Genomic DNA, 72,089 nt, shown 5'->3' with positions numbered 1-72,089 from the left:
AACTTGCCTATGAGCAATTGATAGTGTGTTCCACAGTCAGCCCCTGGCCTTGTTCTGGCTGATGATATTGAGCTTCTCCGTCGTCTCTTTCCACACATGTAGTCGATTTGATTCCTGTTAATTTCACCTGGCGAGGCCCACATATCTAGTCACTGTTTATGTCATTGAAAAAAGATATTTCTAAATAGGACATTGGTCTTGCAAAATTCTATCATGCAATCCCCAGCGTTGTTTCTATCACCAAGGCCATATTTTCTGACTATTAATCCTTCTTCATTTGTTCACGACTTTTGCATTCCAATCACCAGTAATTATAAATACATCTTGATTGTATATTTGATCAATTTTAGACTGCAGAAGTTGGTAAATATCTCAAATTTCACTATCTTGGGCACTAGTGGTTGGTGGATAAATTTGAATAATAGTCTTATTAACTTGTCTTCCTTGTAGACATATGGATATTATCCTATTACTGGAAATGTACTTCAGGATAGATCTTTAAATATTCTTTTTGATGATGAATGTGATGCCATTCCACTTCAATTTGTCATTCCCAGAATAGGAGACAGTATGATTATCCAATTCAAAATAGCCAATACCAGTCTGTTTCAGCTCACTAATGTCTAGGATATCCATCTTTATGAGTTTCATTTTATTTTTGATGACTCAATTTTCCTAGATTCATACTTTGTACATTCCACATTCCAATTTTTAATGGATGTTTGCATCTATTTATTCTAATTTTGAGTTGTGCCACATCAGCAAATGGAGGTCCCAAAAACTTGACTCCATCCAAGTCATTAAGGTCAACTCTACTTTGAGGAGGTACTCTTGCTCAGTCATATTTTGAGTGTCTTCCAACCTGAGGGGCTCATCTTCCAGCACTATATCGGACAATGTTCTGCTGCTATTCATAAGGCTCTCACTGGCCAGTTTTTTCAGGAGTAGACTGCCAGGTTCTTCTTCTTAGTCTAGAAGCTCTGCTCTAATCTGCCCACTATGGGTGACCCTCCAGGTATTTGAAATGCAGGTGGCATAGCTTCTAGCATCACAGCAACACACAAGCTAGCACAGTACGACAAACTGACAGACAAGTGTTTCTGTAATAAGACTGTGGTTAGGATTAAACTCAGTAATACGTATAAAGCACCAAACAGGTGGGCATTCCTACCTGTTGGTAAGGCCCCAGTCCCTAAATACCCAAGATACCCTATATAGTAGAATATTCCAACATTATTCTCCTAAATCACTTTTGTTTTTCACACTTATAAGCAAAATGTTATTTGAGAGGACAAGTAAATCTGCAAAGTGTGTCAGATCTCTAGCTTCAGAAGGCATATTAAGTACCTGGGAAGTTTAATAAACCTGCAGATTCCAGGGCCCTACAAGCTGATGTCTGATTGCCTAGATCTAGAGGAACTGATATATTAAGAAAGCCCACAGGCTGATTCAGATATTGCGTTGACTTTACTCTGAAGATCTGTGTTTTAACCCTTTCAAGATGGGGACACAGTAAAAGTATTTTCAACCCTCCAAGTGCTTGGGTGAGCTACAAGTGACAAATGAGCCTATGCTTCCTTAAAAACAAACAAACAAAAATTCCTTAAAGGACACATTTATCTCATTAAGAGTTGTGAGTTTTTTCATGCTGCTTTATGAAATGAACTTCATACTGAATTTAGAAGCTGTAAGAGCAATTCCTCTCCCAAAGGCAATGTTTACAATGTCAGACTATAAATAAACCTTCTAAGATGCATGTGAAACTTAACACCTATGCCTGTACTTAACCAAAAACAAAAACAAAAACCCAAAAACCATTGCCTTTGAGTTGACTCTGACTCAGAGTGACCCTATAGGACAGAGTAGGACTGCTCCATAGAGTTTCTAAGGAGCAGCTGGTAGATTTGAACTGCTGGCCTTTAGGTTAGCAGCTGTACTTACTCTCTTATATTTGGTAAAGAAATCTATGATATCAGAAGTGATATCATAGATTTACGTATGCATCAGAAATAATGTATTTTAAAAAATCACTATTACTCATAAGCTAGGCATGTAAGTTTACATTTTGTAAAGACATCCTTTACAAGCATCATTGTATCGCAGTAGTCATGGGATTTAAAAAATTAGAAATAAAACAATGGAAGAGTAATGTAAATAGAGACCTTAATTAACTTTTCAAAAAAATTCAAGAAAGCCACAAACATCTCTTTATAAATCAGTACCAAATGCACCACTTTATTTTTCTTTGAGAATGATTGATGTTAAAAATTTTTAATCTCAGTGGCTCCATATGTAAAAGCTGTTTAGTTGGCTTTTTAAAATCAAAAGTGAGAAAGAAAATTGAATGCCAAGTTACTAAGACACTCAGGGCATAATGGCCTATAAAGACTATAGGAACTATCCCCCAGGTGCCAGATGCATGCAACAAACATCCCAGAGTTGTTTCATCTTTTTTCTAAGTTTAGGATTGATTTTTGCTTACTCCATAAAGTATTTCTAAAAAGATGATTAAAATGCATAAATGTATAATCCTTACATTGATAAATATAAATTTAGTTTCTAAAACAGGAAACCATCTTGCTATATTGGTATGTCTTCCTCCAGATGGATGAAAATAATATTCCGAGGTTTGCATTTTATAACTAAGATGACTCAAAGAAAATTGTCTTTGGTTCTTAAAATATCAGAATAATATTTAAACATTGAGAAGCTGTCTTAGATTGCTGCTTCTTACTGCTAAAACTAGAATATAAATTGGAGGAATGGAAAAGTAGAGCCAAAAAGAATTTCGGTCACTAAAGAACCGTCTCCTTTCCACAATATCTGCATTTAGAAATCTACCTGTCCTTCAGGATATGACATAAAGCATCCTTTTCTACAGAATTTTTTCTGCAGTGTCCCCTTCTACAGGATCCCCTTCTACAGGATCAACTAAGCCAAAGCAATCTTTGGACACCTTTGAGATTTTTTGGAGTACTAACAAATGCCAAAGCATTATTCTAAATACGTTAAGTCACTCTGTCCCCTTCACATACCTTACCAAGTTAGTCATCAAACTCCAATCCTCGAAAAGATTTCGACAATCCATTCCACACCATTCTCACCGATGTGACCTTTGAACCAACTCTCTTCACTGGACAGATATTTCTTAGTTTTGGTTGCAATATCTCAAGAGGTCAGTTCTATCTAAATGAATTCATAAATTTAGTAAAAGTTTAAAAACCTTGAAAACTTTTTATGGAGCTAGATGAGTTGTTACTGAAGTTCATATAAAAAATAAAGATGTGAACACAAAGAATAACTAAAAAGGAAGAGTTATAAAGGAAAACCCAATCAATCAGATGTTAAAGTATACAACAAAATCTCTGTAATTAAAACCATGTGCTATTGGTGTCTGGATAGGCAAACCAGTGTAATAGTGTAAAATGTACAAAAACAAACACAAATATGTGGGAACCAAGTATAACATAATGGTAATATTGATAATCGCTAGGGAAGAAAAGATGGATGTTTAAAATATGAGTACTCCAATCTAGGAAATCCAGAAAAAAACAGAAAAGAAAAAAGAGACAGGACATATTTTCCAAAGAAATATGTCAAGGAAAGTACATCATTTTAAAGACTCAGAGGACTTCTGGAGGGTCTCAGAAAATGAATGAAAAAGACTCCACTAGGTCACATCACCAAGTCATTTTCAAATGCCAGCATAAATAAAAGTCTCTAACAGCTTCCAAAGAGAAAAATATCTCAAGTAGAGAAAAGTATGGCATTTAGAATATCACAATAGTTCTAATCAACACCCAGGATATTAGATGTAATGCTCTCAAACCTCTGAGAAAAAACAATAGTGTATGTATATGAATATGTATACAAATAACAACCACAGAAAAAGATTCCCTAAGCATCTTTTCTTCGAAAGCCACTGGAGGATGTGCTTCAGCAATTTGAAGGGTTAAACCTAAGAGTAAGGCATAGGATCCAGAAAAGAAAGATCCAAGGGAGGGAATCACCAAAAGGAAGTTCCTGGAAATCATCTTGTCAATAAGTCTAGAGAGAAAGCACTGCAAATTAGAGCAGAAAGACAGAAAGCTGCCAGAGGGAGGGAAGGAGAGCTCCAGGAGGCAAATGCAAATGACATTATTTGGTGTACTTAAACATTTAGAAAAAATTTTTGATAGTTACTTTGAAAATGTATAGGAGCATGAAACAACTCTGATGATTACATAGAGAACTAAGCAAATGAAGTAAGTACTGACTACCAGAGAAATAAAAAGAAAAATGAACAAGAAGAGGGGCACACTAAGTGAATAATTTTTACGTTGTCTTCATAGTGGAAATGCTGACTATTCCTAGCCCTCCAAAAAAAGTGATATAACTATTTGGAGAAGACAGGGAAGGTGAAGTTGGAGAAATATAGTAGAAAGCTGAATTCACAACTACCCTGAGAGGAAGACATTAGATAATGGGAAAACATGATTAATTAAGAAGAAATGGTCTAAATATTTTATTTAGACGAATGGATATAAATATCAGAGAAAACAGGTAAAACACATGAGATTGGTTGCCTCTAGGTAATAGGACTGGGGGGTAGGGAGGAGCAGATCAGGGAGTTTTATAATATCATTTTTTATTGCCATTATGATTATAAACATATTAATCCTTGATTTTTAAACTGAATGTATGTAATATTTTTCTATTAAAATTAATTTTTTAAAAAAGTAAGAAAATAACAAGCAGCCATCTAAGATGCATCAATTGGTCTCAACCCACCAGGATCAAAGGAGAATGAAGAACACCAAGGTCACACAATAACTAAGAGCCCAAGAGACAGAAAGGGCCACATGAACTAGAGACTTACATCATCCTGAGACCAGAAGAACTAGTTGGTGCCCGGCTACAACCGATGACTGCCCTGGCAGGGAGCACATCAGAGAACCCCTGAAGGAGCAGGAGATCAGTGGGATGCAGACCCCAAATTCTCACAAAAAGACCATACTTAATGGTCTGACCGAGACTAGAGGAATCCCGGTGGTCATGGTCCCCAAACCTTCTGTTGGCACAGGACAGAAACCATTCCCGAAGACAACTCATCAGACATGGAAGGGACTGGACAGTGGGTAGGAGAGAGATGCTGATGAAGAGTGAGCTAATGATATCAGGTGGACACTTGAGACTGTGTTGGCATCTCCTGTCTGGAGGGGGGATGGGAGGATAGAGAGAGTTGGAAGCTGGCAAAATTGTCACGAAAGGAGAGACTGGAAGGGCTGACTCATTAGGGGGAAAGCAACTGGCAGAACGGAGTAAGGTGTATATAAACTTATATGTGACAGTCTGACTTGATTTGTAAACGTTCACTTGAAGCTCAATAAAAGTTAATGGAAAAAAAAAAAAAGTAAGAAAAACCTACATCTCATGCACAAATATCCAAGCAAATTACTTTCAATTATTATTTATAAAGGAAGGAAATGATGTCAATAGGGCTTGTCCTTTAGAAGGGTTTCTCGTTTTTGGAATTGTAAATGTGTGCAAAATTGTGACTCAATCAAAGACAAAGATTTCAGTATTTGAAGCTAACCCTAGATAAAAACCACTTCTTTTTATTTTACATAGAAGTTACCACCTAACAGAATTCAAGACAAGCTACCTTGGCATTTAGGAATTGAATGCTCCCTCACTCTTCAAATATGTTTTGGACAAAGATTTGAGCATAAGGACAAAGTATTTGAAAGATATCATATGTATAACAATAAAGAACTGTGTGTGTACATATATGTAGTGCAGGCTGCTATTTTCCTCCAATACCCCTCCTCCGCTTTTTCCTTAATAATGTGAATCCCTATTTGATCTGCTGCTTGGAGTGGGGTGGGTGGGGCCAAACAAACCAAACCTGTTGCTGTCCAGTCAATTCCAACTCATAATGACCCTATATCACAGAGTAGAACTCCCCCACAGGGTTTCCAAGAAGCACTTGCTGGATTCAAACTGTCAACATTTTGGTTAGCAGCTATAGCTCTTAACCACTACCCACCAGAGTTTCCTTGAAACTTTATGTAGCCAAGCAATTAAATGTTGGCTAGTGAGATGTAAGAAGTGTTTCTGTAACATCTGTGACTCATTAAATAGAAGAAGTAGGCTTCTCTGTCCCATTTTTTTGTCTTAGGAAAACCTGGGGGCGTAGTGGTTAAGAGCCACGGCTGTAACCAAAAGGCCAGCAGTTTCAATCCACCAGGTGCTCCTTGGAAACTCTGTGGGGCAGTTCTGCTCTGCCCTACAGGGCCATTTTGAGTCGGAATCGGCTCCACAGCAACGGGTTTGGTTTTTGGGTTTTGCTTGGAATGGGAAGGAAAATGTGATGGATGGAGTTTAAACAGCCATCTTGGACCAAGTAGATGAGGGCCACATCAGGAATGAAGAGTAGAAATCTGGAAGTATACATCATGGGGCCACTAAACCAGTTCTGGACTTCTTTTATGTGAGAGAACAATTCTTTTTTGCTTAAGCCATGCCATGAAATAAATTGTTTTTCTTTCTCTTAAGATTTAGAGTTCTTAAGTTATAACATAGAATTAAAAGAGATAGAAACAGTGTGGTATAATAGTAACAGAGTGTGTAAGGCTTGTGTCATGCATTTCCTGCTAAATAAACCACAGCTACTTTTTTTTTTTTAAGAAGCACCAGAATGCTCCTTAGAAGCCAGGATGGCAAGACTATTTCTCACGTACTTTGGACATGTTATTTGGAGGAAGCAATCCTTGGAGAAGGACATCATGCTTGGTAAAATAGAGGATCAGTGAAAAAGAGGAAGACCCTCAACAAGACGGATTGACACAGTGGCTGCAACAATGGGCTCAAACATAGCAATAATTGTGAGGATGGGACAGGATCAGGCAGTGTTTTGTTCTGTTGTACATAGGTTCGCTATGAGTTTGAATTGACTCAATGGCACCTAATAACAACAAGCTTGAGATAAAATACACTATAGAAAAGTTAATTTTGGACATAAGTTATTTGAATAACTTTGGAGGCGATGGACTTATTGTGAGATGTCAATAAATAGAATGATAAAGAAGTGGATAGATGGGAATATGAATTATATTTCTGAAAAGAATTACTGCCTAAGGTTATAATTACCTCCAGAAGTAGGAAAATGAAACTGGCTATATGCAGAGACATAGTTAACTGAAATCCAGCAGAATTGGTTATAAGCTTATTGAGCATATTACTCCTGTCAACTTCCATTGGCATCTCAGGCCAAATAACAAATTCAAGATTATTGTACTAATAGGAAGTGCAGATGGAACTTGTAGTTTATTAAAATCTCAACTTTAAAAAAGTAGCTATTTTATTTTATTTAAAGTTCTCTTTTTCTGTTTCTTTTTTATTATACTTCCTACAAAGGTGTGTAGTAGTTTTATGAAGAGCCATGACTGAAGGAATGTTATCTCTTTTTATATATATTTTTTAATTAACAGCTTTATTGAGATACAATTCACATATCATAAAATTCACTCCTTTAAAGTGTACAATTCAGTGGTTTTCGGTATTTCACAAAACTGTGTAGATACTACAACTGTCAGTTTTCGATCATTTTTGTCACCTCAGAAAGAAACCACAGGTATATCAGCAATCACTCCCAACCTTCCAAGCTGCTGCCCCACTCCACAGTCCTGGCAACAACTAATATCGTTCCTGACTCTATGAATTGGCCTATTTTGGATATTTCATATTATTAGAATTATCCAATATGTGGCCTTTTTTGTCTGACTGTTTTATATAGCATAACAGCTGCAAGATTCATCCATGTATCAGTATTCTATTGCTTTTTTATGCCTGGATAATATTACAGTATATGGGTATGCCATGTTTTGTATATGCCTTCTTCAGCTAAAAGACATTTGGATTGTTTCAACTTTTTGGTTTATGGATAATGCTGCTATGCACATTGGTGTACAAGTTTTTATGTGGATATATGTTTTCAGTTTACTTTGGGATATGGTTAGCAGTGAAATTACGGAATTATATGGTAATTCTATGTTTAACATTTTAAGCCAAACTGTTTTCCAAAATTGTCCCCAGTTTTACGTTTCTACCGCCACTTGTCCGTCCGTTTGTCCTACTTTGGTGGCTTGCATGATGCTGTGATGCTGAAAGCTATGCCATCTGTATTTCAAATACCAGAAGGGTCACTGACGCTGGGAGATAGGTTTCAGTGAAGCTTTTAGACTAAGATAGACTAGGAAGAAGGATCTGGCAATTTACTTCTGAAAAAACTGGCCAGTGAAATGTACTGAACAGCAGTGGAACATTGCCTGATGTAGTGCCAGAATATGAGCCCCTCAGGTTGGAAGGGGCTCAAAATGAGACTGAGAAAGAGCTGCCTCCTCAAAGAAGTGTTGACCTTCATGATGAGAATGGAGTAAAGCTTTCAGGACCTTCATTTGCTAATGTGGCATGACCCAAACTGAGAAGAAACAGCTGCAAACATTCATAAATAATACAGATGTGGAAGGTATAAGTATGAATCTAGGAAAATTGGAAGTCATCAAAAATGAAATGGAATGCATAAAGATGAATATCCTAAGCATTAGTGAACTGAAATGGTCTGGTATTGGCCATTTTGAATTGGACAATAATATGGTCCACTACACCAGTAATGAAAAATTGAAGAGGAATAGGATTGCATTCATCATCAAAAAGAACATTTCGAGATCTTTTCTGAAGTTCAACACTGTCAGTAATAGAATAATATGCAAGTGTCTATATCAGTCAGAATCAACTCAACGGCAGCAGGTTAGTCAGTTAGTTCTGAGGAAGACCAGTTAATATGACTGTTATTCAAATTAACGTACAAACCACTAATGCCAACGGTGAGGAAATTGAAGACATTTACCAATTTCTGCAGTCTAAAATTGATCAAACATGCAATCAAGATATATTGATAATTACTGGTGATTGGAATGTGAAAGTTAAGAACAAAGAAGAATCAGAAGTTGGAAAATATGGCCTTGATTATAGAAATGACACTGGGGAACACATGATAGAATTTTGCAAGAACAGTAACTTATTCATTGCAAATAGCTTTTTTCAACAACATAAACAGTGACTGTACAAGTGGACCTCACCAGATGGAATACACAAGGATCAAATTGACTACATCTGTGGAAAGAAATGGTGGAAAAGCTCAATATCGTTAGTCAGAACAAGGCCAGGGGGTCAACTATGGAGCAGACCATCAATTACCCCTATGCAAGTTCAAGCTGACGCTGAAGATTAAAACAAGTCCATGAGAGCCAAAGTAACAACCTTGAGTATATCCCACCTGAATTTAGAGACCATCTCAAGAAGAGATTTGACACACTGAACACTAATGACGGAAGATCAGAAGAGTTGTGTAATGACATCAAGGATGTCATACACGAAGAAAGCAAAAGCGGGCAGTTTTTTGTTCCATTGTACATAGGTTGCTATGAGTTGAAATGGGCTGGGAGGCACCTAGTAACAACAACAACACGAGCAATGTATGATGGTTCCAATTTTCCACATCCTCCAAAACGGGTTATCATCTGTCTCTTTTATTATAGTCACCCTAGTTGGCATGAAGGAGTCCCTGGATGGTTCAAACGGTTAAAGTACTTGGCTGCTAATTCAAGGGTTAGAGGTCCAAGTCCACCCAGAAGCATCTTAGAAGAAAGTCCTGATGATCTGTTTCCAAACAAAATGAGTCATTGAAAACTGAATGAGGCATAGTTCTACTCTGACACAGCATGTCATTGTACCATGAGAATCAACTCGATGACTTTTTTTTTTTAATGTGGATGTGAAGTGGTTTTCATTCACATGTCCACAAAGGCTAGAAATATTAAGTGTATCATCATCTGCTTGTTGGCCATATATTTTCTTAGGGAAATATCTATTCATATCCTTTGTTCATTTTTAATTGCGTCATTTGACTTTTTATTATTTAGTCTTAAGAATTCCTTGTATATTCCGAATACAAGGGCTTTATCTGATGTTTTGTAAGTATGTTGTCCCATTCTGTGGGTTGTCTTTTTACTTTCTTCATGGTAGCCTTTGAAGTACAAAAGTTTTTTTTTTATTATTATGTGAAGTCCAATTTATCAAGTTTTTTTTTTTTTTTTTTGAATAATAGGTGTTGTATTAACTGGTCTTCCTTGCAGGCATATGGATATTATCCTATCACTGACAGTGTTGTACTTCAGGATAAATCACCTTTTTGCTGAAGACTGTGGCACCATCCCTCTTCAGTTTATCGTTCCCGGCATGGTAGGCCATATGATAGTCCAATTCAAAATGGTCAGTATCAATCCATAGCAGACCATTAATGCCTAAGATATTGATCTGTATGTGTTCCATTTCATTTTTGATGACTTCCAATTTTCCTAGATTCACATTTTGTACATTCCATATTTCTATTATTAATGGATGTTTGCAGCTGTTTCTTCTCATTTTGAGTCGTGCCACATCAGCAAATGAAGGTCCTCAAAGTACCATGTCATTGATTTTTCACACATGCCTCTTATTAGGTTGATAAAGTTTCCTTCTATTCTTAAATCCTATAGACTTTTTTGTTTGTTTAATCAAGCTAAGGTGTTGGATTTTATCAACTGCTTTTTCTGCACCTATTAAGATGAAAGTGTGGTTTTGTCTATTGTCGTGGTATACCTCACTGATAGATTTTTGTACAATAAAACAAACTTGCTTCCTGGGATAAATCCCACTTGGTCGTGGTGTTTGATCATTTTTATACGTAATCATTTACTACTATTTTGTTGAACATATTTGAATCTATATTACTAAGGAATATTGATCTGCAGTTTTCTTTTCCTGTCATGAGGGTATGACTGACTTCATGGAATGAATTGGAAACGGTTCCCTTCTCTTCTATTTTGGAAGAATTTTTAAAAGATTTGTTATATTCTTCTTTAAATAGTTGGTAAAATTCACCAGTGAAGCCATCTGGGGTTTATTTGTGTTTTTTTGTTGGGAGCTTTTTGATTATTAGTTCAATCCTTCTATTTTTTCTTGAGTCAGTTTTGGTAGTTTGTGTCTTTTTAGGAATCTGTCCATATCATATAGTTTACCTATTTTTTTTGGTTTGTGTTATTTCATATAAAATTCTTGTTGTGTCTCTATGATGGGTAGTAACATTCTTTCTTTAAGTCTTGATTTTAATAATTTGAATATCCTCTCTTTTTTTCTATGACAGTCTTGCTAATGGTTTGTCAATTTTAATTCTTTCAAAGAAGTAACATGATTTCTTTGATTTTCTCTACTGTTTTTTCTATTGTCTTTTTCCCCTATCAAAATCCTTATTATTTCCTTCTTTTGGCTTGCTTTTGGTTTAGTCTGCCCTTCTTTTTCTAATATCTTAAGGAAGAAGGTTAGGTTATTGATTTCAGATTTTTTTTCTTTTTTCTAATATAGGCATTTACAGCTATAAATTTCATTCTAAGTAGTGCTTTCATTGCATCACATTAGAATTGGTATGTTGTGATTTCGTTTTATTCATCTCAAAGTATTATCTAATATCCTTTATGTTTTCTTTTTTGACACAAATTTTATTTAAAAGCATATTATTTAATTTCTGCATTTAGTGAATTATCTTTCTGTTTGTGCAATTATTGATATACTAGAGTTTCCATCTGTCATTTTACTTTTTGTTTAATGTTGTTTATCATTGTTTTTCATTTCCCTGTTTTCTTTTTTGTACCTTCCTGTGGGTTATTTGACTATTGTTTAAAATTCCATTCTGATTTGCCTGTAGTATTTTGACAATTTCTTATTATAAAGCAGTTTAGTGGTTTTCCAAGAAATTATATACACATAACTTATCATGTTGCTATTTCGTTGGCTCAAGTGAATTACAGAAACCTTACCTCACTTTATTTCCCTTTACCCTCCTCTGTTTATAATGTAGCTGTCTTAAATACTTTACACATATTTAGAACTACAATAGACAGTGCTATAACTTTTGCACAATTGCCAAACATAAATTTAGAAAACTCAAGAAGAGAAGAAAAGTCTATTTTATTTTCCCATATTTTTCCTGTCTGTTATTTCTTCCTTAGTGATCTTCCAAAGTATCTTATTGTTTTCCTTCTGTTTAGAGAAAGCCCCTTAGCCGTTCATTTCAGATAGATCTGTTGGTGACAAATTCTATTAGTTTTCTTCATCTGAGAATGTTTAATTTCCTCTTTATTCTACTATTTTTCATTATACTAGCATAGGATTCTGGACTGATAGTTCTTTATATTGACTTGAAAAAATTATGCCACTTCTTTCTTGCCTTCATGGCTTCTGATGAGAGTTCTGCTGCTATTCTAATTGTTTTTTTCCCCTATACCCTTTGCTGTCTAGTCGATTCTGACTCATCGAGACCCCACAGGTTTTGTTTTTCTCTGGCTGCTGTCAAGATTTTTCCTTGCCTTTAGTTTTCAGAAGTTTAATTAAGATATGTACTAGCATGGATTTTTTTTTTTTCTTGAGAGGAGAGTCGGAAATTTATTCTGTTTGGGGTTTGTTCAGCTTCTTCAACCTGTACACTTACCTCTTTTATCAAATATGGGAGGTTTTCAGTCTGCTTTCTTTCTCCTGTTCTTCCAAATGCCTGATTCCATAAATGTCAGACCATTTGTTGTAGTTCCACACGTCCCTGAGGACCTGTTCTGCTGTTTTTTGCACTTGCAATCATATATAAAAGAAATATTTACACAAAATATTGTATATGAATAAAAGAGCAATATTTAGTGCAATTGTTGTTGTTAGGTGCTGTCAAGTTGGTTGCAACTCATAGACACCCTGTATACAACAGAACGAAACACTGCCTGACCCTGTGCATCCTCATAATTACTGTTATGCTTGAGCCCATTGTGACAGTCACTGTGTCAGTCCATCTCGTTGAGGGACTTCTTCGTTTTCGATGACCATCTGCTTTACCAAGCATGACATCTTTCTCCAGGGATTGATCCTTCCTGAAAACATGACCAAAATATGTGAGATAAAAAGTTTCACCATCCATGCTTCTAAGAAGCATTCTGGCTGTACTTCTTCCAAGACAGATTTGTTGGTTCTTCTGGCAGTCCATAGTATATTCAGAACTTTCTCCCAACACCATAATACAAAGGTATTAATTCTTCTTCAGTCTTCCTTATTCACTGTTTAGCCTTTGCATGCATTTGAGGTGATTGAAAATATCATGGCTTGGGTCAGGTGCACCTTAGTCCTCAAAGTGACATCTTTGCTTTTGAACTTTAAAAAGGTCCTTTGCAGCAGATTTGCCCAATGCAATACGTTGTTTGATTTCTTGACTGCTGCTTCCATGGGCATTGATTGTGGATCCAAGCAAAACAAAATCCTTGACCACTTCAATCTTTTCTCTGTTTATCATGATTTGCTTATTGGACCAGTTGTAAGGATTTTTGTTTTCTTTATGCTGATTTGCAATCCATACTGAAGGCTGTAGCCTTTGATCTTCATCCATAAGTGCTTCAAGTCCTCTTCACTACAGCAACCAAGGTTGTGTCATCTGCATATCACAGGTTGTTAATAAGTCTTCCTCCAGTTCTGATGTCCTGTTCTTCTTTGTACAGTTCAGCATCTTGGATTATTTGCTCAGCATACAGATCGAATAACTATAGTGAAAGAATACAACCCTGACACACAACTTTCCTAATTTTAAACCACACAGTATTCCCTTGTTCTGTTGGAACGACCGCCTTTTTTTCTATATACAGGTTTCTCATCAGCACAATTAAGCATCCTGTAATTCCCATTCTTCACAATATTATTCATAATTTGTTATGATCCACACAGTCAAATGCCTTTGCATAGTCAACAAAACACAGGTAAAAGTCCTTCTAGTTTTTTCTGCTTTCAGCCAAGATCCATCTGACATCAGCAATGACATCCCTTGTTCCACATCTTCTGAATCCAACTTGAATTTCTGCCAGTTCCCTGATGAGGTACTGCTACAACCACTTTTGAATGATCTTCAGCCAAATTTTAATTGTGTGTGATATTAATGATATTGTCCAATAACTTCCTCATTTGGTTGGATAACCTTTCTTTGGAATGGGCACAAATATGGATCTCTTTTAGTCAGTCGGCCAGGTAGCTATCCTCCAAATTTCTTAACATAAATGAGTGATCATTTCCAACACTGCATCCGTTTGTTGAAATATATCAATTGGTATTCCATCAATTTCTGGAGCCTTGTTTTTCGCCATTCCCTTCACTGTAGCTTGGAGTTCTTCCTCATCACCATCGGTTCTTGGTCATATGCCACCTCCTAAAATGGTTGAATATTGACCAATTATTTTTGTTACAGTTACTGTATATTCCATCCATCTTCAGTGAGTTAAACTCACAAAAGAGGAAAAGTGATTATAAAACAAAGTTAGATGGTAAGGAATGCGTCATGTGATCTGGGACCCTGGAATCACTGCTTGCTCACTGGGCTGAACTGGAGAGGGCTGATGTGGTGCTCATGCCTGCTGGAGTCAGAGGGTGCTGCTGAGTTCCTCAGTGTGCCTGATATAAGCTGCTTAGCCCTGAGAAACAGCTCGATTTTCTTCCCTTAATAACAAAACCTTAAAGCATGTAGCACGATATAGTTGAGGTAGGAGTGATTTTGCTTATTATTCAGGAGAAATAAACTAAAATGTTGAGTGAGATTAGGTGATTTGCCCCCAGGTCACCCAATTATCAGTGGCAGAGTTGAGTTTTAAAATCCAAGCTCCTTTTTGTTCATTCATGCTACTCATGCTGTAAAGTTCTAGCATGTCAATAGAAAATACAATTTTTTTTTCCTATTCTTTTGACTTAATAAAATGTGATTACTCTCTCATGACTTTTCCTCATCCTATCTGTGTCAGTGAGCCAGAGTGAAGATTTTCAGTAGGAAATAGTTCTATAATTCTGTATCAGACATAAATGGACACAGCTTCCAGATATAATGAGGAAATGCATTTTGCAGATGGGTGGTCTGTGGTTTACATGCAGGGTGCCAGATCACTTGATATATGGATATTAGGATAGATGGGAAAGTGAGTTTTCTGTGCTTTGTAACTATGGTGCACCATTCTTCCATATGTAATATTAACATCTTAAAATGATTTTCTTCTCTCCAACACGGGACTATATTTTTCAAAAATTTCTAACAAACACGTTAAAAAACGGACTTCGTAACCCTGGTAACCATGAATTCTATATAGGCTATGGTAATGCCTCTTTATCACATTCTTTTAAAAAAGAATTGATTATGCAAAGACCAGTACATATCTGAATATGGCTCTTAGTTATATTTTGACATTTTTTCCATAAATAAATAAACGCTAAAAAAGAACATTATATCCAGACACAATCTTATTATTTGGCAACATTATTATTCATTGGAGCATCCATCTACATTAGCATTTTAGATGAAAAATTAGCCTTAGTATCCAATTCGACTTTAACAATCAAGCCTGGATGCAGTATATTGATTCAGAATTTTGAAACATCACCTTTCATCATATCATGTTGCAACAAAATGTTTAATGGCATGATGAGCCTGGCTTGAATATTTGATATGAATCATTTTTTTTTAAGTGTGATGGATCAGAATTGTCAAAAGGAAATGCAAAACATGAAAGATTTATCTAAAGACATCTACAAAAAAAGGCAGCACCTAATAGACTCTGTTGAGGAAGTGTCAGGGTTTCTGCTTCCTAGTGATGGAAGCAAGAGGTCTGTGAATGAGAAACTTTGTTCTGAAAGAATGGCTCCTCCAAAGCCCAGGAGTCAAATTGCCTCAGAATTTAAGTGTGTGTTCAGGAACAATAGGAAGAATAACTCCCTAGGAGAGGAGAGATCAAGGTTATACATACAGACGTTCCCTAATGATCCAGAGTCCTTTTACATCAGCTGACTGCTATTCCTGGGTTGTGAAGCAGAAGAAAGATCTAAGTGATAATGTGTGGCTGTGAATTACCTCTGCAGTTACGGTATTCTGATCCAGGCTGTTCTTGTTATTATGAGATCTGGAAGGCAGATAAAAAGGCGGGGAGTTGCCAGCTTTAGAGGCTAGACACACCGAGCTACTTCTCTAACTGTGAGTCATCCAGTACTTTGTCAACTAAAAAATCACTCTACCACTTACATTCCCTTGATATTTTCTGATGTAACTTTCAGTTTTCTGAATAACGATATGAGAGAGAGAGAGAGAAACCAGGACCTGGTCCTGGTTAAGGACTGTTATCTCCGTCAGATGTCTTGTTAAAAACACAAAATACTCTGTTTTGAACTAATTGGGATCAGGAATTGTACACACTAGATCATGCTCTCTCTGCCTTACTTTGTACCTTAGGGATGTTACCAAGAAATCTTTGATTCTTGGTGTTCTCTGCCAAAAATTAAAAGTTAAACTAGAATTTGTCTGAAGTACTCCTTTTGAATAATAATGATAATTGTTGTTGCTGTGTTCTGTCGAGTAAATTCCAACTCACTCACAGCAAACCCATGTGACAGAGTAGAACTGCCCCATAGGGCTTCTTAGGCTATACTCTTTATGGAAGAAGAACGCCAGGTGTTTTCTCCTGTGGAGTGACTGGTGGGTTCGAACCACTGACCTTAAGTTTATTGAGCAACCATTTATTTTCCAGGTTCTTTATATACACTATTTTAAGTCACTTGAATCAAGTTCTACAATCTCCTTTTTATAAATGAAATTATGAAGGCCTAAGAGAGATAAACAATTTATTCTTGTTGAGTAAGAGAGTGGTGACTCAGTCTTAGGCCTGTCTGGCTCCAAAGACTATACAAATTTTACTACACTGAGCCATACTATGGAAACCCCAGTGGTGTGTAGTGGTTAAGAGCTATGGCTGCTATCCAAAAGGTCTGCAGTTTGAATCCACCAGGTGCTCCTTGGAAACCCTATGGAACAGATCTAACCTGTCCTACAGGTTCGCCATGAGTTAGAATCGACTCAACGGCAACAAGTTTGTTTTTTTTTTTTTCGGTTTGGTAAACCATACTATCCCGCAAATAATAGATATTTAGTTAAATGGTGAAATAAATGATATTAACCCAATTTTACTTGAAAGCATGGGAATTTACCTTTTTTAAGGTTATGGGGGTGGGGGGTGTCTCTTGATTAGACAGTTTATGTTTAAATATCAACATACTTTCTTGGCCTAGGAGCCCTGGTGACACAGTGGTTAAGCTGGGCTACTAACTGAAAAGTCGGTGGTTCAAACATACCAGCTGTTCTGCAGGAGAAAGATGTGGCAAAGATTTATAGCCTTGGAAACCCTAGGGGGCACTTCTACTCTGCCCTGTAGGGTGGCTATGAGTCAGAATCGACTCAATGGCTGTAGGTTTGGTTTTAGGTTCCTGGCTTAGAGTCTGGTTCCATGGACACTGAATAGTCTGAATAAATGGAAGAACTGGTTGTGTTATCAACAGAGTAAATCACATTTCCCTTCTCAACCTATTGATTATAGTTGTATTTTACTTCTTCATGAATGTCAATCCCTTATTTCTTCATTCTTCGCAATGTGAACATCAATAGGAAAGAAAGAACATTAAAAGAAAATACAGCTTAACAGGCATAAGAAAAGAATGCACACTCATTTTTGGAAAATAATCCCAAATGATAGTCATAAAACCTCATCAACATCATCAAAGGGCATTCATTAGCACATCTTTCTGGTAAACCCAGTGGCAGACGTTACTAAATAAAAAGCTAGATACTTTACTAATGACAAGCTATTTGCTCTGCATGTTAAGTAATATGATCGTGTTAGAGTATATGACTTGAAGTCAAACAAACTCTGCTTCCAAATCCAGTAATATGACTCCAAGCAAATTCCTTAGCTTCTTCTTAAGAATGGGCAAAATTGTGGTTACTTGTATGTTTTTAATGATTATAACTAATATTAGTAAGTTTTTGGCAAATAATAAGTCCTCAGTAACTGGCATTTACTGTAGCGAGCAACTGGTTTAATCAATGATACCAATAAAACCAAAAAACCAAATGAGTTGCTGTAGAATTGATCTCAACTCATGGCATCCCTATGGGTTGCAGAGTAGAACTATGCTCCATAGGGTTTTCAAGGAAATATCTAAGCTCCTGGTTTTAAAGGGCTTTGGCTTCCTATGTGAAGAAAGCGATTAGTACTCGGCATAGCATCTCTGTTAAGTTTTAACGGGAAAATTTTGAAATATACAATCAGACTAAGTTCATCAAAATGTTTCCATGGATAACAGTCTGAGGAAGTACAAAATAAAATGAGTTATATTTTGTATTTTTATTAAAGATTTTTTTCCTCCTACGTATGTCTTTCAGGGACTATTATTACTTTACAGTAATTACAAAACTAATACGAATGATTTCTTGAATCTCTTTGCTAGAGGATCTGGCTCTAAATGAACTTATTTATAAAGTGGTAACTGACAGGAAGTGACACAGCAGCCACGGCTCAGAGTAGAAGGTAGCTAATTGTGACTGTAAGGTGCCATTCAGGAGCACACGAGCAGGAATATACCTGCGCTGACTAGACAAGGACTATAGAGCAAACTCGCTCTAAATAGCCACACAGTTTGAATCTAACCAAACATTATTACCTTTGCTTTCGATTTTTTTGGAATGCCGCCAAGGCCCTGTTGTTGTAACACTGCTGTGGTCTCTAGTTATTAACTTAATGCTGTAACCTGACTGTTTCCTAACTGGCATTAAAATTACTGAATCAAAACCCCTAACGTGTATATGCAAATGACTCAGGTTAAAAGCAAACCAGTGGGGAAATAGAGAGACTCAAATCCCCTTACTAATTTTAACTTCATATAGCACACAATTTTGAAATAATAGGAAGATCTCAAGAGTAATAATAATATACAGCAGCCAGCAAGTTTAGAGTAATAGCAAGAATCTCTTTGTTCCCTGGTTTAAATAAAACTAGCTTATAAATTAAAAAAAAAAATTCAGGTTTTTATTCTGTTTTAATCCTTGCAGTCTGGTTTAATCAATGATACCAATAAAACCAAATGAGTTGCCATAGAGTTGATTCCAACTCATGGCATCCCTATGCGTTGCAGAGTAGAACTATGCTCCATAGGGTTTTCAAGGATGTGACCTTTCAGAAACAGATAATAGGTCTTTCTTTCAAGGTGCTTTGGCTGGGTTCAAATCACCAACTTCTTGTTGTATTTGAACACTTTACTATTTGTGCCATGCAATAAACCAAAAACCAAACCCACTGCTATCGAGTCAATTCTGATTCACAGAATCATAGGACTGAGTAGAATTTCCCATAGGATTTCCGAGACTGCAAATCTTTAGAGAAGCAGACTGTCACATCTTTCTCCTATGGAGTGACTGGTAGGTTTGAACTGCCGACCATTCCATTAGCAGATGAGTGCTTTAACCACTACATCACCAGGGCTCCTGCACCATCCAATAAAACCCTAAAACCAAACCCGTTGCCATCAAGTCGATTTCCAACTCATATAGTAACCCTACAGGACAGAGTAGAACAGCACCATAGGGTTTCCAAAGAACAGCTGGTGGATTCAAACATTTTGGTTAGCAGCCAATCTCTTAACCACTATGCCACCAGGGCTCCGCACCACCCAATAAAAACTATAATTCTATACAGTCAGATCTAGGCTTTTAGCTCCAAAATAGGGATCCATTGCCTTCTCACATACCTTCAGTCATAGAGACTCCCTAAGGAGAACACTATTACCTGATCACCTTTGGTCTCTTGTGGCAAAGGTATTCAGTGAGATTCTTTGTTTCACAAGTAGTATTTTTATTAATAGCTAATGTTCCTGGGTGGTGCAAACAGTTAACACACTTGACTACTAACTGAAAAGTTGTCAGCTTCTCATTGCAAATAGTAGAAAGTGGAGTTTATCCAACCGATAGTATCTCACATCTCTGATGTAAAGGAAAAAATGCCCGATGGAGCAGTGGTTAAGCACTCATCTGCTAACTGGTGGGTCTGTGGTTTGAACCCATCAGCTGCTCTGTGGGGAAAAAGATGATAGCCTGCTTCCATAAAGATTACAGCCTTGGTAACCCTATGAGGCAGTTTTACTCTGTTCCATAGAGACCCTATGAGTTGGAATCAACTCAAGGGCAATGGGTTTTCAGGTAAGTAATATAATGAAAAAGTAAAACAAGGACTTAAGCATTGAACTACAAATCAGTCGAGCACAAGACTGTCTTTACAATACAAAGCATTGTGGACTCCTACGTGATAAAATTTATAGTTTACTTTTAATTATAAAACACATTTTTTTCTGTAATGTGCCCAAAGTAGGCATCCGAAAGAATTAATACACCAAAGATAGTACCTCCTTTCATTATCTAACAAGGGTGATTCTACTGGTGGAAAAATCAAGCTCAGTTTTCTGAACTATTGAAATTTTATGTGCTTTTACTATGCAGGTAAGAGTCCGAAGAATTAGCTCATCCTGCCAAAGTAGTCAAGTCTTCCTTCTATATGCCACCCATTGAGATTAAGCCCAACTCCTTTCAGAGAGTCTTTATTTTACACCAGAGGTTACTTTTTTCCAAACCAAAGTAAGAATACTAGTAACAATAATAAGTATAATAAAAATTCATAGCCATAATAATAATAGCCAATAGCTATATAGCATTTTCTATGTGCCAGGCACTGATCTTAGTATTTTATATTATCTTACTGAAAGTGTATTTGGGACACTAGTCAAAAGTTGGGGATTGCCACTGTCCAGGTTGACATTGCAATTTAGTTGACATTATTCATTGATGAAACAAATATTTATAGAGGGCCTAATATGTGCTGAAAGTGAAGAGAACTTGAAGCACTTACTGATGAAGATCAAAGAGTACAGCCTTTAATATGGATTACACCTCAACATAAAGAAAACAAACATACTCACCACTGGACCAATAAGCAACATCATGATAAACAGAGAAAAGGTTGAGGTTGTCAATATTTCATTTTACTTGGATATACAATCAATACCTAGGGAGGCAGCAGTCAAGAAATCAAAAGACGCATTGCATTGGGTGAATCTACTGCAAAAGACCTCTTTAAAGTGTTAAAAAGCAAAGATGTCACCTTATAGACTAAGATGTGCCTGGCCCATGCCATGGTGTTTTCTATCACCTCATAGACATGCAGAAGTTGGACAACGTATAAGGAAGAACAAAGAAGAATTGGCACCTTTGAATTACGGTGTTGGAGAAGAATATTGAATATGCCATGGACTACTAAAAGAACAAACAAACCTGTCTTGGAAGAAATACAGTTGCAATTCTTCCTTAGAAGCAAGGATGACGAGACTATGTTTCACATACTTTGGACATGTTATCAGGAAGGATCAGTCCCTGCAGAAGGACATAATGCTTGGTAAAGTAGAGGGTCAGCGAAAAAGGAATACCCTCAAAGAGATGGATTGACCCAATGGTGGCAACAATGGGCTCAAGCATAACAACAATTGTGAGGATGGCACAGGACCAGGCAGTGTTTTGTTCTGTTGTACATAAGCTCTCTATGAGTGGAAACTGACTCGAGGGCACCTAACAACAACCTAACAATAAATATGTACCAAAATGCCATTTGGAAACTTGAAGCTCAATATCCCTACTGTGCTTCACACAACAGTCATCTTTTGTTCTGCTAAAAGATAAGATGCTTTGTTCCTCAATCTTTCACAAATTCTCATCTCTAAAGTGATCTGTTTCATTTCTTTGCTAATCTTTATTCATACTCTTTCTCCCATGTGCCTAGGACCCTTCCACATAGCAAATAAACTTCCCTACATTTTTGTAATCTCCAAAGAATGCTCACTTCTTTTCCAGGCTCAACTGAAATTGGACTCTCCCACTCCCACAGGGGAAATCTTACTCTGTAATCATCCAGAGTGTAGTATGTTCACACTGGTATAGGTCACAAATCACCAGGACAGATCTGCAGGTGTGGGATAGCCACTCTTAGCATTTTATCACCCTCTCTCATCTTTGTTGTTGTTTTGTTTTGTTTTTAATAATTTTCCGTTGGAGGTTATACCATCTGGCTCTATCCAGCATCCTGACCTCCAAATTCCTGAGTGAAGGTAAAAAGCCATCCAAGTGAAGATGTGAGGGAAGAGCATTTCAGAAAAGAAGAACACCTTCATCAAAGCCTCTGTGAGAAGAACCAGCCTGGGGTGTTCAGGATCCATTGTAAGGGATTGGGGATTTTATTTTCATAGAATGGGAAGGCTGTATTAGCCAGTGTAGAAGGTTAACGTGGCATAACAAAAAGGCTTTAAAAAAGGGGTAGGGTTAAACAACAAAATATTTTTTATCTGTCTCATGTGACTCTTCAGGGCTGGGAACAATGTTCTGCTCCCCATGGTCATTCAGAGATCCAACATTTTGATGTTGTTTCTTTGTCATTTCCTAAAACATTGTCCACCTATGCATGACTGAGGCCACGTCACAGGCACATCTGTGCTCTAGCTCCCTGGAAGGGAAGCGTTTAGAAAAGTACACATGTACAGTTTTAAGGGCCTGGCCTGGAAATGGCAGATATCTCTCCTACTTACATTCCACTGGTGAGAAGCCACGCCTAGCTGCTAGGAAGTTAGGAAATGTAGTCGCTAGATAGGAAGTAGAGATAGATTTTTGTGGACCCATAGCCATATCTGCCATACAAGCCATTAGACAGTTTTATGCTGGGGAGCAACAAGCTCTGTAGCTTATCTGTAGGAAATAGACCCTGAAGGAATCAAATAATGCCTGGAGACAAGATAGGGATTTGCTTCAGTTGTCCATGTGAGACATGATGGTGGCCTGGACTTCAGTGGTCACAGTGAAGCTAATGGTTGTCCCCTCAGTGTAAATTTTTTAATTCATAGTTTCTGCATTGACAAAGTTATTATTTTATTCTATACATCAAAATTAAACATCTTTAGTAAAAAGAAACCAATGCTGATCAGATTACTTAAAGGGGAGAAAAGAGAACATTTTAAAAATAACACTCATTGGGCACTTCCCTTATAGCAGATCCTTTATAACTTACGTAATATTTATCAAATATTTTCATCCTTCCGGCAATCCTGTGGGTTAGTATTTTTTTTTTTTTTTTTTGGCAGGTGAGGCATCTGAGGCTCAGGAAACTTCAATTCTTTGCTCCAGATCATGTAGATGTAAGTGGAGGGGCTGAGCTTCAAACCCATTTGTATCTAGAACCAACACTTCCAGTAATATAAATGTAAGAGAAAAAATGTAAGTAACTCTCAAATCATACAGAAACTTTATGAAGGTGTTCTCAGGAAAGAAATGGAATCATATTTTTATAGTGTATGATCTGTTGAGTTCTACCTGATTGACTATATCAGTCTCTGAAGTCTGATTAGTCCAGCCACTTCCTTCTACCTTTTCCTGCTGCTTGCTTGCATGTTCTGTCCCTTTATCATGACCTCTGACCTCAACCCATTGCTGCTGTTCTAGTTCTTCAGCTCCCTCTAAACATATTTTCTTCTCTAAGGAGCACAGACTGGGAGAGATCTGTGTCCATTCCAAAGAAAGATGATCCAACAGAATAGGAGAAATTATTAAACAATATCATTAATATCACATGCAAGTAAAATTATGCTGAAGATAATTCAAAAATGGTTGCAGAAGTGCATCAACAAGGAATTGCCAGAAAGTCAAGCCTGATTCAGAAGATGATATGGAATGAAGGGTATCATCGCTGATGTCAGATGGATCTTGGCTGAAAGCAGAGAATACCAGGAAGACGTTTACCTACGTTTTATTACTACTCAAAGGCATTTCAACTATGTGGATCATGACAAATTATGGGTAACATTGAGAAGAATGGGAATCCCAAAACACTTTATTGTGCTCATGTGGAATCTGTACATAGACCAAGAGGCAGTCCTTCATGGTTTAAAATCAGAAAAGATGCGTGTGTGAGGGCTGTATCCTTTTACCATACTTATTCAATCTGTATGCTGAGAAACTAATTTGAGAAGCTGGATTATATGAAGAAGAACGTGACCTCAAGATTGATGAGGAAGACTTGCGATATGCAGATGACACAACCCTGGTTCCTGAAAGCAAAGAAGACTTGAAGCACTTACTGATGAAAATCAAAGACTTCAGCCTTCAGTGTGGATTACACCTCAACATAAATAAAACACTGAATCCATAAGCAGCATCGTGATAAAGGGACAAAATACTGAAGCTGTCAAGGATTTCATTTTACTTCAATCCACAGTCAACATCCATGGAAGCAGCAGTCAAGAAATCAAACAATGTATTGCATTGGACAAATCTGCAGCAAAAAACCTCTTTAAAGTGTTAAAAAGCAAAAATGTCACTTTGAAGATTAAGGTGCACCTGACCCAAGTCATGAAATTTTCAATTGCCTCATATGCTTGGGAAAGCTGGGTGATGAATAAGAAGACCGAAGAAGAATTGATGCCTTTGAATTACCACATGGGAACATGGGCCCACTATTACTGCTTCTTCTAATGTTTCAGCAGAACTGATGACACTAATTTTTTGTTAAATCACTCAATATTTAAATGTTGGCAACTGATTCAAATCTTTAAGACATTGGGCAGGGAAAAAAAAATTAAAACAAGAACACAAAAACAAAAAAATTGGGAGGCCTGCTATGACCCATGGGCTGCCACTTTGCAATGCCTGCATGACATAATTTACCCTTTAATTTGTCCTCTTTCTCATCTTCCCTAGTTAATATATCCCACAGCTCTTATCACTACCTTGCAAACAATAAATGTATTTATTTTTTAATTAATTTTTATTGTGCTTTAAGTGAAAGTTTACAAATCAGGTCAGTCTCTTATACAAAAATTTCCATACACCTTGCTATACACTCCTAATTGCTCTCCCTCTGATGAGATAGCACTGTACTTCCCTCCCCTCTCTCTCCTCGTGTACGTTTGGGTAGCTTCCAGCCACCTCTGCCCTCTCATCTCCCTGCCAAACAGGAGATGCCAACATAATCTTGTGTGTCGATTTGATCCAAGAAGCTTGTTCTTTACCAGTCTCATTTTCCATCCCCTATTCCAGGTCAATCCCTGTCTGAAGAGTTGGCTTTGGGAATGGTTCCTGCCCTGGGGTAACAGAAGGTCTGGGGTCCATGGCCTCCGGGGTCCTCCAGTCCCAGTCTGACCATTAAGTCTGCTTTTTTTACGAGAATTTGGGGTCTGCGTCCCACTACTCTCCTGCTCTCTCAGGGTTTCTCTATTGAGTTCCCTGTCAGGGTAGTCATTGGTTGTGATCAGGTACCATCTAGCTCTTCTGGTCGCAAGCTGATGTAGTTTCTGGTTTATGGGGTCCTTTTTGTCTCTTAGGCTCATAATTATTTTGTGCCTTTGGTGTTCTTCATTCTTCCTTGTTCCAGGTGGGTTGAGACCCCTTGATGCATTTGCAAACAATAAATTTTTAATAAAGACATGTTAAATTAAGGAAATCAAAATAAGACATGAAAGGGCATTTGGAGCTTAGAAATTAAAGTAGCTGGAAGAAAGTTCTAAGTCATTATTCCTGGGGCTAATTTCCACTTCCTCTTTCTTTCTTTTTTCTTCTTTTTGTAAATCATTTTCTAAGGCTTGGAAACTGCTATGGTGGCAAGAAAATTCCCAAGGGGATGGTCGTCTGTTCTGTATTAGGGATGTTAATGCTGCTTTCCATTAATATGTGTAACTATGTGCTGACTCTGTGCTCAGAGAGGGAAGCCAAACAGAAGTGAGCATGGTTAGGAGTTATTAACAAATTATCAGGACAAAACAGTCTCATTACTTTTGCTGCTTGCAGCATACCTCTCATAGTAAGAATCCAAATGTCTATCATTTATTCTTCTGAAGACATTAATCTGAATTTAGGTAGGTTAATTTTATAACATTTATTGATCACATTTTAAAGCAAATTAATTTGGTTAAGCAAGGAACCTTCATGAACAGAAGAAAAAAATAGCAAAAAAGTGATCTTATCTATGGGGTATGTGAATTACTAAGTCTTTGGGAAGAATTTATTGATACTGTGTTCTGGCTATACTATTACCATCTATAACACTCAGAACTTAATAGATAATAAAGTAAGAAATAATTTAAGTAGTTGCCATAGGTAATCATTTACTTGAATATATGTAAATACTACAATGAGCTGATGTCAATTTACGTCTATTATCTGCTTTTGTAAATTGTGTTCATTCTTTAAGGGTCCATTAAAATTCTGTCTCTTTGAGTTAATGAGAATGCAAATAACTTGTCTAAGATCAAAAGCTAATTAAGTGGGGGGAATACAATAGAAATATATATATACATATATATATTTTCCATGTTTCTTAGGTCAAAGGAATGGTAGTAGGTAAACTTGGCAGAAACCAGGTCAGCATGGGCTTTTATAAGTCATAAATTATGCCAAAGATTTAGTGGTTATTTTGTAGACAACTAAATGTCATTGAAGGATTTTAATTTTTTTTTTTTTTTTCAATTATGAGACCAGCAGCAATGGTGAGGATTATTTGGAAGGGTCCTGGGATTAGACCCAAGTTAGGAGGTCATTGTGATCATGAGGTTAAAAATAATGAAAGTCTAAATTAAAGCAAAGTAATGTGAACAGAATGTAAAGAGGCAGGTTTGGGAAATACTAAAATGCCTATTTGTTATGCAAATCCCAAATGGAACTGAATAATTATCCCAGAACTATTAGTTCTATAAAGACATGGAGGATGTCTATTTCATTCACCAATATACCCAGCATCCAACATATGGCCTTGCACATTGATGGCCCCTAGTAAGGATTTGGTGAATGAATGAATGAATAAGAGTCAATGTCTGAGGGGCTGAGAAGATTTGGATAACTTAAACAAAGGTCAAGCATGTAGTCACAGGTTAGTCACCAATTTGGCATGATGCTGAAAGTTCTAAGGAATATTTAAGTATAGCTCAAACACGACCTTGCCAGTGGATTGGGAGAAATGGAGCTGGCAGTTTGCTGTCAATGTACATGTGGGCGAGCAGCACATGTTTAATTCCTTCATTCTAGTTGCAGGAAAAGGTCTTAGTATGCACCTCGGGCAGGATTGCTGTTTGCTTTAGAGGTGGCACCCTGAATGTGGTCAGGAAGAAGAACAATCCAGGCTAATAAACATATACACCAGTAAATTGTTACCACCAAATCTGTCATGTCTGCATCCTCCTGGAGAATTTAATCCCAAAATATTTGACTTAGTTTCTATAAATTGGTCCCTGATTTAACCATTTTCACAGTGGTTCTCCCCCGCTCTTCCCTACACACACAGTGATCTCAAGAATGACTAGAGAGGTTTAAGTTATGTGCTTGGAGATATGTGGCTCTAATATTTTGCTATTTGCACAATAGAAAGAATTCAAAATTGGCAGCCCCCATCCAACTTCCCACTTGTATTTCCACTGGGTAGATTATGACTAGTATTTTTATATCCTTACCTCCTCTGTTTTGTTTCTTATTTGCACAGCCACATCTTAGAATGTCCATCTTCCTGTATAATTCTCAGGTGCTTTTCTGAAGCACCACTGAATTTACACTATAGATGGGATGCTTCTAAGAAGGTTATAACGCTCTTATGGCAGTACACATTTAATCAACATGTCCTTCTTTTTGGTCGTCATTCTAAGAACTGTACAACATAAACTATAAATTAATCCTACCTTGTATCAGTGTGTTTAGAGTGGAGTAATTGGGAAGAAAAATCAAATTATTTTTTTACTATTAGTCTTTAGATTGAGGTGTTCAGTGGAATTGGAATTTTGATTTTTGCATTTTGTTTTATATTTTTAAGAAAGAACAAAATTATTCACAGAGGAAACACTAATGCTATCCTATTTTTACAGAATATATGTATTATAGAAGACTGCCTCTAAAGAGTTATTTTGCAATATATTGAGAATTAAGAGACTCATTATGTAATTTTTAACAGCTTTTATTTTTATATTTTTTGAACTATGTTATTTATTATGGACTTTAGGAGGAATATGTATACTTGTTTCACACATAACTTGAGAAGCTATATCTAGTCCTATTTTCTAAGTTTATTGCCTAAATATATTTAAAAACATATAGATCATATGCAGGTGTCCCATTTGTCCTGCTTCAAAAAGCTGACTAGCTCAGAGTCAAAGGAGAAAATCTAAATGGAACAGTATGCACAAGGTTAGGGAGCTTTCGGAGAAACAAATCCACCTTTATTATAGAAGAAGAATTAAAATAAAATTAAAAAAAAAACTGAAATATAGTGAGCACTTATAATTGCCACACACTATATTTAGTGTTTTATATGGAGTATCTCATTTAAATCTTACAATGATACTTAGTGGTGTATAGTTCTATTGTTCTTATTTTACAGATTGAAAATGGTACCCTGAGTCTAGAGTCTGCACTCCCAGTTGCTCAGACTTCTCATCTCTGATAATTATTTCTTCCTACCCTCTGTTAGCTACCTAATCTCATGGTTATAGCCCTGACTTTATCATCACCAATATCTGCATCACCTTGTTCAAATTCAAGTATCCCATTTTTGACTACCACTTCCAATTCTTCTAACTCACCTATTCCAATTCTCCAACTTCAACAAGTTTGTACTGGAACAATACAGAGATTAGCATGACCTTGTGCAAGGATAATATAATTATTCATATTTTTTATCATATTTTTATATTTGTGGACTGGACAATTCAATATTGGAATTGTTTCAACTCAAAATTGATCTATAAATTTTATGCAATTATAATGAAAATACCAAATAGCTCATTTCTTTATTTTTTGCAGGAAGAAACTTAAAAGTCAATGCTAAAATTTGTATGAAAGTACAAAGGGCCACATACAGCCAAGACAGAACTTACCCTACACACATCAAGAATAATTATAATGATGTAGTAATTAAGAGCACATAGTATTAGTGAAGAAGCCCTGTTGGCACAGTGGTTAAGAACTATGGCTGCTAACCAAAAAGTTGGAAGTTCGAATCCACCAGCTGCTCCTTGGAAGCCCTATGGGAATTGACTCAATGGTGATGGCTGAGTTTTTTTTTTTTTTTAGTATTATTGAAAGGACAGACAAAAAGACAAATAGAACAGAATCGAAAGGTCAGAAACAGACGTAGACAAATGTAAACATTTGATTTTTAGCCAAGGTTGTTCTGTAAAACATTGGGGAAAGTAGTCTTTTTGATAAATGTTGTAATACCTGGATATACATAAGGAAACCATAAAATTGAATGAACTCCTATTTCACCTAATACACATGCACATAGTCAATTCCAGATGATTCACAAACCTAAATGTAAAAAATGTAAAATGAAAGTTCTAAAATATAATATAGTGAGCCCTTAATATAGCCTTTAGGAGCTTGTAGGTAGGTATTTTGACCTTGGTCAAAATTCAAACAGCATTCATTACCGAAATGGAAAAAAAAATTCTCAATTTTTTATGAAAGACTAGAGACCCTGAAGAGCCAAAAAAAAAATTGAAGAAGAACAAAGTAGGAGCCCTTGTACTTCCCAACTTCAAAACATATTACACAGCTACAGTAATTAAAACAGCCTGGTACTGGTTTAAAGATAGTCACACAGACTAAAGTATTAAAATTGAAAACTCAGAAATAAATCCAAACATCATCGTCAACTGATTTTCAACAAGAGGCCTAAATTTATTCAATGGAAAAGGAACAGCCTCTTTAACAAATGGTGCTGGAAAACTAGATTTCCACATTCAAAAGATGAAGCAACATCCATACTTCATGCCATATACAAAAACTAATTCAAAATGGATCAAGAACCTAAATGTTAAATCTAAAACCATAAAGTTCTTGGAAAACAACACAGGAGCAAAGCTTTGGGACCTAATGTTTTCAGTGATAGATTATCAAACACAACAACTAATGCACAAACAATAGAAAACAAAATAGATAACTGGACCTCATAAATGTTAAACACTTATGTTTATCTAAAGACCTTATCAAAAGAGTAAAAAGACAACATACAGGCTAGGAAAAAAAATCTTTGGAAACAATATAACCAATAAGGGTATAATATTTAAAATAGATATAAAACTTCTACAACTTAACAGAAGGACAAATAACCCAATCAGCAAATTTACAAGAGATATGAACAGACACTTCACCAAAAAGGATATTCAAATGGCCAACAAATACATGAAAAGATGCTCAACATAATTTAACTGTCAGAAAAATGCAAATCAAAACAATGAGATATTATTTTACTCTCACTAGGATGTTTAAGATAAAAAATAAAACAAGGAAAATAACAAGCATTAGTGGGGATGTGGGAAAATTAGAACCCTCGTCTATTGCTGGTGGGAATGTAAAATGGTACAGTCGTTGTGGAAAACAGTATGGCGGTTCCTCAAAAAACTAGAGGTAAACATTCCTGACAAAAACTCAATAAAATAGGTATAGAAGGGAAATTCCTCAACATAATAAAGGATATCTATACAAAACCAACAGCCAACATCATTCTTAATGGAGAGAGGCTGAAAACATTCCACCTGAGAAGAGAAAGAAGACAAGGATGCCATTTATCACTATTTAACATTGTGCTTGAAGACCTAGCTGCAGCAATAAGGCAAGAAAAAGAAATAAAGGTCATCCAAATTGGTAATAAAGAAGTGAAACTGCCACTATTTGTGGATGATATGATACTATACATAGAAAACCCAAAAGACTCCACAAGAAAACTACTGGAACTAATAGAAAGAGTCAGAGGAGTATCAAGATACTAGATAAACATACAAAAATCAGTTGGATTCCTATACACCAATAAAGAGAACATTGAAAAGGAAGTCAGGAAAACAACACATTTATAATAGCCCCTAAAAAAATAAAATACTTACAAATAAATCTAACCAGGGGTGAAAAAGACCCATACAAATAAAACTACAAAATACTACTTCAAGAAACCAAAAGAGATCTACATAAATGGAAAACATATCATGCTCATGGATAGGTAGACATAACATTGTGAAAATGACAATTCTATCTAAAGCAATTTACAAATACAGTGCAATCCCTATCCAAATACCAACAGTATTCTTTAAAGAGATGGAAAAACTAATCATTAAATTTATACAGAAAGGGAAGAAGCTCTGAGAAAGTAAAACACTAGTGAGGAAGAATAAAGTAGGAGGACTTCACTTCCTGACCTACTATACAGCTACGGTAGTCAAAACAGCCTGGTACTGGTAAAATGACAGATACATTGACCAATGGAAGGTAATTGAGAACCCAGCTGTAAATCCAGCCACCTATGGTCACTTGATCTTCAACAAGGGCCCAAAGTCCATCAAATGGAGAAAATACAGTATTTCTAACAAATTGTGCTGGCAAAACTGAATGTCCATCTGCAAAAAAATGAAACAGGACTCATATCTGACACCATACACAAAAACTAATTCAAAATGGATCAAAGACCTAAATATAAAGCCAAGATCTGTAAAGATTATAGAAGAAAAAATAAGATCAATGTTAGAGGCCCTAATACATGGCATTAACAGGATACAAACCATAACTAACAACCCACAAACTCCAGAAGATAAGCTAGATAACTGGGATCTTGTAAAAATTAAGCACTTATGCTCATCAAGAGACTTCGCCAAAGGAGTAAAAAAGAGAACCTACAGACTGGGGGCGGGGGGGGAGGGGAAATGGCTATTACAAATCCAACAAAGTTCTAATCTCTAAAATTTATGGGCAAATTCAACACCTCTACTACAAAAAGACAAATAATCCAATTAAAAAATGGGCAAAGGAAATGAACAGATACTTCACCAAAGAAGACATTCAAGTGACCAACAGACACAGGAAATGCTTGTAGTCACTAGCCATTAGAGAAATGCAAATCAAAACCACAATGAGACACCATCTCACCCCACAATACTGGCATAAATCAAAAAAATAGAAAATAACAAATGTTGGAAAGGCTGTGGGGAGATTGGAACTCTTATGCACTGCTGGTGGGAATGCAAAATAATACAACCATTCTGGAGAACGATATGGCGCTTCCTTAAAAAGCTAGAAATAGAAATACCGTATGATCTAGCATCCCACTCCTAGGGATATATCCTAGAGAAATAAGAGTTGTCACACTAATAGACATATGCACACCCACATTCATTGCAGCATTGTTCACAACAGCAAAAGGATAAGAACATTCTAGATACCCATCAAGAGATGAATGGATAAACAAACTATCATACATACACACAATGGAGTACTACACAAAGATAAAGAACAACGATGATCTGCAAAGCATCTCACAACATGGATGAATCTGGAGGGCATCATGCTGAGTGAAATAAGTCAATCACAAAGGACAAATATGGTATAACACCACTATAAAAATTCATGAAAAGGTTTATACACAAACAAAAAGAAACAATCTTTGATGGTTAAAGGGAGGGATATAAAAACAATAAATTGGCAATAGGTAAGTGGTAACTTTAGGTGAAAGGTAAGACAATCCACAATACTGGGGAAACCAGCACAATTTGTACAAGGCAAGGTCATGGTAGCTCCATAAAAAAGAGACACATCCAAACTCCCTGAGAGACTGAATTGCTGGGCTGAGGGCTGCAGGGACCATGGTCTAGGAGAACAACTAGCTGAATTGGCATAACATAGTTTGTAAAGAATACGTTCTACATTCTACTTTGGTGAGTAGTGTCTGAGGTGTTAAAAGCCTATAAGCGACCATCTAAGATACTCCACTGGTCTCACCCCTTAGAGAGCAAGGGAAAATGAAGAAAACTAAAGATAAAAAGGGAAAGTTTAGTCCAAAGGACTAAAGGACCACAACTACCATGGCCTCCACCAGATGGAGTTCAGTGCAGCTAGATGTGCCTGGCCACCACCACTGAGTGCTCTTACAGGGATCATAATAGAGGGTCCCAGACAGAGTTGGAGAAAAATGTAGAATAAAATTCTAACTCACAAAAACAGACCAGACTTACTGACCTGACAGAGACTGGAGAAACCCCGAGAGCATGGCCCTTGGACACCCTTTTAGTTCAATAATGAAGTCAATCCCGAGATTCACCCTTCAGCCAAAAATTAGACAGGTCCATAAAACAAACGAAAATAAAGGGGCACAACGGCCCAGGGGCAAGGACTAGAAGACAGGCGGGAACAGGAAAGCTGGTGATTAGGAACCCAAGGCTGAGTAGGGAGAGTGCTGACATGTCGTGGGGTTGTTAACCAATGTCATAAAACATCTATGTGTGCTAACTATTTAATGAGAAGCTAGTTTGTTCTGCAAACCTTCATCTAAAGTACAATTTTAAAAAAATTTGCATTAGGCAACAAAAAGCAAAACACTAGAAGAAGAGTTACTATATGACCCAACAATTCTACTCCTAGGTAAATACACTAGGGATCTAAGAGAAGTGACGTGAACTGACATATGCACACCTATGTTCATTGCAGTATGATTCTCAATAGCAAAAATGGAAACAACCTAAGTGACCTTCAATGGATGAATGGATAAGCAAAATCTGGTACATACATGCGATGGAATATTACTTAGCAATAAAGAAAAATAAATTCCTGAAACATCTAAGAACATGAATGAACACAAAGGACATTATATTGAGTGAAATAAATCAATCACAAAAAGACAAATATTGTATGTTCTAATTTTTATGAAACGACACGAGTAAGTGATTATACAGAGATTACTGTTCAATAGTAGTTACCAGGGGGTGAGGGTAGAGCTCTGAAGGTACAGTGGTTAAGAGCTTGGCTGCTAACTAAAAGGTTGGCAGTTGGAATCCATAGCAGCTCCTTAGAAACCCTATGGGGCAGTTGTACTCTGTCCTATAGGGTCGCTATGAGTCACAATGGAATCAAGGGCAACGAGTTTTTTTTAGGGCATGGGAGGGAAAGGAGGAAGTATTCCCTAGGCAGTGGTCAGTTTTTGTTTATGACAGAGGGAAAGATGGCACTAAATGTTTACACAGCTTGACTAATAAAATTAATGTTAATAAGTTGTACATAAGAAAAAAGGATGAACTGGCAAATGCTAGGTTATATATAATTTTGCAACACTAACAACAACCTAAAAGGAAGGGGTACAGATGCTAATACTAATTAGACATAACCAACCACCTCGTGGGATTAATTCTCTTGATTTGAGGGTTTAGGGTCATGGTCTCCTGGGACAATTTGGTCAACTGGCATAATACAGTTCTTAAAGTTTATGTTCCACCTTCTGATATACTAAGTAGCATCTGGGATACTAAAAGCTTACTAACTACCGTCTAAGATAGGATTATAGGTCTCTATTTGTCTTAAAAAAAAAAAATTTATTTGTCTGGAACAAAATAGAAAGAAGGAAACCCAAGAATCAGAGAAGGAACTGGTCTACAGGACTAAATGCCTCCATGAACCACTGCCTCCTCTACCTTGAGACAAGAAAAACTAGATGGTGCCCGGCTACCTATACTGAACATTCTGATCAGGGACACAATAGATGGATCCTGACAGAAAAGAAGGAAAATGTGGACCATAACTTCAAATACTTAAAGAATCCAGACTTACTGGATGTATTGAGACTGGAGGAATCCCCAAGATTATGACGCTGGGTAATTCTTCAAATCTTGAATTGAAATTATTCCCTGAAGTCACCTTAAAATTAAGTAACAGTTTAGCTAAAAAGTAAAGATTATAACCCTTGAGTATTGTGTTTCTCAAAAAAAAAAAATCTGTATAAGAGCTCTTTAAAGCACAGATGAGAAAGTTGGCGGCGGGGAGAGGCAGGGAGCTTAAGTTAATGGTAGTGAAACAGCTAGGACAGAAATGACAAGAATCTTGATACAATGTCAAGAATGTAACCAATGCCAGGGGACATAATGTCTAGAAACTTTGGAATGGGAATGGGTTTTCCTGTGTATATTTTCACCAAAAAAAAGAAAAAAAAATATATATATGTATATATATAGGAAGTATCTTTCAAGACTGAGGGCCAGATGGAAGAGCATGCAGCTCTGAGTACAATATGTTGTTGTTAGGTGCCGTCAAGTCGGTTCCGACTCATACTGACCCTATGCATAGCTGGACGAAACACTGCCTGGTCCTGAGCCACCCTTACAATCGTTGTTATGCTTGAGCTCATTGTTGCAGCCACTGTGTCAATCCACCTTGTTGAGGGTCTTCCTCTTTTCAGCTGACCCTGTACTCTGCCGAGCATGATGTCCTTCTCCAGGGACTGATCCCCCCTGACAACATGTCCAAAGCACGTAAGATGCAATCTTTCCATCCTTGCTTCTAAGGAGCATTCCGGTTGTACCTCTTTTAAGACAGATTTGTTCATTGTTTTGGCAGTCCATAATATATTCAATATTCTTCGCCTACACCACAATTCAAAGGTGTCAATTCTTTGGTCTTCCTTATTCATTGTCCAGCTTTCACATGCATATGATGTGATTGAAAATACCATGGCCTGGGTCAGGCGAATCTCAGCCCTCAAGGTCCTTTGCAGCAGATTTGCCCAATGCAATGAGTCTTTTGATTTCTTGACTGTTGCTTCAACGGCTGTTGATTGTGGATCCAAGTAAAGTGAAATACTTGACAACTTCAATCTTTTCTCTGTTTATCATGATGTTGCTCACTGGTCCAGTTGTGAGGATTTTTGTTTTCTTTATGTTGAGGTGCAATCTATACTGAAGGTTGTGGTCTTTGATCTTCATTAGTAAGTGCTTCAAGTCCTTTTTACTTTAACCAAGCAAGTTTGTGTCATCTGCATAACTCAGGTTGTTAATGAGTCTTCCTTCAATCCTGATGCCCCTTTCTTCTTCATATAGTCCAGCTTCTCGTATTATTTGCTCAGCATACAGATTGAATAGGTATGGTGAAAAAATACAACCTGACGCACACCTTCCTGACTTTAAACCAATCAATATCCCCTTGTTCTGCCCGAACAATGCCCCTTGATCTGTGTAAAGGTTCCTCATGAGCACAGTTAAGTGTTCTGGAATTCCCATTCTTTGCAATGTTATCCATAGTTTGTTATGATCCACACAGTCGAATGCCTTTGCATAGTCAATAAAACACAGGTAAACATCCTTCTGGTATTCTGTGCTTTCAGCCAGGATCCTTCTGACATCAGCAATGATATCCCTGTTTCCACATCCTCTTCTGAAAACAGCCTGAATTTCTGGCAGTTCCCTGTCGATATACTGCTGTAGCCGTTTTTAAATGATCTTCAGCAAAATTTTGCTTGGTTGTGATATTAATAATATTGTTCTATAATTTCTCCATTCAATTGGATCACCTTTCTTGGGAATAGGCATAAATATGGATCTCTTCCAGTCGGTTGGCCAGGAAGCTGTCTTCCATATTTCTTGGCATAGACAAGTGAGCACCTCCAGTGCTGCATCTGTTTGTTGAAACATCTCAATTGATATTCCATCAATTCTGGGAGCCTTGTTTTCCCCAATGCCTTCAGAGCTTTACTCTGCCCACATCATTAAGGTCAACTCTACTTTGAGGAAGCAGCTCTTCCCCTGTCGTCTTTTGAGTGCCTTCCAACCTGGGGGGCTCATCTTCCAGCACTATATCAGACAGTGTTCTGCTGCTATTCATAAGGTTTTCACTGGCTAATGCTCTTCAGAAGTAGACTGCCAGGTCCTTCTTCCTAGTCTGTCTTAGTCTTGAAGCTCAGCTGAAACCTGTCCTCCATGGGTGACCCTGCTAGTGTCTGAATACCAGTGGCATGGCTTGCAGGATCACAGCAACACCCAAGCCCCCACAGTACGACAAGCTGACAGACACTTGGGGGGAGCACCATATATACACCAGAAATTGGGATATAACTTTAAGATGACAGAGAAGACCACAAGCTATATACTTTATTTTCCCTTACAGAGGATTTTACCTATCCATCTTTCAGTTGTTCACTATGTAAGCCTTTACTGAGGGACAATTATGTACAAGGCTATGCCATACACTAAAGAGAGTGCCAGCAGGAGGGGCCAAGGTAGGAGGTGTAGATACACCCCTACTCAAAGGCCTGTGTTACTTAGAAATGATTGGTGATTACAGGGGCAGATGCCACTGGTTTTGCTTTTGTTTTGAATCCTCCAATTATTAACAGCTGCCAATCAGATTGCAGCTCATAGTCAGCTATTAGACATTTCCGTCAACAGCCCTAGGGTAGTGAAAACCAGTGTTGGATGTTCTTGAGATGCTATCTGAGAACTTTCTCCATTAGGGAATAATGTAAGACAAGAATATTCTTCTAAATGAACCAGGTTTGCAAACAAGAGTGTTTTATGGGCACCACATCAATACAGTGTGTGGTGGAGGGGGTTACGAATGTACACGGATTAGGTAGAGGGCAAATGTCAGAATAATTAGATTATAAAATTATGTTTTACATCAGTTTCTGAAATAGGAGAAAGAGATTTGAGAATCAAGAAATACATTTCTTAAACCCATCTGCCACTGATTATTAGTGTTTTGACATCAAACCATAAAAATGCTGGAATTCATTTCCAAGTATGTAACTGGCCTCTCTAACTACCACCCTTATCCACAAGCTTCATTAAATAATGTGGTAGGCAGGGATTAGGAATGTCTTTAGTTACTTAACTATATATATATATACATTTTATTTTAAAAATCAGTTTTATTGAGGTATCCCTTGCATAATTCATCAATTTAAGTTAATCAATTTCAAGTGCACAGTTCAATACGTTTTGACAAAAGTATACAGTCCTATAACCACCATCACAATCCAGTTATAGACTGTTTCCACCATCTCCAAAATTTCCCTTGTGCCCCTTTGTCATCAGTCTCCTCTCCAAGCCCCCACCCCAGGCAACCTCTGATCTGCTTTCTGCTTTTATAATACTTAACAGTATTTTTCACAATGAAAAATTTATAGACAATGTCAACCACCACTTTCCTGTCAATATGTTGTACTGTGGTGACTTCACTGTTGCTATGATGCTAGAAGCTATGGTACCAGTGTTTCAAATACCAGCGATGTTGCCTATGGTAGACAAGTTTCAGTGGGGCTTCCAGACTAAGACAGACTAGGAATAAAGGCCTGGCAATACACTTTTGAAAATTAGCCAATGAAAACATTATAGGTTACAACAGAACATTGTCTGACAAGCTTGCTTTGACATTTCATCAGGAGGGACCAATCACTAGAGAAGGATAATGTGTTTGGTAAAATGGAAGGTCAACAAAAGTAAGGGAAATCCTCAATGAGACAGGCTGACACAAAGGCCTGGACAGTGGTCTCAGACATACCAACGACCATGAAGATGTCACAGGGCTGGACAACATTTTGTTCTGTTATAAACAAGGTTACCATGAGTCGGAGCCAACTGGACAGCAACTAACAACAGACAGCATCAAAATTTCACATATTCTCATTTATTGATCTTAGGCAAATTATTTGACAGTTCTGGGCCTTAGTGTTTTCATCTAAAATTTGAGGTAGTTGGGTTAAGTGATCTCTAACGTCTTTTTACCTCCAACAGACTGTAGAACAGTAATTACTTTAAAGTAAACAAAACATAATTGATTCTGTATATGATCCTCAAAGTCTGCTTTCAACATGACCAAACTTAATGGACAAACTGTCTTTTCTAAGATAGGATATTTATTATTATTATTATTATCGATATTATCAACAGCTGCCAAAACTCTATTAGAGCTTGAAACCTGCACTATGCAGAATTGACTAGAAAGCTGATGTATAAATATTTGAAGTTAAACATCATTTTAACTTATCCAGTTAGACTCTTTTACCAATTTTTGAGTGATTCTTAATGTAGCACAACATAGAATATTCTAGAAACCTCAAAACCGTGTCCATTGGTCAATGCTGGCAGCCCAGAATATTTAGCATATGTACATGTTTCTTTCTTGTTTTTATTTTTATTCAATTTTTAGTTTTTTAATTTTGGTAAAATACACATAATATAAAATTTACCATTTTAAACTCTACAATTCAGTAGCATTAAGTACGGTCAAAATGTTGTGTGGCCATCACTACTACACAGTTCTAGAACTTTTTGGACATAACTACTATCTAGTTCTAGAACTTTTTCATCACCTTAAACAGAAACCTTGTACCCATTACACAGTTATTTCCCATTCTCCCCTCTCCCAGCCATTGGCAACCACTAATCTGCTTTCTATTTTAAAGGATTTTTCCTATTTTGTATATTTTATACAAATGGAATCTTATGAAAAGCAGCCTTGTGTGTCTGGCTTCATTCACTTAGTATAATGTTTTCAAGGTTCATCCATGTTGTAGCATGTAGCAGTATTTTATTTTATTTTCTATGGTTGAATACTCTTCTACATTGTGTTTATCCATTCATCAGTTGGTGGGCATTTGAGTTGTTTCCATCTCTTGGCCATTGTGAACAGTACTGCTGTGAACATTCATGTACAGCTTCCCTTTGAACACCTGTTTTCAATTCCTCTGGGTATATACCCAGGAGTGGAATTGCTGGGTCATATGGTAATTCTGGAAACCCTGGTGGCATAGTGGTTAAGTGCTACAGCTGCTAACCAAGGGGTCAGCAGTTCAAATCCGCCAGGCGCTCCTTGGAAACTCTATGGGGCAGTTCTACTCTGTCCTATAGGGTCGCTATGAGTCGGAATCAACTCGACGGCAATGGGTTTGGTTTTTTTGGTTTTTTATGGTAATTCTATGTTTAACTTATTGAGGAATCACCATCTATCTTCCCTTGTAATTGCACCATTTTACATTCACCAAATGCCTTTTTAAATTGAATCGTCACAACACTCCTATCAGGTAGGTAAAATTATTATTCAAGTAAGAGGGCTGAGGGTTTGAGAAGTTAAGCAATTTACTCAAGGTCACCAACTGTAATTTTTTGGGTCCCTGACAGAACTCAGAGCTCACGAACCACAAGTCTGAATTCATAATAACACACACAGGAAAACATCTCTGAAGTACATGTTTTTTTTCCTCCCTGTGATTTGAAGAAGACATATGGGTTTATTTTGACATTTTCTTTTACTGTAAATTGAATTAAGCATTCTTATTCAAATTTCCTATTTTCTCTTAGTTTGAGCTATTTTCTGTTACTCAGTTTGGCAAAATTTAAAGTTCTTGAGATTACAGTGCATTTATTCATTCATTCATTCACTCGCAACATTTAACACCCTTATGGTATAATATCTGAATATTGACTGTTTTACACAATTCCATGCCCTGTGCTCCAGAATTGGTACCTACCATGCCAAACAAGAGAATCATTTGTGGTATACTTGTTTCCTTATTGGAAAAGAGGACCCACCAATTTTCAGAAGCAAGAAACATCACCAATAAGACTGAAATGCAAACATCAACATGAATGTTGTCATTCTGGATCCTCCAGACATCAAGGGTCATTCACACTGTTGTATCAAGGATAAAAACGTCGGTAGGCCACAGTGCATTACTCCATAGGAGTTTCCCCTTATAGAATTCCGGAAGTCTCTTTATATCAGTTGGGAACACGTTTTTTGAAAATGTACCCTGTTTATATACTCACTTTGAACATCCTTGGGCACATTAAGGAAATGCCTCAGTTTAATTGCAGGTATCACAGAGTTCACGAAAACACATCTAGTATTCTTGGGAGAATTTAAAAAATTGCCCTTTTCCTTGTATAATACATAAAGCTAGTGTGGCTATGGGAAGTTTGGGGAATATGGTCACTTTTAAACAGTGATTTCTAGGACATCCAGTATTCCTGTGAGGAGGAATATTTGCAGAGGATTTTTTAAAACCAGATATTAAAGAAGAATGGTTTCAATACAGTGAGGTAGTGATGGGGATATTGCACAAACATTATTCCTAAGAAAAGTATATTTAAAATCCATTTGGTTGTTCTGCTTCCTTCGGGGGAGGGGGCGGGACAATGAATGAAGAGCTTAACACTGTGCCTGACATACAGTAGGCACTTAAAAAAATAACCAGGTACTGTATTGGGTTCTTCAGGTACTTTATCTCATTTCATATGTACTACATGAAAGAAATTATCATGATATACACATATAAATAAACATATGTGTATATACATTTATTTCATGGTGATGGCACATATAAAAGAGTCAATATAATGTTAACACATTTACAACTTAAACATTATTATTTTATGCATAAGCGCATAGATTGAATTATAGCCTTCTGTAGTTATGTGTAAGTTTCAATTGAATGCTGAATTTTCGTAAAGTAATGTTTTCAATTTGCTTTAAATGAAAGCAATGGTTTCTTCACCAGTTTTAAGACAGAGCTTTGAAAAGTGACAGGGTGTAATCTGAAGGCAGAATAGCTGTAATGTTTGATGCTGCATCATGCTGATAACACTTTTCTGAAAATATCACCTGGCCTTGTGAGACACCGGATGTAATTGCAAAAAAAAGTAAAAATGGCAAACAGTAAGCCATTGACACTGGATCTCACTTAACTAAAGAGGTACAGTGCTAGTTTGGCTTCCTGTGTATGTGACATTCCCACTGAACTTCACACGGAATCTTTTTTGTACCAAGCCTACATAATCAAGTCCATTGTCAGTCAATTTTAGAGGGAAATCAGTCCCATGCTATAAATGGATTACTCTGTTCACTGCAGCCTGTGCTGAAGTGCTATCATGCATTTTCTCTTTTACTCTACGTGATTCATTGAACATATTACAGGCTTGTTTACTAGAGAGAATGAAAAGGTTACTCGTGAAGTTGGCTTTAGAAAAATCCAGGTGAGGACCAGTAATGAAAATACTTAATTACATTTCTCAGTAATCCTCACCCCACCAGGATCACACAAGCGAGAAAATAGTACTAAAAATGAAATCTCTGCAGACAGCACACATACCAAGAAAGCGTACAGACTCCCCCAGAAATTGCAGCAGGAGATGGTATAATGTCTTTGAATGCCATACCAATAAGTTACAACATGCTAGAGAAGGAAGTCATTGTTTCATATTAGGGTGATAAAACTTTCAACAGGCATACAGCAATTATATTTAATTAAATATCTTAGTTTCTTTAACATAGACATGAATGTGCCCTTTAAAAACATATTGGAGTATATAAATTGTCATTTACTTTTGGAAATAATAATAATGGAATTCAGAAGGTAAAGAAAATATTTAGAATACTTCCACTGCCACCTATTGGTTGTTAAATTTATTGTTTCAACTCCAAGCCAAGACACCAATTACTATTAGGTGGGGAGGAAGACATATCACACATTCAAGATAAAAACATATCCAATTGGATGCTCAAAAGTTTACAAACATCATAATGTGCCACAGAGTTCTTATAAGTAGTATTTCTAATTAATTAATATACTTGATGTGTGTGTGTGTGCGTATAGGAATGAGGTGAATGGAGAAATAAATATTTTAAGTATAAATTCTAGACTAATAAGGATCCAGTAGGTTATATTTAATATGTATCACGGAATGTTTTACCTAGGCCATGTACAAAATAAAACTACTTATTCTTCTTTATACAGTGAATGATTTTCTAAAAGCCTTGTAGCTTTTATAAAAGCAATGTTAATCTTTTTTTGTCATTTATAAGCATAAGGAAAGCTATTACATGTCACAAAAATGGCTCTATTAACTGCATTTTCTCATAATGCAAGGATCAGAAATGAACAGCAAGAAGATTACAAAGCATATCTTTAAAGTAGATATTTTCTGAAGATTTATTGTATGTATTGTATTCTAGGATCCCTGGTGGCGCAGTGGTTAAGTGCTCAGCTGCGAACTGAAAGGTAAGCAGTTTGAATCCACCAGCCGCTCCACGGGAGAAAGATGTGGCAGTCTGCAGATAACAGCCCTGAAAACCCTATGGGGCAGTTCTACTCTGTCCCATAGGATCGCTATGAGTCAGAATCAACTCCACACAATGGGTATTGCATTCTACAGCTTAATTTTTATATGTGCATTATAATTGTCATTAAATTAGATAATTTGATTATTTGAATTAAAAAATGTGCAATTAATAAATTTCAGGTAAAATTATTTTCTCATTCAGTTTTGCAAGCATGGCTAATTGAATAATGAAGAGTTAAGTTTAGGAAGAAGGAAACCAGCTTGGATCTCTCTTCTGGCTTTTTATAATGAGTACTGTCATACCTTTATGATCTATAAATGTCACATTTAAAGAGAGACGGAGAAATTTCTCTTTTCATCTCTAATCTAATTCCCCTTTTCAGTTTATAGATCTGTATATGTTTTGAATATTATATTTTTTATGTAACACTTCACCATAGTCTACATTTTCTCCTTATGTCTTCACCATAATATAATTAATAATAATTAATTTAGATGATTTATTATAGAGCTTTATAGTGTTTTACAATGAGATGAAATATACATTTGAAGTCATACATAAAAGAGAAAGTAGAGCTTTACTTTTACCGAATGTAATTTATTTTTAGTTTTCTAGGTCTTTTTTTTTTTTTTCTTTCTACATTTCTCTGCAGACTCATTAGTCTTAGTGAAGAAACAACAAAGTCCTTACAGCCTGTGAAGGAATTCATGGCGACGTAACTTCTGTAGATCTAAATCTCCTCAGAAATGGAGCCCCATTTTCTAATATTTCTTTCATTCAAATAGACCGCTTTCACATACGGAAGGCGGATAAAACGGTACTTCCAATTTTCAATGCCACCGATTTCCCCAGAAGGGTTAGGTAGGCAATGAAGCATACAAAAAATGACGGTATATGCGTATAGGTGTTTGGTTCTATCTATAATTTAGAAACTTTGTGTCTGATTCTCGTTTTCTGCTTCCCTCCAAGAATATCTATTTTTAATTTTGCAAAGTATTCAATATTCAGGAAACATGTGAATGAAATTGTGCTACTCTGTGCTCGAAAATAAAGGAAATGCTTAATATAAAACCCCAAAACACTCAAAAGAAGAGGCCTTTCCTATCTTAAAACAGTGCTTTCTTTTTCTGTAATGATCTCATTAAGAAGGCTTAGAACGGCCCTCAAAAGTGCTCATTCTCCAGAGAATTGTTTTTACTGCCTGGTTGGACTGTGACATTCTTAAAGATGGACATTAGGAGTCTCAGATGAGTCAGCAATATCCAGAAAATTGCCTGCATTTGGCTCATTAAATATTAATACAGTTGAGAATATAATGGGAGTTCTCATCAATCCATTGCTATTTAAGTGTAAGTTGCTATTTGGATACACATCCTGCCAAGAAATTACATATGCTGCGGTAATCAACTCAACGGCAATGTTTTTTTTTTTGTTTGTTTTGTTGGGGGGTCAATTTAGATAAGGAAACTGAAGGGGATTAAAAGAGAGAATTTAGTTGAATCAATTGTTTTACACAAATAAGAAAGAGTGCTTAGCCTTTTGCACCGCCCAAGGACTCCCATGGTACCTTTAAAGCATTTCCTACAGTGCTTGGTACATAGAGTACATATTTAACAAGTTTTAGCCGCGAATATTACATAAGATTCTAATTATTTGTTATCCAGTTAAAAAAAAAGTAACTGTGACTTATTTTAAGGAGAAAAAAGAACGGACTTAACCAAACAATTCAATCCCAGCCTGCCTGAAACTTCCAATTCAGGACTAAAAGAAAGGAAAGAACAGGAAAGCTAGTAATAGGGAACCCAGGGTTGAGAAGAGAGAGTGTTGACATGTCATTGTTGGTAACCAATGTCTCAAAACAGTATGTGTATTGTTGAATGAGAAGATAGTATGTCCTGTAAACCTTCATCTAAAGTACAATAATAAAAAAGAGGAAAAAAAATTTAGAATCAGAAAGTAGAGAGTGAGAGAGAAAAATAGAGTGGCCACAGGCACAAGATGGCCAGGGCACCTAGGAAAGAAGAGAAGAAGCAGAAGAACAGAAAGGAAGGAAGGACAGGAGCAGTGAGGGTGCAGAGGAAGGCTTATCCTGAAAAACATGTGAAGCCATACAGAGACTACATGTTTATTTCTGCCTAGCAATGCTTGACCTTCTACTACTTATCCTTGGTTATGTGACAGGCACAGCCCTGTGTGGTATTTTTTTTTTTTTTTTACTCATGAATTCTTTAGAGAAACTTGAGGGTAGATAGAGACCATTTTCATTACCATTTTTACAGATGAGAAAACCCAGGCCCACATACAAAAAGCAACTGGAGCAAACACACCACACATTGTTGTTCCTCTCCCTACAAGTAATCAAGGAATCAGCTCTGATCACTCTCAAGAGGCCCTATCCTATGAAGGAAATGCAATCTCTCTCATTTGGGCCCCTCCTTGGCTATTAAGCTGCAATAATCTGCTGTCCCACAGTGGAATCATTGTTGGTGGTGGTTACCGTCAAGTCACTTCCAACTCATGGCCACCCTATGTGTGCAGAGTAGAGCTGCTCTGCAGGTTTTTCAAAGCTGTGACCTTTCCAAAGCAGATCGCCAGGCCTGGGTGGGTTCCAGCTGCCAATATTGCAGCTAGTAGTTGAGCTCTTAACGATTTGCACTGCCCAGGGACAGCCTAGTGCGATCATTATCTCATCCTATTTATAAAAAAGCAACCATTGAAAATGTACAGTGTTTTTGAGAGAACTAAAATTAACTTCATTCTTTGTATTTCAGCTAAGAGGCATAAAATATATTATATACATGATTAAGATTTTTTTTAAATGTTGTTTTTCTAAGAGTGTTTTATTTATTTAATTAGCCCTTCATTTTAGTCCAAGTACATCTTCTCCTCATCCTTCTCACAGTCACTACTTGTGATGCTAAATTAAGCACTATGCCTACCATCACTTATCAACTGAAAAGCATTGTAAAAAATACAGCCGAAAAACTTGCGAATGAAACCATTTTGCAGCTGAAATATCAAGAAGGGTATTTCCCATGCTTTTTCGTTATATACTATTACCACAGCATTGAGAATTTGCAATGAGTTTTGAATTTTTTTTTTTTTTTAGTTAATTTCCACAATACTGATGTGAAGAATGTAGGTGTATTGTATGATTGCAGTTAGGTGCCAATTGAATATTTTAAGCCACACTTTATACACAATAGCTTCAAATTAGTTATTACTAAAACATAGAGAAATTAAAGTTCATGTGTTAAACTCTTAACTAAGAGATTATATTTTCAGTTTGAGAATATATGGTCATGATTGGTATGTAGATATTTCAGGATAAACCATCTCATTATATGAAAATGGAGAAAACTGGATCCTAAAACTTTAGCACAGTAAATTTTAGTTTAATTTTAGGTATGTGATGCTGAAGCAGGAAACCCTGGTGGCGTAGTGGTTAAGTGCTATGGCTCCTAACCAAAGGGTCAGCAGTTCGAGTCCACCAGGCGCTCCTTGGAAACTCTATGGGGCAGTTCTACTCTGTCCTATAGGGTCGCTATGACTCGGAATCGACTCGATGGCACTGGGTTTGGTTTTGTTTGTGATGCTGAAGCAAGTTTATAAATCATCCTGAAGTTATAAATTACATATATATGTGCATGGTGTGTGTGTGTGTGTGTGTGTATTTGACCTGGCAAAACTATGACTAACCAATAGAAAAAGAAGCAGAGGTTGAAAGGAAAAGGAGAAGGAAAAAAAAAAAAAGTGAGGCGAGGAAGAGGAGGAGGAAGGAAAAAAAAAAAGAAGAACTATTTAGGCTACAAAGTCTTTTAACATGTTACCTTATTAAAATCCTATGTGATGGATATTATTTCTGTTTTACAGATAAGAAAATGCTCGTTTTTGAAACGAGTTAACTAAGGTGAATATATAAACAATGTGAAATGGGTATCGTAGGGTATTATTATTTTCTATTTCTCTTGAGATACTCTGTGTGTGTGTTTATGTTTGCTCAGTCACTTCAGCATCAATGAATAATCGTTTTGCCATATGCTCCCCAAACTGAAATAAAAATAATGCCTATTTCCAACAACTGATGCTGTATTACCACTTTTAACATTTAGAAAGTTTAACTAGAAACCTTTTCTCTTGGAATGTATTCAAATGATTTATGGTAATGTCCTTAGCAAAAATATGCATCATTATTGTGATTAATCTCATTTGTGACAGCACCATTGCACAACTAAATCATCACGCTAGAAAATAACAAAATCAGTAACTCCATTTAGCAGATTTGGTGATGATGCTTGTTCAACTATTGCAAAATTCATATTAAATTACTTCCATATGGCATTAAACACTGTTCATTGCCTGCTCAAGACCTCAGTCTAAAAAAAAATGAGTGATTTTCCACTTCCTTTGCATAGACACGTTCGGTCGGACTTGTCAGCTGCTTGAGATAAAACTAGCATTTGAGGGTAAAGCCACTCTCGTCAGTGCTATCCCTAAAACCATTCTTTCCCCAGGATTTCCAGGTGAGCAATCCTTTTCCTTTTTGGAAAGCATATTTTTCAGTAAGCATGGTCTTATTACATTCTCCATAACTTCTGACCCTGGTTCCCAGATGCAGTAGTACGGCCAAATTTTCAGCTATTTCCGTTCTTAATCTATTTTATTATCACTCAACTTGGTTTTATAGCATAATTTCATTTACTCTGATTTAAAAACCAACTTGGAGTTCCATGAAGCATTTTATTCTTCTCTTTCAAGAGGTGCAAAAAGCAATCTGTTTTTCAAGTAAACAGACTTCATTTTATGGTTCCCATATTTACCTGTTCTGTCCCATGTACCTTATTTCTTCCTCTCTACAGCACAGTTGTCACCTATCTGTTGCCCCCTATGCCATTTATTATAAATATCTGTGTGCATACATCCACCATCTTTACTGGAAGCCAAGGTCATTGAGAATAGGAGCTTTGCTTTAATTTAACTTCAGAACCTGACTAAACATTTTTACTTAGTAACCGCAGGATGAAAAATAATACTGATTAATGGTTAAAACGTGAATGCTGATGTTCTTAAGCATTTCATTTACACTGGATTTTTTAGTACCTGAAACAGCCTATAAAATTTAATGCCATAATCCTCATTTTACAAAGAGGAAACTAAGACTGAGAAAAGTAAGTCACACAATCTGCCACACAGTTAGTAAGTGATCGATACAGACTCCAAACCCAAGCAGCCTAACTCCAGAGTCAATGCCCTTAACAATTGCCACACAACCCTGCCCTGCTTGAGAGAGCTTTGACATCAAGGGACGAATGATTCTTAATTACATAGAAACACATCTGTTTCTATTATTTTTATTAATTACTTCTGGTATAGAATCACATTGTCACTTAGTATGTTTTATTTATCATGGTTTGTTTGTTTTTCAGTAAATGCTGTTTCGTTGTTAGTCGTTGTCAAGTCAGTTCCAACTCATGACAACTCCACGTACAACAGATAACACGTTGCCCTGTCATTTTACCATCTTCATGATCATTGGTAGGCTTGAGTCCATCTTTGCAGCCGCTGTGTATTTTGAGTGCCTCCAACCTGAAGGGCTCATCTTCCAGCACTGTATTGGGCAATATTTTGATGTGATCTATAGGGTTTTCTTGGCTAATTTTCAAGAAGTACATCACCAGGCCTTTCTTCCTAATCTTAGTCTGGAAGCTCTGATGGAATCTGTCCACCATGGGCGACCCAGCTGGTATTTGAAATACTGATGTCATAGCCTCCAGTATCACAACACACTGTCACCATAGCATGACAAATTGACAGATGGGTGATGATTTCAGTAAATAAGAACCCTTACTTATCCATACTTAGAGATGAGTAGGCTGATCAGAATATCCCCAAACTGCAGATTATCTAAAATGCTTTTATTTTTGGCATATTATTAGATGTTTTTCATCAGATTTGACTTTCTAAAGCATGTGTTTTTTTTTAGACTCTAAGTTTTATGTACATAAAAACTGGGCCTGTCTTTATCACCAATAAATCCTTAGCAACTAGCAGAGTATCTAGAACATAATAAAATATTGGAAATTTGAGATTCATAGTAAATGTTGCTATTAACATTAGATTTTTTTTTTTTTCATCTAAAAACAAAGTAAAAGGAATGGTTTGGAATATACAGCCCAAAACCAAACTAAACCCACTCCTGTCTAGCCGATTCCAACTCATAGAAACCCTATAAACCCAAGCAAAAAGACTAAACCTGTTGCCATCTAGTCGATTCTGACTCACGGCAACCATATAAGACAGAGTAGAACTGCCCCATACGATTTCTAAGGAGCGCCTGGTGGATTCAAACTGTCGACCTTTTGGTTAGCAGCCATAGCTCTTAACCACTATGCTGCCAGAGTTTCCCAGCAACCCTATAAGACAGTAGAACTGCCCCATAGGGTTTCCAAGGCCGTAATCTGAAGACTGCCACATCCATGGAGTGTCTGGTTAGTTTGAACCAGTGACCTTTCGGTTAGCAGCTGATTGTTTTAACCACTCCACCACCAGGACTCCTTGGAAGTTACAAAAAAAAACCAAACCAAACCCGTCGCCATCCAGTCGATTCCGACTCATAGTGACCCGATAGGACAGAGTAGAACTGCTGCATAGGGTTTCCAAGAAGCACATGGTGACTCGGACTGCCAACCTTTTGGTTAGCAGCCGAAATCTTAACCACTACGCCACAAGGGTTTCCTTGGAAGATACAGAGGACCATAAATTCCTTGCAACAAACAGAATTCAAGCTGGACCAGTTCATGTACACCAGAAAGAGATGAATCAAAAGCTCTTTCTTCTGGCCTTTCTGCCCCAAACAAATCTAAGATGGTTATGTAGTTTCACTGCACAAAATATACCGATGATGGATCATAAACAGAGGCCATAAAGTCACAGTTAGAAAATATATTAATCATCTGCCTTGTAGAGGTTAAATGTGGTTTTATGAGTGGATTAGAGATTACCGCACAATATCCTATTTAGCCCTAGGTTTTGATTATTATCTTATTAATTAATTCAGCTTTTCAAAATTAGTGTAAATAAATGCTTATCTGATCAACATGTACTAACCCCAAAATAGAATGAGAAGAATTTTGAAAAGGACACTGTATTTTCTGTGATCCTGAGGCCCTCTCCCATATGGGCAGCTAGCTATAAAGCATCCACTGGCCTAAGAGGGAGTTATCATAGCAGGATCAGGGGACAATAGGCATTAAATTCCTGCCCAGATATAAAACGCAATGTTTTGGAAGACTGCCTGATTGAATTTTTTCTCCAACTCCAGAGTAGTTTTCAAAATAACAAGAAAGTTTCTGGGTTGCAAGGAAAAGGGAGAAGAGTGGCAGCACAACGGAGTTAGGCACTGCTGGTTGTCTCTGAGATGACCCTATGGTAATGATCATGGAAACTCCAGAGGAGCTAGCAATCTGAAAGTCAAGATCACTTGCATTTCACAGGGTTATTAAGAGTTTAGGAAATCAAAACAGGGCAGCCAATATTGTTATGAAGAGAACAGTATACGTAAAAGCAGGGAGATCTGCCTTTATATTCCCCTTTTCCCTACCACCATCATTATATGCTCATGCCATCATGGTGCCCAATAAAAATTTACCTGCCCAGACCATATATAATAGGCAAAAGCATGTTTTGCAACAATATCACATTATACCTTGGTCATCTTCTACCCTTCTTCGAGTCTGATTGTGCAAACGGTTCATGCACTCAGCTGCTAAGCAAAAGGTTGGTGGTTTGAGTCCTTACTTCTAAGAAGCATTCTGGCTGTACTTCTTCCAAGGTAGATTTGCTTCTCCTTCTGGCAGTCCATGGTATATTCTCTATTCTTCACCAACACCGTAATTCAAAGGCATCAATTCTTCTTCAGTCTTCTTATTCATTGTCTACTTTTGCATGCATGTGAGATGGTTGAAAATGTTATGGCTTGGGTCAGCCACATCTTAGCCCTCAAAGTGACATATTTACTTTTTAACACTTTAAAGAGATCTTTTGCAGCAGATTTGCCCAATGCAGTACCTCATTTGACTTCTTGACTGAGGCTACCATGGGCCTTTATTATGGATCCAAGTAAAATGAAATGCTGGACAACTTCAATATCTTCTCTGTTTGTCATGATGGTGCTTATTTGTCCATTGTGGGATTTTTGTTGCTGTTGAGGTATAATCTATACTGAAGGCTGTAGTTTTTGATGTTCATCTTCATCAGTAAGTTCTTCAAGCCCTCTTCATTTTCAGCAAGCAAGATTGTGTCATCTGCATATTGCAGGTTTTTAAAAAGTCTTCCTCCAATCCTGATGCCCTGGTCTTCTTCATATAGTCCAGCTTCTCAGATTATTTGCTCAGCAGGCAAATTGAATAAGTATGGTGAAAGAATACAACCCTGATGCACACCTTTCCTGATTTTAAACCACGCAGTATCCCCTTGCTCTGTTTGAATGACTGCCTCTTGGTCTATGTACAGGTTCCTCATGAGCACAATTAAGTGCTCTGGAGTTCCCATTCTTTGCAATGTTATCCATAATTTGTTATAAAACTGCACATCCATGATCAAATTAGGTGAAACATGATTTGATTAGGTTAACAGATGGGGCATATGGTTCAAAACACAGTCTCATTAATTCTACTGCCATAGAGTTAAATCAGTCTGATCGTAGTTTTATCACTGAGAGACATCATTTGACCAGTTCAACTGGAAAATGTAGTCGTGGAAAATATTTTCCAGCATGCTGAAAGAAATGCACTCTTAAGAGCACTTTGCTATATTGATGCTTATAAAAACTATAAAGTTTGAAGAACATCACAATTGAGATATATAAAAAAGAAAAACCAAGGAACTTCAGGGAAAACTAAAAAATAAAGTTTATTTTGGAATAAATAAAACATATTTTGCATGAAATATTTTCTGAGTACGTAAAGCCATACAGATTTATAAAAGAAGATAGTCTACAGGGCAAATTTACACAATGCAAAAATGTCATTTTTTATCATATGATATAATTTCTTTCCTTTTACCCGAAGTTGATTTACAAATACTCAAATACCCTAAGACCAACTAGCCTTTTAGAGAGGCCCCATCATTTTCTCATTGAAGTGGCAGGCTGTTCTTTTGATAAGTATATATCTTGAGGCCATTTTGCTGACACTTTATTTGATAGATGGTCTTCTGCAGGAAAACTAAGAAAACTGGGGGCTGGACTTTGTTTGAAAAATACTAGGACATCCTTGTTTCAACTGACAGTTAAGTAATGGAAAATGATATAGTGAAAACTGTTAGCGATAGTTCCATCTTCATTCACTATCACAATGGCCTTCTACAGCCTGTTTGAATTTCACATTTATCTAACTGGAAAAATGGGCAAGAATGGCATCATGGGTAAGATTTCAGACCTACTGCTTTTCTCCCTACATGCTTTGTAATCTTAGACACATTCTTTAATTTTCCTAAACCTCAGAAACCTCATACGTACAATGAGAATAATAGAAGCTCTGACTTCATGAAGTTGTTTTGAAGATTAAGTGAGTTGATACATTTAGAGCTGTTAGCATAGGTCTTGTCACATCTCAATCTCTTAATAGCTATTACACATTTTTACTGCATTAGTTTTATTTTGGCATACTTTATATTTTTATCCTACTTTATTCCTGAAAGAGTTTAAAGTGCCCTTTTTTTTTTTTTTTTAAAAGAATAACTTACTCTCTGACTTGTAGAGGGAAGGCTTGGAAGGCAGTTGAAATTTGAAACTATTTTTACATACTTTTATTTTTTAATTTATCTGCCATAGAAAAAATTGCATATTTTCTAAGATAAAAAAGCACACAGCATGATCTCAAAATATGATTTTTCTTTTTTATTTATACCCAAATTCACATTGCATATTATTTTATAAGTTATTTCTTTGTAGATAAAGTTGTAAACTGTAAATACTGACCTTAAACATACTAATACGTTAGCTGAGTGGATAGGACACAATGATGGTAAGAAAGAACATGATAAACTATAACAAAGTGGATTAGAAAGGAGCATGATTTCACCCAAATTGAAAGGATATATGAGTGCAATTTCTGTTCAGAGTAATTCAGCCATAAGATACTTTAAAGAGAAGAAGAGAGACAAAGCTCATGTAAGAAAGAAAGAGTTGAATGACGGAGGACAAGGAAAGCAAATGCTGTTTATTTATCAGTACCAGAATGGAGATGAGGTCAAGACAGTAGTTAGAGATCCAGGAAATGAAATTTTGTTGACTTTTTTCTTTTTTAAGAGTAAAGTTTTGAACTGAAAATATTAGGAGTATAGGATATTATTTCTAAAAACTTGGCCCCCCCCCCCAAAAAAGAAGAAGAATTTTTAAAAATTTTTTCAGGTTATAGACAAGATCTCTGAAAGAAAAATCAAGGTTAGACCAAAAGTGAAAGTAAAGATGGAACTTTAAAACAGCAAGCACCTGCAAATTCCTAAGATCAGTGAATATGCTGATCATTTCACGTATGGGTTAATGCTTTATTTTATTTACTGTGACTTTATGACCGAAATAATTTTAGTTGCTGACAGGCAGATTATAGAATTAGAGAATTTTAGAGCTGAGAGGAAACTCCAGTCTAACTCAACATTCAATGCTTGAATTCTGCTCTAAAATAAAAAAAAAAAAAATTTTTTAATAGGCATGTTAAATATAAACACAAGCTGAATTTAGAAACATATTAAACTTAGTGACTTACAAATTTGTAGATTCTCTAAACATATACGAATTGTCCTTGTCATTTCCAGTAGGTGGCAGTTCCCCTTTTGCAAGCTAGAGTTTTCAGGTGGCTCTATTCCTTTCCCATAGGAAGGTCTTACTATTCAATAGTGTTAAGGATGGCTATACTAAGCCTCTCTCTTCTACTTCTCTGTGTTCCAGCATTGTCAAATTTAGGCAAGATTGTGTTAAGAGAAGACAACTCTGTGCACTTTTGGTTATTTGCAAGCTACTTATTGATCGTTCATTGAAAATTATTGTTTTGAGTATCTTCCAAATGCAAGGCACTTACTTAGGTGCTAGAGATAGAAAGATGAACTAGCAAAGCCCTAACTTCCAGGAAATGGTGAGAAAATTCTAGTCTACTCTAATTTAACATCAAGGGTTTGAATCCTGTTCTAAAAGAGTGTCTTAGTTACCTGGTGCTGCTATAACAGAAATACCACAAGTGGGTAGTTTCAGCAAACAGAAATTTATTCTCTCATAGTTTAGGAGCCTAGAAGTCTGAATTCAGGGAATCAGCTCCAGGGGAAGGCTGTCTCTGTCAGCTCTAGGGGAAGGTCCTTGTCATCAATCTTCCCTTGACCTAGGAGCTTCTCAGCACAGGAACCCCAGGTCCAAAGGATACACTCCTACCCTGGCTCTTCTTGCTTGATGGTAATGAGGTACCTCAGCCCTCTCTGCCTGATTCTTTTATACCTCAAAAGAGGTTGATTCAAGATACAATCTGACCCTGTAGATTGAATCCTTCATCACTGACCTGTCTCCAATCTTGCCTTATTGACATCATAGAAGTTAGGATATACAACACACAGCATAATCACATCAGATCACAAAATGGTGGACAACCACACGATACTGGAAACCATGGCCTAGCCAAGTTGACACATATTTTGGGAGGACACAATTGAATCCATGACATTCCACTCTTTGGATCCCAAAATTCATATCCTTGTCATATTCATCCCATCAAATCATCCCAAAAGTCTTAAATCAACTCCAAATCAAAATTACATCTTGGGGCAAAATTCCTCTTCATCTGTGAGATCTAGAATACAAGTTATCTGATTCCACTATAGTGGTGTAACAGGTACAAGGTAAGCATTTCCATTACAAATTGGAGAAATTGAAGGGAAAGAAGGGATAACAGGCACAAAGAAAGGCAGCAGAGCACACTGTATTAGCTCTGGAAGCTTGAAAATAATCCTCTATTCCCTGAGATAGGTGATGGCCCTGCCTTCCAGATTCTGAGTCATGGGCATACTCTCTGAATTCTGGGTGGAGACCCCTTGGCCCTGGGCCTCAGCTTTAACTTTCAGGCCCACTGTGACAGAAACTCTCCTCCCTCAGATTTAGGAGGCCCCATTTTCCTAGCCTGTCTGGGTGGCAACACCCTTCCTTGGCCCCAGCAGGCCCCATTCTTCTGCCCTTTCTGTATGGCAGACTTGCCCCCTCAACTTTGGGCAACAGGTCTGACCTCATCCCATTGGCCCTTGTGAATGGTAGCCCCACACTCTGGAACCAAGTTGGTGAAGATATGACTCTTTGAAACGTAGGAGGCCATGGCCCCACCCTTTGAGACCCAGCAGGCTGTGGTTCTACCCTTTCAGACCCCAGAGGTCATGGCCCCAGCCTTTGAGACTGAGGCAGCTCTGCTTCCTTTGCACCTTGTCTCTTCAGCTTCTGCTTCCTGGTTCCTTGGCCTCTTAGCCCCTCAGGCCTCTTGGGCTGGCCCAGCATCTGCCCTGCTCAGGCAAGTGTTACTAAGCTGTTTAGCTCTACAGGTAAGTGTCTGGAGGCAACCCACTCTGCTGGGAAACCCCAGCTGGAAGGCATTCTCTCTGTCACTCTGTGGGTCAGCAAGCCTAGCTCACCTGTAAGTGCCTGGAGGCTCTCAACTCTGCCAGGAAGCCTCCTACGTAGTTTTGCACCAGCTTCCTGATTCTGGTACTGCCGTTTCTCACCATCTGTATTGTGTCCAGTGTTACAGCTTCCCTCACTTCCTTTTGAATTCTCACAAGAATTGTCCTCTATGTCAATAATTCCACCAGCAGTCTCTTCAAGGCAATTTTGCCTTTTACTATTAGGTACTTTAAAAATCTTCCAGCCTCTACATATTCAAAGTTATTTTATTTTTTTAATTTTTATTGTGCTTTAAGTGAAAGTTCACAAATCAAGTCAGACTCTCATACAAAAATTTATATACACCTTACTATATACTCCTAATTGCTCTCCCCCTAATGAGACAGCATATTCTTTCCCTCCACTATTTTCATGTCCATTCAGCTAGCTACTGACCCCCTCTTCCCTTTCATCCCCCTCCAGAAAGAGACACCAACAGAGTTTCACGTGTCTACTTGATGCAAGAACTCACTCTTCACCAGTATCATTTTCCATCCCATAGTCCAGTCCAATCCCTGCTGAAGAGTTGGCTTTGGGAACAGCTCCTGTCTTGGGCTAACAGAAGGTCTGGGGACCATGACCTCCAGGGTCCTTCTGGTCTCAGTAAGACCACTGAGTCTGGTCTTTTTTATGAGAATTTGGGTCTGCATCTCACTGCTCTCCTGCTCCCTCAGGGGTTCTCTGTTATGTTCCATGTCAGGGCAATCATCAGTTGTAGCCAGGCATCATCTAGTTCTTCTGTTCTCAGTCTGATGTAGTCTCTGGTTTATGTGTCCCTTTCTCTCTCTTGGAATCAAAATTACCTTGGTGTTCTATTCATCCCCCTTTGCTCCGGGTGGTTTGAGACAAATTGATGCATCTTAGATGGCCACTTGCTAATGCTTGAGACCCCATAAGACACTCTCCAAAGTGGGATGCAGAATGTTTCTTAGTAGATTTTATTATGCAATTGACTTAGATGTCCCCTGAAACCATGGTCCCCATACCCCTGCCCCTGCTACACTGGCCTTCGAAGCATTCAGTGTATTCATGAAACTTCTTTGCTTTTAATTTAGTCCAGTAGTGTTGACTTCGCCTGTATTGTGTCTCTTTCCCTTCGCCTAAAATACTTCTTATCTACTATTTAATTAGTGAAAACACCTCTCCCCCATCTCATAACCATCAAAGAATACTTTCTTCTCTGTTTAAACTATTTCTCCAGTTATTATAATAGTTGTGTTATATGATATTTGTCCTTTTGCAACTAATTTCACTCAGCATAATGCCTTCCAGATCCCTCCATGTTATGAAATGTTTCGTGGATTCCTACTGTTCTTTACTGATGTGTAGTATTTCTTTGTGTGAATAGCAATAATTTATTCATTCATCCATTGATGGGTACCTTGGTTGTTTTCATCTTTTTGCTATTGTAAACAGTGCTGCAATGAACATGGGTGTGCATATATCTGTTCATGTAAAGGCTCTTAATTCTCTAGGATTTGTTCCAAGGGGTGAGATTGCTAGATCTTAGAGTAATACTATTTTTAGTTTTTTAAGGAAGTGCCAAATCAGTTTCCAAAGTGGTTGTACCACTTTACATTCCCGCCGGCAGTGTAGAAGTGTTCCAGTCTCTCTACAGCCTCTCCAACATTTATTGTTTTGTGTTTTTTGGATTAATGCCAGCCTTGTTGGAATGAGATGGAATCTCATTGTAGTTTTGATTTGCATTTGTCTAATGGCTAGTGATCGTGAGCATTTTCTCATGTATCTGTTAGCTACCTGAATGTCTTCTTTAGTGAAGTGCCTGTTCATATCCTTTGCCCATTTTTTTAATTGGGTCATTTGTCTTTTTGCAGTTGAGTTTTTGGAGTATCATGTAGATTTTAGAGATCAGGTGCTGATCGGAAATGTCATAGCTAAAAACTTTTCCCCAGTCTGTAGGTAATCTTTTCACTCTTTTGGTGAAGTCTCTGGATGAACTTAGGTGTTTGATCTTTAGGAGTTCCAAGTAATCTAGTTTCTCCTCTGCATTGTTAGTAATGTTTCATACACCGTTTATGCCATGTATTAGGGCTCCAAGCGTTCTCCATGATCTTTATAGTCTTAGATTTTATATTTAGGTCTTTGATATATTTTGCATTAGTTTTTGTGCATGTTGTGAGGTATGGGTCTTGTTTCATTTTTTTACAGATGGATATCCAGTTATGCCAGCACCATTTGTTAAACAGACTATCGTTTACCTATTTAACTGACTTTGGGCCTTTGTTAAATATCAGCTGCTCATATGTGGTTAGATTTATGTCTGGATTCTCAATTCTGTTCCATTGGTCTATGTATCTGTTATTGTACCAGTACCAGGCTGTTTTGACTACTGTGACAGTATAATAGTTTCTAAAATCAGGTAGAGTGCGGCCTCGCACTTCATTCTTCCTTTTCAGTAATGCTTTACTTATCCAGGGCCTCTTTTCCTTCCATATGAAGTTAGTGACTTGTTTCTCTGTCTCATTAAAAAATATCCTTGGAATTTGAATCAGAATTGCATTGTATCTATCGATGACTTTTGGTAGAATAGGCGTTTTTACAATATTAAGTCTTCCTATCCATGAGCAAGGTGTATTTTTCCACTTACGTTGGTCTCTTTTGGTTTCTTGCAGTAGTGTCTTATAGTTTTCTTTGTATCTCTGGTATGATGTATTCCTGAGTATTTTTTTTTTTTTACTTGGGGGCGACTGTAAATGGCATTGATTTAGTGATTTCCTCTTCGATGTTCTTTTTGTTGGTGTAGAGGAATCCAAATGAATTTTCGTATGCTTATCTTGTATCCTGATACTGTGCTGAACTCTTCTATTAGTTTCAATAGTTTTTTTGAGGATTCTTTAGGGTTCTCTGTGTATAAGATCATGTCATCTGCAAATAGAGATACTTTTACTTCTTCCTTGCCAATCTGTATGCCCTTTATTTCTTTATCTAGTCTAATTGCTCTGGCTATGACCTACAGCACAGCGTTGAATAAGAGTGGTGATAAAGGGCACCCTTGTCTGGTTCCCGATCTCAAGGGCAATGTTTTCAGACTCTCTCCATTTTGGATGATGTTGGTTGATGGCTTTGTATAAATGCCTTTTACTTACTTTGAGGAATTTTCCTTGTATTCCTATTTTGCTGAGAGTTTTTATCATGAATGGGTGTTGGACTTTGTCAAATGCCTTTTCTGCATCAATTGATAAAATCATGTGGTTCTTGTCTTTTATTTATATGATGGATTACATTAACTGTGTTTCTATTGTTGAAACATCCCTGGATACCTGGTATGAATCCCACTTGGTCATGGTGAATTATTTTTTTGATATTTTGTTGAATTCAATTGGCTAGAATTTTGTTGAGGATTTTTTCGTCTAAGTTCATGAGGGATATAGGTCTGTAATTTCCTTTTTTTGTGGAGTCTTTATCTGGTTTTGGTATCAAGGATATGCTGGCTTCATAGAATGAGTTTGGGAGTATTCCGTCCTTTCCTATGCTCTGAAATAGCTTTAGTAGTAGTGGTGTTAAGTCTTCTCTCAAAGTTTTGTAGAACTCTGCAGTGAAGCCATCTGGGCGAGGGCATTTTTTGTTGGGAGGTTTTTGATTACCTTTTCAATCTCTTCTTTTGTTATGGGTCTTTTTACTTGTTCTACCTCTGTTTGTGTTAGTTTAGTAGATAGTGTGTTTCTAGGAATTTATCCATTTCTTCTAGGATGAAATTCAAATTTGTTAGAGTATAATTTTTTGTAGTAATCTGAAATGATTCTTTCAATTTCAGTTGGGTCTGTTGTAATATTGCCCATCTCATTTCTTATTCGGGTTATTTGCTTCCTCTCCTGTTTTTCATTGTCATCTTGGCCAATGGTTTATCAATTTTTTTAATTTTTTCAAAGAAGCAGCTTTTGGTCTTGTTACTCTTTCAATTGTTTTTCTGTTTTCTATTTCATTTACTTCTGCTGTAATTTTTATTATTTGCTTTCTTCTGGTGCCTGAGGGTTTCTTTTGTTCTATTTGTTCAAATTGTAGGGATAATTCTTTGATTTTGGCCCTTTCTTCTTTTTGTATGTATGCATTTATTGATATAAATTGACCTCTGAGCCCTGCTTTGCCTGTGTCCCAAAGGTTCTGTTAGGAAGTGTTTCCATTCTCTTTGGATTCTATGAATTTCTTTATTCAATCCTTAATGTCTTCTATGACCCAGTCATTTTTGACTAGGGTACAGTTCAGTTTCCAAGTGTTTGATTTCTTTTCCCTACTTTTTCTGTTATTGATTTCTACTGTATGGCCTTATGGTCAGAGAAGATGCTTTGTAATATTTTGATGTTTTGGATTCTGCAAAGGTTTATTTTATAACCTAATATGTGGTCTATTCTAGAGAATGTTCCATGTATGCTTGGCTGCTATTGGGTGGAGTATTCTGTATATGTCTATGTGGTCAAGTTGATTTATTGTGACATTTAGATTTTCCATGTGTTTATTGAGCTTCTTTCTCGATGTCCTGTCCTTCATCGAAAGTGGTGTGTTGAAGTCTTCTATTATAATTGTGGAGCTGTCTATCGCACTTTTCAATGCTGTTAGAGTTTGTTTTATGTATCTTGCGGCCCCGTCATTGGGTGCATAAATATTTAATATGGTTATATCCTCCTGGTATCTTGTCCCTTTAGTCATTATATAGTGTCCTTCCTTGTCCTTTGTGGTGGATTTAACTTTAAATTTTATTTTGTTGGAAATTAATACTTCCACTTCTGCTCTTTTTTGGCTGTTGTTTCCTTCATATATTTTTTCCATCCTTTGAGTTTTAGTTTGTTTGTGTCTCTAAGTTTAAGCTCTATCTCCTGTAGGCAGCATATAGATGGATTGTTTTTTTTTAATCTGTTCTGCCGCTCTCTGTCTCTTTATTGGTGCATGCAGTCCATTTACATTCAGCATAATTATAGATAGGTATGAGTGTCGTGTTGTCATTTTGATGTCTTTTTTTTGTGCATTGTTGACAGTTTCTTTTTCCCACTTAATTTTTTGTGGTAAGTAATTTATCTTCATGTATTGAATTTTCCTCTTATTCATTGTTGATTTTGTTTCTGCTGAGTCTCTATTTTTTTTTGTTTTGTTTTATTTTGATAAGTAGGATAGTTAGTCTCCTTTGTGGTTATCTTAATATTTACCCCTTTTTTAAAAGTTTAAACCTAACTTTTATTTCTTTGTATCAACTTGTCTTCCTCTCTATATGAAAGACCTAAGACTACATTTTTTAATTCCTCTTTATTGTTTTAGTGTTGGCTTCTTTTACATGATAACATCACTGTTTCCCTATTTTGAGAATTTTATTTTATTTTTTTATCTTGATTTATTTTTGCAGTTTCACTTTCTGGGTTAACATCTGATTGCTCTGTCCAGTATCCTAGTCTTGGGTTGATACCTGGTATTATTTATCTTCTAACCAGAGAAATCTCTTTAGTATTTCTTGTAGTTTTGGTTTGGTTTTTATGAATTCCTTAAACTTCTGTTTATCTGGAAATGTTCTAATTTCACCTTCATATTTGAGAGATAGTTTTGCTGGATATATAACTCTTGGCTGGCAATTTTTTCCTTCAGTGATTTATATAAGTCATCCCATTGCCGTCTTGCCTGCATGGTTTCTGCCGAATATTTCCAGCTGATTCTTATTGACTCTCCTTTGTAGGTAACTTTTTGTTTATCCCTCGCTGCTCTTAAAATTTAGCTGCTCTTAAAATTCTCTCTTTACCTTTGCTTTTGGTGAGATTGATTATAATATGTCTTGGTGACTTTCTTTTAGAATCTACCTTACGTGGAGTTCGATAAGCATCTTGTATAGATATCTTCTCATCTTTCAAGGTGTCGGAGAAGTTTTCTGTCAACAAATCTTCAACAATTCTCTCTGTATTTTCTGTTGTCCCTCCCTATTCTGGTACTCCAATCACTCATAGATTATTTCTGTTCATAGAGTCCCACATGATTCTTAAGGTGTCTTCCTTTTTTTTTAATTCTTTTATCTGATTTTTCTTCAGATATATTCGTGCCAAGTGCTTTATCTTCAGTCTCACCAATTCTGCCTCCCACTTGCTCAATTCTGCTCCTCTGACTTTCTATTGAGTCATCTAACCCTGTAATTCTATTGTTCATCTTCTGAATGTCTGATTGCTGTCTGTCTAGGGATTCTTGCAGCTTATTAAATTTTTCTTTATGTTCTTGAATAACCTTTTTAATTTCTTCAACTACTTTATCTGTGTGTTCTTTGGCTTGTTCTGCATACTGCCTGATCTCCTTCTTAATCTTGTTCATGGTATCTTGACAGTTTCTGTACATTAATCTTTTGTATTCTGCATCTGGTAATTCCAGGAGGGCACTTTCATCTAGAAGATCCCTTGGTTCTTTGTTTTGAGAGCTGGTTGAAGCAATCATTGTCTGTTTCTTTATGTAATTTGATATTAACTCTTGTTTCCGAGTCAGCTATAAGTTATTGCATTAGTTTATTTTATGTTTGCTTACTGTATTCTAGGTTCTTGCTTTGCTTTGTTTTGGTATGCCCAAATGGGTTGCTTGAGTGAGCTAGCTTGATTATTTTCACTTTTGAAGCTCTGATGTCCTGTCATCATATGGCTAGAGCTGTTATCAGGTATATCCGTCTAGGAGTCCATTCACTTTTTCTGTATGGATTCAGCTCAGGTTTCCAGGTAGCTGGTCATCAAGTGTGTGGTACAGGCTCTGTCCTACAGTCTTAGAGGGGCAGGGATGATTGGTGTAGGTACCAGTATTTTGTTGCAGCAGGCGGTCACACTCTGAAAAAGGCAGGAAGCTGAGAATCATCCCCTAAGTGTCTCTGAGTAAAGCACATCCCTCCTCCATATAGCGTACAGGTGGGTGCATGTTGCAGCCAGATCATGGGCACCCAATGCTTTTGTTTTTAAGGACTTGGAGGTACCAGTTATACTTGGACCTCTTTTGCAGGTGGCTGGGTGACCTGAGTAGAGCCACCAGTCCTTATGCCTGTGATGTGGGTAGGTGAGGACCCTATTTAACAGGCTGAAATGGCTGCAGTCTGCCAACAAGGGCCTATTCTCCTGAAATATGCCCACACAGTTCCATGCAAGGGGGAAAGGTATTCAAAGTCCATGGACCATTTATGCCTGGACAGTAGCTGCTTCTGACTTGAGGTCCCCTGGTTAGTGGAGCTGACAAATTATCTTTTCCCCCAGTTTTGAAGTTATTCCTACTCTAAGGATGGCTCCAGGTGCTCAACATGGCTTATCTCAGGCCCAGAGAAATCAACAGCCACTGAAGCCAGCTTGCGGGCTGGGGGTGTGGTAAAATATACACAAGTACTTAGCTTTTGCCGAGAGCGCTGTTCTTCTCTGGTTCTGGAGGCATGAGTAGGTTGTGCGGCTGGCTGCTTCTTCCTGAGGAAAATGTCGCAAAACCCTACCACCAGTCCACCGTAGCCACTCCCAGGGATGGTGCCTGAGGGATCCCAGGGATTCAAGTCTGGTAACTCCTCTCTGCTTCTGAACTGTCTCTCCCTCCCTCTGCTGCTCAGTCCATTTTCTAGCTTTGCCTTTGATGTCCAGGACTCCTAGCTTGTCATAAATATAATCATTTCACTTGTTTCTTCATGTCTTTGTTGTAAAAGGTATTGCAGGAAGAATCCGGATATTCCACCATCTTGGCCCCACCTCCCCACTCACAGTTTTAAATCTGCTTCTGATTTTAGGTATCTTTTAGAACAGCACCCTACTCTTGGTGCCAAATTTCAGCTTAGTTATCTAGTGTTGCTATAACAGAAATACCACAGGTGGGTGGCTTTAACAAACAGAAATTTATTCTCTCACAGTTTAAGAGGCTAGAATTCTGAATTCAGGGTACTATCTCCAGGGGAAGGCTTCCTGTCTCTGTTGGCTCTGGGAAGAGATCCTCATCATCAATCTTCCACTGGCCTAGGAGCTTCTCAGTGCAGGGACTCTGGGTCCAAATGACACATCCTGCTCCTGGCTCTTCTTTACTGGTGGTAATGAAGTCCCTTGGCACTCTCTGCTTGCCTCTCTCTTTTATACCTCAAAAAAGATTGACTCAAGATACAACCTAATCATATAGATTGAGTTCTATCTCATTAACATACTGTTACTAATCCTTGCTCATTAACATCATAGAGGTTAGGATTTACATCACATAAAGTAATCACATCAGATCACAAAATGGTGGACAGCCACACAATACTGGAAATCATGGTCCAGCCAAGTTGACACACATTCTTTGGGGACACAATTCAATTCATAACAAAGAGGTATGTTAAATAAAGACAAATTAAAAATAAATTTTAATAATTATAATAAAAAATTCATCAAAATATTAACAAAAGTATAAGATAAAACAAAAGGAAAAAGGAATAAATTATTCTCAGAGGATTAGGGAAGATTTCTCAGAATAAGTAATATTTGAGTTAAATTAGGAAAAATGAGTTCAGGCATGAAATGGTTGAAGGAGAAGAGAAAAACTTTCCCAGAAGAATATAAAAGTAATAACAAAGACATGGTAACATTGAAGAACTTGGTGGTTGTCAGTTACGATCTTGCTTAGATACATCCCAGCTGGAGATCTCCAAGAGAGAGTTGAAAATGAGTCTGTATTTCTTGAGGAATAAAAGATTCAGCTTTGGGATAGCCCAGGCTATAGAATATTGATCAAGAATTTGGCAAGTGCTGAGAATGAAACCCTAGTAAACACTTTTGTGTGTGTGCTTTAAGTGAATATTTACAAATCAAGTCAGTCTCTCATACAAAAATTTATGTACCTTGCTATGTACTCCCAGTTGCTCTCCCCTTAATGAGACAGCACACTCCTTCCTCCACCCTGTATTCCTCTTGTCCATTTAGCCAACTTCTGCCCCCTTCTGCCTTCTAATCTCCCTTCCAGACAGGAGCTGCCCACATAGTCTCATGTGTCTGCTTGAGCCAAGAAGGTCACTCCTCACCAGTATCATTTTCTATTTTATAGTCCAGTCCAATGCCTATCTGAAGAGTTGGCTTTGGGAATGATTCCAGTCTTGGGCTACCAGAAGGTCTGGGCACCATGACCTCCGGGGTCCTTCTGGTCTCAGTCAGAACATTGAATCTGGTCTTTTTACGAGAATTTGAGGTCTGCATCCCAGTGCTTTCCTGCTCCATCAGGGATTTTCTGTTGTGTTCCCTGTCAGGGCAGTCATTTGTTGCAGCTGGTCACCATCTAGTTCTTCTGGTCTCAGGCTGGTGTAATCTCTTATTTATGTGGCCCTTTCTGTCTCTTAGGCTCATAATTACCTTGTGTCTTTGGTGTTCTTCCTTCTCCTTTGCTCCAGGTGGGTTGAGACCAATTGATGCATCCTGGCCACTTGCTAGCATTTAAGACCCCAGATGCCACTCACCAAAGTGGGATGCAGAATGTAGTAAACACTTTTTTTAAGGAGTGGAAAGAGGCAGAGGAGTGACCAAAGGGGGTGGTGGGGAATAAGAGAAGCACTTGAAGAGATGAAAGATTATAAAAGCAGTAGTTATTTCCATAGGCAAGGGAGGAGATAATGGTAGCTCAGGGAGACAAAATCTGTAGAAAGGTTATGAGATTTAAACAAGAAAGTGTCCATTTTTTGTTTTGAAACTTACAACAAAAATTATTTGAATGGGTGATTGAAATCCAAACTACATTAGAGTGGGGTGAGAAAATAAAAAAAAAAAAATCAAGAAGTGAAAATAGCAAGTATGATCTTTTCTTGCAAGAACTTTGGAATTAAAACTAGAAATAAATTAAAAAGTAAAAAATAAAACTAGAAAGTCTGCAAATGTTTAAAGATAACAAACTTAAATAACCCATATCGTAGATAATAGAAGAAATCGCATTGCAGGTGGAAAAGAGGATAGTCAGAGAATGATAAATGGAAAATTACAACTGTTTGAAAATTAAGCAACATACAAGTTATGAACATAGAAGTTAGAATTAAAGTGTCAGAAATATCAAAATATAATGTAGAAAATGCTTCACATTTAATGCTAGTGAAAATACAACATTAACCTGTGAGATGTAACCAAATAAATGTTCAGAGAATATTCATGGCTGTAAGAATATACACTAGAAAAGAGAATGAAATCAGTGATATAATAAACCTTAATCTCAGGCAGCTAGAGAAATATAACAAATTAAACACAAGAAATTAGAAGGAAAAACAAAAAGACTAGAAATATATGAAAGAGGAAACAAACATCCAAAAGACAAAATTTTAAAAAGTAGGTACTTTGGAAAGCTTAACTAGACTGATAAACTAGTATTTTCTAGACAAGTCAAGGGAAAAAAAAAACTAAAAAATTATCAATGTCAGAAATATAAATGAAGACATTGATAGAGATTTTATGGATTTTAAAGGTAATCAAGAAACCAAAAAAGCCAAAGCCATTGCCATTCAGGCCATTCCGACTCACAGAGACCCTACATATATGCCAGAGTAGAACTGCCGCATAGGCATAGGGTTTCCAAGGAACAGCTGGTGGATTCGAACTGCCGACCTTTTGGTAAACAGTCAAAGGCTTAACCACTGCACCACCAGGGCTCCCTATGAAGATAATAAAAGGGTTTTATAACAAGCTTTAGGCCAATAAATTGAAAATGTATCCATTAGAACAAATTTCTTAAGGAATACGACTTACCAAAATTAATGTAAGAAAAAAAAAAAGTCTTCATAGCTTAAAATCTGTTAAAGTACTTGATTATCTGTTATTAAAAACTTTTGTACAAAAAGGGCTCAAATTACTTTTTTGGTAATTTTTTTCAAATATAAAGCTTAAAAAAAAAAAACAGACCAACATATACTCTTTCAAGAATAGAATTTGATGAGGCCATCATAACATTAATGCTGAAACCTGACAAGGACACTACAAGAAAGGAAATTACAGGACATTAGCCTTCATTATCCCTGGGTAGTGTAAACAGTTAAGTGCTTAGCTAGTAAACAATAGGCTGGCAGCTCAAACCCACCCAGAGGCACCTTGGAAGAAAAGCCTGGTGATCTGCTTCAGAAAGGTCACAGTCTTGAAAACCCTATGGTGCACAGTCCTACTCTGCACATAGGGGGTTGCCATGAGTGGAATCGACTTGATGACAACTGGTTTGGTATTATCCCTCATGAACACAGAAGCAAAAATCAAATTCAAAAATACATAAAAAGGATAATTCATCGTAATCAAGTGAATTTCATCTTAGGAATGCAAAGTGAGCTTAATGTTTGAAAATCAATCTTTGCAATTTATCTCATTAATAAAATAAAGAAAAATAGTATACAGTCGTAATAGACCAGAAAAAGTATCAAAAAATTAAACACTCGTTCATTAGAAAAATTTTCCACAAACTATGAAAAGAAGGGAACTTTCTTAATCTAATAAAGTATATCTATGATAAACCTCCATCACTCATCTGTCAGTTTGTTCTACTGAGTTGGCTTGTGTGTTGCTATGATGCTGGAAGCTATACTACCAGTATTTCAAATACCAGCAGGGTCACCCATGGTGGACAAGTTTCAGTGGAACTTTCAGACTAAGACAGACTGAGAAGAAAGGCCTGGTGATCTGGTTCTGAAAATTAACCAGTCGAAACCTTAAGGATCACAACAGAATATTGTCCAATATAGTGTTGGAAAATGAGCTCCCTAGGTTGGAAGGCACTACACAATAGTCACAACGATGGATTCAAACAAACCAATGATCCTGAAGACAACATAGGTCTGGGCAGTGTTTCACTCTATTATATACAAACTATGTATAACTGTATGTATAACTCTAAGGAAACCCCGGTGGCGTAGTAGTTAAGAACCACAGCTGCTAAGCAAAAGCTTGGCCATGCAAATCCACCAGCTGCTCCTTGGAAACTCTATGGGGCAGTTCTACTCTGTTCTATAGGGTTGTTATGAATTGGAATCGACTCGATGGCAATGGGTTTGGGTTTTTTTTTTTTTTTTTTTTGGTATATGTAACTCTAAAGTAGTTAAAAGAAGATAGTATTGATCAAAAGATAAACAAATATACCAATGGAACAAGAATAGAGTTTCCAAAACCAGAGCAAGCATATATATTTACCTAATACACAATTAACATGCCAATGTAATTCCACGGGATAAAGCTCTTCTTTCCAATAAATGCTATTTGTATATCTATTTATTGGATCAATTGGATATTCATATGAAAAATTTAATCTTGACCCCTACTTCATAACAAATGCAAAAAGAAGTTTGAAAGGTAACAGAGATCTACAATAGAAAGTTAAAACAGCAGTTTCTAGAAGATCACATGAGAGAGTATCTTCATGACCTAACAGTAGCAGATAAAGATTTCTTAAACAGGACACAAAAGCACTATCCAAAAAAGCTGGACTTCCTTAACATAAAAACTGTTGCTAAAAAGACAGTATAGAGAGTATAAAAATACAAGCTACAGACTGTGAGAAGATATTCACAATATATGTATCTGACAAAAACTCAATTCCAAAAATTTATTAAGCTGCTATAAATTAAGAAGGAAAAGACTTACAACCCAGATTTTTGTAAATGAGCAAAAGACTTGAACAAACACTTCATAAAAGAGGATCCAGATAGCTAATCAATATATAAAATTTAATGCTCAACATCAATAATCATCAGAGAACTGCAGATTAAAACCCAAATGGTATCCCACAAAATTTTACCAGAATGGCCAAGGTTAAAAGAATTGGGTTGATGAGGATGTAAAGCAATTAGAACTCTCACACAATGCTAGTAGGAACAAAAATCATCACAAAACACTTTTAAAAATATTAATTAGTGTTTACCACAGCAAAAGAGGCACTCCTTGGAAACTATGGGGCAGTTCTACTCTGTCCTATAGGGTCACTATGAGTCGGATATATATATATATCCCATGACCTTCCATCGCTTTTCTGAGTAGATTTGCAAAAGAAACGAGTTCATGTAATTACCAAAAGACTGTATTCAAATGTTGATGACACTATTACTTGTAAGTATCTTATGCTGAAAACAACCCCAGGTTTCTCAACAGGTTGGTGGCTGGAACCCACCGAGAAGTTCCGCAGAAGAAATATCTGGTGACCTGCTTTTGATTGCAGCCAAAAAAACCCTATGGAGCATAGCTCTACTTGGAATCAACCAACGGCAACAGGTTTGTTCTTTTTGGGGGTATACTTATCAGGTTGATCTTCATCAGTAAGTCGTCTTCACTTTTGGCAAACACGATTGTGTCATCTGCATATTGCAGGTTATTAATGAGTCTTCCTCCGATCCTGATCCCCTGTTCTCCTTCATACAGTGCAGCTTCTCAGATCATTTGCTCAACATAGAGACTGAATAAGTATGGTGAAAGGATACAACCCTGACCTACACCTTTTCTGATCTTAAACCATACAGTATCCCCTAGTTCTGTTTGAACGACTGCCTCTTGGTCTATGCACAGGTTCTGCATGAGCACAATTAAGTGTTCTGGAATCCCTATTCTTTGTAATGTTATCCATAATTTGCTATGATCCACACAGTTGAACACCTTTGCGTAGTTGATAAACACAGGTAAACATCTTTCTGGTATTCTCTACTTTCAGCCAAGATCCAACCGACTCAGTGGTACCTACCTAATAACAACAATGATCAGGCTGTATGCTTAGTGTACGTAATTATACCTCAATAAAAAAGAAAATAGAAGAGACAGAATAATTAGAACAAGATCCTGGAGGTAGCTGAAGAGGATAGAGTTAAAAGCAGAAGTGGAGGATTTGCATTGAAAAGGAGGAACACCACCTCTTTGATATTTGAGGGAAGGAGCTAAGCATGAATATGAATAGGAATAATTTGGGGTTTTTGTTTTAAGTGAAAGGGGTTGGGAAATGGAAGGAATTCAAACTGGAGCCCCGGTGGCTTAATGGTTAAGACCTCAGCCGCTAATCAAAAGGTAAACAGTTCGAGTCCACCAGCTGCTCCGTGAAAACCCTATGGGAGAGTTCCACTTTGTCCTATGAGGTCACTATGAGTCGGAATCAACTCAATGGCAATTTTTTTTTTTTTTTGGTGCAATCAGTAAAAGGAGCCCTGGTGGTGGGGTCTTTAAGAATTTGGCTGCTAACCGAAAGGTCGACAGCTCCAATTCACCAGCTGCTCCGTGGAAACCCTATGGGGCAGGTCTACTCTGTCCTATAGGGTCACTATGAGTCAGGCTCAAGGGCAACAAGTTTGTTCGGTTGGCTGGGCAATAAAAAGCTATGTCCCCAGGAGGTTACTAGCATGGATTAGCATCTTCTTCTTTTGACAGGTTTTAGTCTGTGTCAAGGACTCCATGGGCGGCACAAACAGTTAAGTGCTTGGCTTCTAACCAAAATGCTGGTGATTCAAACCCACCCAGAGGCGACTTAGAAGAAAGGCCTGGTGATCTGCTTCTGAAAGGTCACAGTCATGAAAATTCCGTGGAACACAGCTCTACCCTGTAACACATGGGGTCACCATGAGTTGGAATCGACCTGCCAGCGGCAGGCTGGTCCACGTCGAAGCACAAGTTATCCCCACCAGTTTCCTTAAAACTTTCCATTTCTGTTTCCTTTCATTTCAGTTTCTTACAGTTGCCTCTCAATTCATTTCCACCCTTACTTTGATGTCTTTAAGATTAAAAAATAGCCTAGAAAAGTAGATCCACTTAGGCTACCTCGAAAAGTGTCTTCCCAGTGCCAGACCACCACCTCGCAGGGCCACTTTGGCAGCTGATGTTAATCTTGTGACCTGTCTTGATGTGTTTCTCCTGATATCAACAAGATAAGGTGCTGTATATTAAAATACTGAAATGGCAGGATTTCTAAAAGCATTTGTTTAGAGCCTATAAAACAAAGAAATCATCTAATCTGGGCTTACATAGGCATTTACTACATTCATTACATTTATTTAAATTAAAAAAAAAAATCAATTCACTTCCTCTTAAAATGGTGAACACTAAAGGGAGCCAAGAATTTCCGAAACAGAAAAGTACTTCTCAGATTTAGAAGTGGAATAGCAGACCACCTGGACTGTCAAATTGCAAATCCACATGAGTTGGCTCAGACAAAAGGGCATGGGACAACATCTCCATAATAAGAGGAATAACAGAGAAGCTGCATTACCTTAGCTTTTCAGAAAAGGCAGTTAGCCCCCTTTTCCTAGAAAATGCTTTGGGGAAAGTATTTAAGAATATATCAGTCTTAACTGATCCTCCATTCTTCTCTCTAATTCACAATGCCCTGTCAAAACTCTAGAGCCAGGGGATGTCATTATTTCAACCCAATTCTGGTCCAGATAGGAAATATTTCTCCCCTAAATTTAGCAACACAGAGTTATGGTTTGACCCATATCTACTCACATAGGATGAAGGTCATTTTCTGCACATGAAGTAACAGATGCAGACAGGAGATAGCTCCCCATATCTAAGGAAGTTAGGGTCAACAACCATTGATATAACTACATGAGTATGTGGTTATGCAGATTGCTCTCATAATATCTTCTCTGATTCCTTTCATCAGTAAAGCAAAGATTCAGACCCCTCTAATACTTGCTCCTCCACTTGATCTTTCAAACCTATCAGGAACTGCTAAGAAAGCTGTTTGTGAAAGTCCTTAACATAGGCATTGGGAAGTATGTGGGCTATAAATCATGATTCAGAAGCTCAGAGACAATTTCGGAATGGACTCGATAGCAGTGGGGTTTTTTTTTTTTTGAACGCCCTTCAAAAGACTTGATCAGGTTGAAGCAATAGTGGGTGTTTGCCCTACCAGCTGCTAGAAAGTACGTCTGTAGGAAAAGCATTTTACTGGAGAATAACTGGGCTTTTACTCATCTGTAAAGAATTTGAAACCCAGTCTTTGATATTTCAAAAAAAAAAAAAAAAAGTAGGGTTTAACAATAAAGCTGCCTGAGTATGTTTTGTGCTGAAAACACTGCAAGGAAGTGGCGAAAGGAGTAAGGATAAAGATTACGCTCAAAAGGAATGACCTCTAGGTTAAATAAAATATCCAGTAGTGGCTGTACAAAGCCAGCAGCAGCATCAGACAACAAAGAACTCTGCTCAAGGATGCCCTGGGCTTTTTATCTTTACAATAACTCCTTATATCTCTACAGATTATAAAACACTTCATACACGTTACAACAACCACAATCTCTTACCCCTCCAAAAAAAATCCTACATCAGGAAAACCAAAGAGATTAAAAGGAAGCACAACTGTGGCTACATATATCTTATTTCTAGAAAGACGTTTTAAAATTTCCATCCATCTTATTTGTTGCTGAAAGGTGAGGGCAGGTTTCCCCATGTTGCTTGAAACGGCAGGAATTCCTGGTTATAATTAACCTTGCTTCTTTGAATATTTCTAAACACCTAATTCAGACTTTTACAAATTTGACGCTACTGATATTTTAGGTTGGATAATTCTTTGTTGTGTGTGTGTGGTGGGGGGTGCATTCTGTACATTGTAGGATATTTAGCAGAATCTCTGGGT

The 72,089-nt window shown here is 37.1% G+C and overlaps 1 long non-coding RNA gene across 1 annotated transcript; it reads left to right on the top strand.

Moving 5' to 3' along the window:
- The first annotated feature begins 22,187 nt into the window (after positions 1-22,187).
- Positions 22,188-42,815, top strand: LOC126075728 (uncharacterized). Its single transcript, XR_007517250.1, has 3 exons — positions 22,188-22,219; positions 23,134-23,187; positions 42,779-42,815. It is a non-coding gene; the product is annotated as an uncharacterized LOC126075728 (long non-coding RNA).
- The last annotated feature ends 29,274 nt before the right edge of the window (positions 42,816-72,089 follow it).

The sequence above is a fragment of the Elephas maximus genome, chromosome 4 (assembly GCF_024166365.1).
Source record: "Elephas maximus indicus isolate mEleMax1 chromosome 4, mEleMax1 primary haplotype, whole genome shotgun sequence".
Taxonomy (NCBI): Eukaryota; Metazoa; Chordata; class Mammalia; order Proboscidea; family Elephantidae; genus Elephas; species Elephas maximus.
This window is presented reverse-complemented; position numbering and strand designations above follow the sequence as displayed.